We start from the raw sequence: 69,754 nt of genomic DNA, 5'->3' as shown, positions 1-69,754 counted from the left end.
TTTGCCCGAAACTCAAGCACCAGGCCCGGCCTGTGTCCCGAGGTCTCTGCAGCGTGTGCCACAGCCATGCTGCGAGAGTGCCGGCCAGCTGTGCAGGGCAGCTCCCGTGTCCCTCCCAGGGCCTCACTGCTGAGCAGGTGCTTCTAGTGAGGCCACACGCCTGCTGCGGGTAAGAAACTGCTGCTCTCACTCACCATGTGCTTCCCAGCGGTCTCAGACCCATCTTGCCCTTGTGATAACCTCCTCGTAAGGATGGTCCTTTCTGTTTTGCAAAATGCAAAGTGACATGACAGAGACTCTGCAGACTCCAAACTTGTGTGTGGCCAGGTGAGAGGTGGGGGTTGGGGGTGAGAGGAGGGTGGTTGCGGGGGGGGGGGGGGGGAAGACGGAGGGGCGGTGATCTAGCACCAGGGCTAGTCTAGAAGTGGAGGCAAAAGAGAAAGGCCCAGTCTACAGCCCAGACACCTGCCTGCGCAGGGATCACTCTGCCCAGCGGAGCTCTTCGGGTCACTGGAAGACCTGCTCTCCGTTCTACCTCTAGGAGGGAATCCGACCTCACAACTTCCTTAGAGAAGGAAGCTTGCCAAGGCCACATCACTGGTAAGGAACAGGCAGAGACAGAGCCCAGATCATCACAAGGCCCTCCCTCCCACCCAGTCATGGGATGGCTCCTGTGAGGGTAGGAAGCCCACTTGCTCCTTCCCCTGCCCCGGCATGACCACCACATCCTGGAGTCAATTCCCAAGGAACTCGGCCTGCACTGGGAAGTATCACTTTAATTAGGCAGCAGATGAGGTCAAGCTTCTAGGCATTCACAGTGGCCTCCCCTCCCTTCTGCCCTAGGGGTCCCGCCCCTAAGCCATTGGCTCCCAGGGTGGTGGATGTCAGGGAAAGGGGAGGAAGAGTCCAGGCTGGGCTCCAGGCTGGCCATGCAGAGGCCAAGGCTGCCAAGAGCTGCTGATATCTGTTCATTTCTCAGCATCCACATCCCTTCGCTGGATTCCAGGGGCCAAAGCCCCTGCTCCTCACTGGGGACAGCAGCCTTCTACACTCAGCCAGAGGCGGCCAAGAATTCTGGCTGGCTAGCGTCCTGCCAGACCTCAGCAGAGAGGCATGCAGAAGGCCATGTCTTCAGAGCCCTCCGGAGCCTGGCCTGCCTGGTCCCCTACACTCGGAGGCCGGACCTCGGGCTGCTGCCTTGTATGGGCTCCCCCATCCCTGCTCCCTGCAGGGCCACAGGCAACTGTCTCACAGCCCCTGCAGCTGCAGTACCTTCCCATTTCCCCCTCTTCTTTTTCCAGGACCTGAGTTAGGCACAAGCTTCTATTCATGCTCACAGGAGCTGGTGTGCTCCATGTCCACTGTGAACCCCTCACACCCTCCCTGTGAGGTGCCACCTGTAGGATTTATTTCTATCTCCCTTAACCGCTTCCTTCTCCTGTTCTCCCTTCCTCCTCCTGTCCCCAATCCTATCCTTAAACACCACGAATCCTTAGAACTATCTAGTGTGATCGGTGTGCTTGTGTTTTCAGCTTGCAGGACTGGTTTTGTGAGATAGCCTGCATCTATTGCAAGGCCTTTTACTCAGCATCGTACTCGTGGGATCTTCCCATTGACATGTGTACTTTAAATGGGTGCATATGGTATGCAAATTATATCTCAACTAGAGGCCTGGTGCATGAAGGTTCGTACAAGATTGGGCCTTTCTTCCCCTGGCTGCTGGCACCGCCTTTGCTCTGGCTGGAGTCGCCTTTCTGCCTTCCCAGGCTGCCCAGAGGCCTGGAGTAGCTGGGGTGGTGTGGAACACCTGCATATGCAAATTAACAGACCATGTTTGTTGGATTAATTTGCATATTTACTCCATTTGGCTGGTGGGTGTCTGGGAGGTATAGGCAATTTGCATCTTACTATTTTATTAGTGTAGATAAAGATGTTTTAAATCTCTTTGGAGGCATTTGCAGTGTGGTCCTCTTTCCTAGGCCACAAAGCTGAAGGAGAGGACAAAGCAGCAGATTCTGGATCCAGATGCGAGCAGCACCCAAAACCTTCTGGTCACCTTAACCAGACCATCCCCCCTCTCTGGACCTCATCTCATCTCATCTCAAGGACGGAGGGACCAGGTCATTTCTGAGGGCCCTGCCATCCTCAATGTGATGTCCGGAGCACTGGAGCCCCTGAGCTGGCAGCCCCTGTTCAGGAAATCTCTCCTGGACGACTGTCGTCGTATAGGAGCAAGTGCTGTGCTCAAAACTGTTCCACTTGCCACTTTCTGCTGCACTGAAGCACCAGACGCCACCCAAGTTTCCAACAAATAGAGGACAGCAGCATAAACTGCAGCTGTGCTGTTTAGAACAGGGCCTGGGTTTGGCTCAGTGGTAGAGCATTGGGTCTGCGGACTGAAAGGTCCCAGGTTCGATTCCGGGCAAGGGCATGTAAGTTGGTTGGGGGCACATCCCCGGTAGGGGGTGTGCAAGAGGCAGCTGGCCGATGTTTCTCTCTCATCGACGTTTCTCGCTCTCTATCCCTCTCTCTTCCTCTCTGTAAAAAATCAATAAAATATATTTAAAATAAATAAATAAATAAATAAATTAATTAATTAATTAATTAAAAATAAAACAGGGCCTGAAAACCCTGACAGCGCGAGGTGATGCTGTTGCTGTGACGTCTGGTGGAAAGGCAGGACCCGGGGCTGAGCGAGGGCCTGGGCTCCCTGAGTTAGGCACACGCTTCTTTGTTTACAAAGAAAAAAATAGTGGTGTTTATTGATCTCCACTAAATAATGATGTTTATTGATATCCAATTTCATCGTAGCTATGACCTTGAAGAACAATAACCAAGTGACAGTAGCTATTAAAGGGTCTGTTTCATTGACGATAATGAGACTAACTAGTATTCAAAAAGGGCCTATATCAGACATGGAGAAACATCCAATTCCCTGGATTGAAGACCAGACCCTGAAGCATAGTGCTATCAGAAAATCATAAACAAAGCAAAAAGGTTGTTTCTGGTGTTTTAAAAATGGATGGTAGGCACACACTTCTAAGGAGCAGAGCACAGTTGGGGCTGGCAATGAGATTGAGCATGTCACTCTCTTCTACTGAAGAAGCCCACCAGTGTCCCCGCAGCGCTGCTGGAGTGGCCTGCAGGCTGTAAATCAGAGCCTCAGTGCGAGCTGTGAGTACAGTGGCCAGCAGGCCACAGCTGCCTCCTAGGGAACAGGTGGGCTGGGTTAGGAAAGGCAGGAGGCTCATGCTCACTCCACAGGCTGCCTTGAAGACAGGGTCCCGAGTAGGCAGAACTCCACGGGGACAACTTCCACAAACCATAGCGTGCTCCAGTGGGGTAACCCTGCCTGCACACCCTGCAGAGCCACAAGGTCCCCCAAATCTCCATGACTTAGCACCGACTGATCGGTGCTCACTTTGTAGTCCCATGGGAGTCAGGCAGCTCTCCTCCAAGCGGTGACTAGGGACTGGGCTCCAAATCAGCCTCTGGTGTCATCACTCTAGCCCGAGGCTGTTGAGGAAGCTGCACAGGGAAACTGAGTGGCGGAATGCACAGGGGAGATCGTATGGACCAAATAGAAGTGGCCTGGGTCTCTTCTGTCTCCTTCCCACTGGCCCAACTCATGCCTAGGTCAAGGGGGCTGGGGGCGCGGTCTAACGGTGCTGAGGAATAAGGGGAGCCCCAGGCTGGCAGGAGCCTGAACAGCTCCTCTTTGAGCATCCACTTGGGCACTTCCTCCCCCACTCCCTGGAGGAGATGTGCATCATGAGGGCATGGCCAGCAACTGCTGGCTCAAACTCAGCAGCGGAGAAGAACTAGTCCCTGGAGGCTGCAGGCCAGGGGCGACGCTCCCCAGCGCCAGGCAAGGCGTCTGGACTTTGTCCCTTGGGCAGTGGGGAGCCGCTGAAGGGTTTGAAACAGGGAAGTGCTGAGGGCAGGTCTGGGTTCCAAAGAGATAAAGATGCAGAGGAAAGGGAGGTGGGGAAGGCAGGGGCATGGAAACCAAGCCAGGAGGTCCTGTGAGCAGGTCTCTGTGACCCAGAGGGAAGTGTCTGGACCCCTGCTCTGGTGCTCAGCCTCCTTTGTCTCCGTCCCCCATGGTGCCTGCAGGACCCCAGGCTGGACACCGGTCCCACCCAGAGGGCCGCCGAGGAGAGGCTGCCCGGGCTCTGGGAGGGCGGACTTGAGGCTGTAATTCTATTGCGAGCGTCTGGGAGCCGGCAGAGGCAGAGGGCTGATAACCATGTTTTGTTCATTGCAGGCGCCGGGGACATCACTCAGGCCAGCGAGGAGCCATTAACCCGGACTGACTGTGCCCTGCGGGGAGACCACTGTCCAGCAGCCCCTCCAGGCCGGGGCCTTGCAGCAGGAGATGAGCTGGTGTGGTGGGGCCATGGGGAGGCTGGGAGTGCCCCGGATCATTGACTGGGGAGAAGGACAGGTGTTCCCTGATGTGCGCGGGCTGCCTGGTGCCCAGCACACCAGCGCCTGTGAGCCCCTCACACCCCTCCTGCCTCCCTGCTGCTCCTCTACGCCCTCTCTTCCTCTCAGCCCCTCCACGGGGAGGCAGGAGGCCCCTGCGGATTGCCCAGTCCCTGACCCTGACCATGGCTGCTGTTCTTCTCCCCCTTGACCTCACTTCCTATCACGGGCCTCGCGCTAACCACAGTGGCTGCCCTACTACCTGTCCCCAGTGCTGGCCACGGGCGTCTTGTTTTCTTGTCTGACTTGCATGATCTCACCTCCTTTTTATGATTTTATGATTGACCTTGTGATCACTGTGCTTTCCCAATCCACAGAGAACGGGCTACTGCCCAGAGAGGGGGCAGCCTGCCTGAGGTCACAGCAGCAGGGGGAGAGCCAGGATGGTTAACTCTTCGCCTTCTGCTCCCTCCTCAGCCCTTTCCTTCCTGCCCACCCTGCAGAGTTCAGGCTCCTGGGTGGGTGAAGCAGTGTCTGTGAATAGACCCACCCCCAGGTCTGGGGTGAGTGGCCTCAGGGTTCCACCCCAGTGGACAGGGTAAGGGAGAAAACAGGACTAAAGACCAGGTAAGGGAGCTGCACACTGTGTGCTGGTCCCCATGACTCCGAGGAAACCAGTCTGCCTTCTAGCGGGAGAAGCAGCCAGAGGATCCCCAAAGGGAAGCAGGAAAAACTGGCGAGAGAGCCTTACCTGCAGGGGCTCCGGTGGGAGGGGGAGAAGGAGCTCCGGAGACCAGTGCGCACTCCCAGCAGCAGATTGCTCCCATCTGATGCTACATGACAAGTGCAAAGGGCCGGCCCATGTAGGGACACAGGAGGCGGGAGAGGGTCATTGCCAGAACTGAAAAACTCAGCATCCCGATGGGGGTGGATAAGGCATTTCCGCCCTCCCCAGAGGGAGGAAGGGAGACAGGCCAGGTCCTCGCACACTTCCTGAAGGACCCAGAGGACTGGGTGTTAGAACCTGTGGGAGCTGGGAGGCTGGGATCCCATGGGGCCCACACTCAGTCACACGGCAGTTCCCGCTCAAGCTGAGAAGGGCCTGGGGAGCTTGGAGAATGAGCTGCTTTCCTCAGAGGCACAGAAAGAGAGGGTGCAGGGCTGGCACCAGCTGGACCAAGCAGGCCAAGCAGGCCTGAGCTCCCGCAGTCCTGATGCGGCACATGAGCCACAAAAGAGCCCAGACCTGCAACTTCTGGGGCGGGCGGGGGCGGGGAGTGAGAGACTGTGATACTGTCAGGAGTGATACTGTCAGGCCCTTCTCAAGGTTGACAGCCAAAAGGCAGCCACCCTGTCAACCAGGGCCTCCACAAAGCCTGTGGGGCTTTCCGGCCTAGGCATACGGACGACGGGAGGACCTGGGGTTTTGGTCCCCACCCTCCCTCGATGTCACTTCCCCTGGCCTGGAAGAGGCTCTGTCGATGCGTCTCAGCTGTTAAAAATAACCCGCCTTTCCATCATCCCGTCAGCCACACTCCGGGACAGTGTGTTCCAAGGCCCAGCTGCTCTCCAGGGACCCGAGCAACGGGGCAAGAAGGGCTATGGATGTTCCTGGCTGCCCCCAGCGAGGAGAGCATGCCCCGAGGCCAGGGCCCCACGGGCCTGTGACTCAGCTCAGGCTCCCCAGCCACAGGTCAGCCCGTCTGTCCCCACATGCCCAGGGGTTAGGCCCAGTGACGAGAGCCCGGGGTGCTTGTGGGGTGCTCAGAGGCTGGCAGGCACTGTAAGATGTGTGGGCCTCCCCTAGTGACCCGGAGCTCCCAGCCAAGAAGGGGATGCTGTGCCCACCTATTTCTGCTGGCTTCCTCCTCTGGTTCCCAAAAACATTTCTGCTGGGCCTGGAGGGGACTTTACAGGGAGTCAGGGAGAAGGAAGGACTTGGAGGCGTGTGAAGCTCATGTCCCTGTCCCTCTCTGCTGTGGCCCCCTCCCCAGCAGAGAGGAAGAAAGAAGCAGCTGCACTGAGGGCTGAGACCAGGCTCTGGAGACCAAAGACCTGGTTCGAATCCCAAGAACACCCCTGAGAACAGTGTGACCTTGAGGAAGTTACCTAACCTCTCTGTGCCCTGATTCCCTCACTGGTAAAGCAGATGCTCATGGTCCCAACTTGCAGGGTTTCTGTGAGGGCTCAATGCATTCCGGATGTTGCTAAATGCACAGTGAGCACTCAGGAGATAATGTCATTCCTAGAGAACCACGGCTGAGAGCACTGGCTGGGGAATAGGATTTCAAGTCCTGCCTCATCCACCGACCAGCTGTGTGGCCTGGAGCAAGTTGCTTGACCCCTCTTTTCTTCCATTTCCCAGCCTGTAGCATGGAATGATGCCACTCACCTCCTGGAGCTGTCGCAAGTCTTCTTGTGTGGGTGCCCTGAGGCTGGCGCTGAGTGTGCAGGGATCACTCAGTAAGTGTGCCAGGCCCCAGTCAGGACAGCCTTCAAGCTGGAGCCCAGAGAAGGACAGCAGAAGGCAGAGGACCGGGCCGAGGCAGAAGGGCATTTCTGTTGGCCCATGCTTCTTTAGGAGCAGTTGAAGGCCTTCCTGGCCACACACCACAGAGGCCTGAGGCTCACGGAGTGTGCCTGCCCTGGCTCCCCTCAGAGCCCCACAGGCTTCTTGAGGCCCCTCCTGCTCAGCAGGCCTGTGGCAGCCAGCAGCCCTGCCTGTCCGCATCCACCGCCATGCTATCCCGCCGCACTCAAGAGTGGGAGAAGAAGGAGGGAGGGACACATAGAGGCAGGCAGTGGGAAGAAGACAGAGAGGAGAAGCTTAGGATGTAGAGAAGAGAAAAGAAAAGGGGAGAAAGAGGGGAGATGGAAGAAGGTGAGGGAAGGGAGGAGGAGGAGTGAAAGGGAGACCCACAAAGTAAAACAGAGAACACAGAAGTCACAGAAATATTTTGGAAATTTAGAAAATAGACGTGATCTCTCTGAAAGGCCAAATGGGAGGGAGAGAGGGAGGAAGAGGCACCAGCTGGGAACCACAATGTGGGGACCAGTGATAGAGCTGGAGACAGCCTGACAGCCACTCTGCAAACAGGACTTTACCTAAGGATCTGTAATATGTTGTCATGACAACAGATACAGCATTTAAGGCAATTACTGTGAAGAATGGAGAAGAGGTGGCATCTCTGGCTGGTGCTGCACCCCAGAGAGGGAAGTCTGGGAGGCAGCCCCGATTCTCCATCTGCCCCTGTCCCACCCAAGCTCCTTCCCTGGGCCTGAGTCTAAACAGAGCCTTTCCAGTCCAAGAGTGTCAAAGGTCAGTGCCAGGGGGACCCCAGAGTTTCTGAGAAAATTGCATGTGGATGCACAATTGTCAGCAAAGGGGGGTCTGAGGGCCAGCTGGGGGCCAGGCCAGGCAGCATGGCGGGGCTGGGTGAGTGTGGTGCTTCTTGGGACAGCACCTTGACTGGGACCGGAGATGAGCTGAAAGAGTGGGAAGAGCTGCAGGGCACTGGGGTGAGTGGCCTCAGGCTTATGTCCTTAGGAGTATGTAAAGCCAGGTGAGGATAATTGAAGTTCACCTGCCCACACTGCCTTCCTTTTCCTCTATAACTTGTTTTCTAAGCCAATTTTTTTTTTACAAATTACTTTTAGCTCTGTGCTTTTACGAATAAGTGTTCTCTTATAGTTTGTCTCGGCTCTGAATTCTTTCTAGCTAATCTGAAGTATTGATGTTGCTGAACCCTGGTCCAGTTTGTCCCCACTGGTCTAACACCTGGTACTGTTCTGGCCACCCCCAACAGAACTGCAGTTGGTGAGGCAGGGCTGAGAATTTTGAACCCTCTAGAGAATTTAGCAATAGACTTGAAAAAAGCAAAGGAACCTGGCTGGTTTGGCTCAGTTGGTTGGAGCATCGTCCAGTACATCAAAAATGGTGGGTTCGATTCCCAGCCAGGGCACATACCTAGGTTGTGAGTTTGAATCCCAGGGCACATGTGCAGTGGGAGCTGGAGGCTGGGGGTGATCTCTCTCTCTCTCTCTCTCTCTCTCTCTCTCTCTCTCTCTCTCTCTCTCCCTCTCTCCTTCCCTCCCTCTTTTAACTCAATAAAACATATCCTTGGGTGAGGATTAAATAATAATAAATAATAAAAACAAAGAACGAGAAGAGGAGGAGGAATCAAGAAGAGAGGATAAAGGGACTGAGACCATGCAAGCTGCTGGTCAGCCCTGGACTCCCTCCTGTGTCCCTGGAAGCAGGCCTGTCCAGGGCTGGCCCCATCCTGAGGCGCTCACTGAAATTTCATGCTACCCGAGCCAACTGTGACCCGAAGGGTGCAGATGAACAGGGACAGGGACTCAGGGAGCAAGAGTGGCCCTGCACTAAGGCTCAAGGGCAACCAAATGGAATGACCTCTGGGTGGTTAGGGTTTGTCCCAGTGGAGGCTCTTCTGAGTGAGGACTGGGAGAGGAGCATGGGAGGGACGGTGGAGAAAGGGAGTGCACTCATTACAGGCTAGATTCGGTTGAGTCAAGGGGAGCTGGTATGCTGAGTGCAGAGAGCAAGGCCGCCTGGGCAGAGGGAGAGAGGCCTGTGGTCAGGACCCCAAGGTCAGGAGAAGGGCTATGCTCCTGCCACCCTGATGAGCTCTGCAGCCAGGAGAGGAGGTGGCTCCTCACCGGCCAGAGGGCACAGAGCCACCACATCTGCCCCTCAGCATCTACAAAGCCTCTCTCAACCCCTGGGTGGCGGTAGTGGTGCCATGTCTGAGCTGAGGCCCCGCAGAGTGCCCGGAGTGTCTATGTGTGGCTCTGGGCATTGCCCACTATGTGACCTGGGAGAACTCCCTAGACCATCTGGACCATTTCTGCATCTGCAGAATGTTGTGGCAGTAATGGAATTTGAAACAGAGGTCTCAGTAAGCTGGTCCCTTTTGCCTTCACCCTCAGAGTTCCCATTCTCTGCACACCCCCTCAAGGGAGCGGGAGCGGGGCGCTGGGCATGTAGTGAGGGGTCTGGAGACACCCATAGGTCCCTGCATACCAGGGAGCAGTGCCTCAGAGACTCAGGCTGGAGAGAAGAAAACAAACAAGTTTGCTGGCCTCCCTCTCCTCCCCTTTGCCTCCTCCTCCTCCCCTTCCTCCTGCTCCTGACACTCAACCCTCTTCTCCACTTCCTGGAGCCAGGAGACCCTGACATCCCAACTTATTTTTAGTCAGCTGCCTCTGGAGCAGAGCTGCTGGCCCTGGTCTCACCCTAACCCTGCCTCTGGAGGTTAGCCTGGGGCCAGAGGGCGCCTCAGAACGTGAGGAAGCACACACCCCTGCAACTTTCCCCCTCCTGCCTGAGACACCAGCCACCTCTGCTGCAGAGCGCCCTCCCGCAGGCCTCCTTCCCATCCTTCCCCACAGCCCACCAGGCCCACAACCGGGTCTGTCTTCCCAAGTGTCAAGTGTCATGTCACTGCTTCATCCCTCCATGCTCTGCAGACAAGGTGCAGAGGCCTCTCCCTGGCCCCTCCTCGCTCTAGAATGCAGGTGGTATTGGCTCTCAGAAGCCCTTCCAGCTGGCACTGAGCTTCATGCACTGAAGAGTCGGGGCAGAAAAGGCCCGGGTGCCCAGGCAGGTTCCAAACTGCTCATCCTGGACCAGCTGTCCATCCAGTGACTGCAGCCTAGATAGGCAGGGCAGAGAGCCTTGCTGGGGCAGCATCTGCCCACCTCCACTGTCCCCAGCAAGTCCTTTCAGGCTCCAAACTTGCACACTCCACTCAGCAGCCAAGGCTGTGCTGTGGGGAACTCACAGCCATCGGCCGTCTTCCCCAAGCCAACAGCCAACAGTTGTTGTCCAAGCTGCTTCTTGAGATTCTAACTGTCCACCCCACCCCCTCCACTCTTCCTCCCGCCCTGGGCTGAGTTCAAATAAATCTGGCTCTCTCCCCTCACCATGTTTCCAGGGTATGTTAGCAACCCTGGAGAGCGGTGTCAGGGCTGCAGGCCAGCCCTTTCCTTCTTACTACCTGCCAGGCACTGTCAGGCCTGAGCTACACAGTGTACAAGACAGCTGTCCTGCTGCTTACGGTTTATTAGGGATGAGGAGCAGACAGGTAAGTAAGACATCTAGCCTGCTAATTGGTGAAAAGTGCCAAGGAGAAAACTCACAGTAAAGAAGGGGGATAGGAGGTTGGCTGGGGAGGGTCCACATAAGGTGTGGGTGTCATGGTAACATTGATGGATGGGGCTTCAGAGCAGGCACTGCTGTGGGCGCTGTGCAGGTGGATAAACTCGGGGCTCAGACTCTGCTCCCGGAACAGGAGTCCTACATCTGTTCACGCCAGGTGATTGGACTCCCCAGTGGCAGAACAGGCAGCATAGGCAGACGAAATTGAACCATCCTCACCTGGCTTTACATACTCCTGAGGACATAAGACCTCCAGTGCCCTGCAGCCCTTCCTACTCTTCCAGCCCATCTCTGGCCCTGGTCAAGTGCTCTCCCAAGAAGCACCACACTCCCAGCCCTGCCATGCTGCCTGGCTTCGCCCCCAGCTGGCCCCGAGACCCCTCTCTGCTGACAACTGTGCATCTACATGCAATTTTCTCAGAATTCCCTAGGAGCTGACATTTGACAGCCTTCTGCCCTCTATGCAGTAGCACCACAGGGACCCTGGGGTCTCTGGACTCAGCCCTGTTTACACCCCAATGGCCCCCTCACACCAGGCTGGGCAGCCCTCTTCCCCCATAACCTCTGGGATTCAAGGCCAGGATTCTCCCTGGACTTGAGGGCAAATGGTCTTCATCTGGCACATGAGCTGCAGTTGTTAAGAATGCCTGCCCAGTGCTTTCTGCAGCTTAGTTGTAGCTCCCAGAGAGAGCTCTATGGTCCATTGCTGATGTCTGTCATGATTCAGTGGTAAGGTTGCTAGCACTAGTGTGCTGAATTTGACTTGTTTGCCTGAGCACCTTTGCCTCCCTGCCTGGTAGAAAGCCTGGCAGAAGCTCTGAGTGGGAGAGGCTTTGGATCCCTTGGAAGCCCAGGTGAGGGTAAGGGTTAGAGCAGATTCCGTACACAGGATGGGGCCATCTCCCAGGACCCAGAGTCCACCTCCTTCCAACAGCAAGTCAGAGGACACCTTGTAGAGGACTCGGACATCCAGAGAGTAATCAGAATGTCTCTGCTCTGTGGTGCCAACTCTGCACTCCACACTCCATCAGGATATCTTTCATATCATCTATCTCTTCATATACCTCTTCAATCTTTTTTAAAAATATATTTTTTATTGATTTCAGAGAAGGGAGAGGGAGAGGGAGAGAGAGAGGGAGAAACATCAATGATGTCAAGCACAGGCTGGCTCCTGCCAGACACCCTGGCCTCCCAACCTCTACAACACCCACTCCTTTCCCCCTGCCTTCCCCCCTCCTCCATTGCCCCACACAAGTTCCTTTCCCTGTTCCACCAGCTCCCAGCCTGCCTTGGGGGAATGAATGAATGTCTTTCAAGGTGACCCTTCTAAGGTTTCCACTACCTAGATTTCCCTGGGACACAGATGTCATGAGGAGGACAGGGATGTGGCTAATGGTGTTTGTTACTTAAGCCTGGGGCGGGCAGAGGAGGAATCCTGGTGGGCAGTGGGCAGTGGGGGGACTGCTTCCTGAAAAGCAGATCCGCTGGAAAAGGCCGAGGTGACTCGGTTTTCTCTCCTCTCTGTCCCTGCCCAGGGGCTCCTATGGCAGCACCCAGGACATGCCCCAGCCCAGCCCTTTCATCTGATGAGGAATTTGAAGCCCAGGGAGGGGAGGGGATTTGCCCAAGGTCATCCAGGAACTTGGTGGCCCTGCTGGGACCATGAGCCCAGTCTCTGGGCCCTGGCCAGTGCTTCTGAAACAAGAGGGAAATCCTTCCACCAGCCACCAGCCTTGTGCCCATTCTAATCTCACCTGCTAGGCCAGCAGTGGGAGGGGGTTTGCAGCTGGAATAGCTGTGCCAAACGGCACCTGTCAACCAACACCCAGGGGCCTGGTGGAGCCTGTGGCCTGCAACACCCCCGCCCAACCCTCTCCTGAACGAGGAGGGGAGGGCTGGGTCTAGCCCTTGCTGACCCCAGTGTCCAGGGACTCCCAGCAGCAGGCACAGGCAGCTCTCACGCTCCCTGCCTCGCAGCTGCGGCTGGGCTGGGGTGGGAACTGGACGTCACGGGGACACGGGCTCCGCACTGTCCCAGCCCAACCCTTTCTCCTCTTGAAGCAGCCCAGGTCCCCCTGGGTGGGAGGTAGGGGTAGTCCAAGTGAGTTCTGGGTCCTCTGAGAGTGGAGTGGCCCAGCCCCCAGGCCCAGAGGGACCCGGCCCTCCCCAGGGAAGTCAAGGGCAGGCCCCTAGGACTCTAGGCCAGGCTCAGCACCTCCCCAAACTGGCCTGCAAGAGGGCCAGGGCAGGGCCCCAAAGGGCGATATTGGGTCACAAATAGCCTCAACTTGCCAGAGACAAAGGCTCATTTGCAGTCTCCAGTCTTCCCGCCCCCTTGCCACCACAGTGGTCCACAAAGCCTGCAGGGCCAGGGCCATCCCAGAGAGAAGCAGACAGAGGGCCAGCAGGGACCGGAGGGGAGTCTCAGAGAAGGGGGAGAGGGTCACTGAGGACCTGGAAGTGGAAAGGCCGGGAGAGGGGAAGGGAGGGAGGGGAGAGAGGAACAAAGGGGCAGTGGAACCCCAGTGGAAGAGGGTGTGTGTTAAAAGGGGGTTGCCTCTCCCTTTGAAATTACTGCTAATCAATAGGTGACCGCAGGGCCAAGCCAAGGGCAGGAACCTTCCGCCAAGGACTGGGGAGGGTGTGAGGAGATCAGAGCCAGTGAGCCCTGGGGAGGCTGCAAGTTGACATCCAGCTCCTTCCAGCCCTGGCCTTCTGACAACAGCCTTCCCCACACCGCCGGACGGATGCGGGAGCATGCAGGATCCCAGAGTCTAATTTTAGCGTGTGCTCCCTGCCTCCCCTGCTAACAGTGAGCAGAGCCTGGGAGGGTGGGAACATCCTACCCCTGCCTGGGCCCTGCTCTGACGGAGGTGCCGACAAGCAGGGAGGTCACCCCCAAGCCCGAGTCTCTGCTGTCAGAGGCTTTGCTGGGCTGGGCGGGCTCAGAGCCAGCTCCCCATGCTGACGGGGCAGACCCCGAGGCCAGTGAGTGACACAGTTGGGTTAGATTGGGTGGATTTGTAATCCTGCCCCTGGATGACCTCTGACAAAGGCCCTCAACTTCCCTCAGCCTCAGTTTCCTCATCTTTGAAACTGGATAACAATGGCTCTGATCTCAAATGATACACGGCAGGCACTGGCCCTAATGATCTGGAGCTGCCACATCCCTCTCTCCTCTCCTCGCCCATCTCAGGCCCCAGACTGCCAGGTCCCTCCAGAGCGGGCCTGCCTCTGCGCGGAGGGTCAGCGGTGAAGAAAACAGCCCGTCCTGTCCAGGAGCCTGACTCAAGAATGACTAATTACTTCCCGGGATCTCAGCGGCTGGACCTTCCAGGAGGGGTTTGAGGTGGGGCAGAGATGGAGCATCAGGACGGAGATTCTCATGGGCAGAATGGGACACTGAGGCCCCAGGAGGGACCCAGCCTGCCAGGGGCAGCCAGACGGGTAGTGGCAGAAGCAGGTATGACCCTGGCCTCCCCACCACGATTTTCAGTGGCACAGAAGTCCCACCCCAGCACTCCTGCACACAGGCACCAGGCCCTGCAGCAGAGGCCCCATCCGGCACCCGGGCAGCAAAAGGTTGCCCACTACCACACCCTTCCCAGCCAGGAGCAACCCATTTGCAGGTGGCAGATGAGCAACCCCCTTCCCAGGACTCCCCCAAACACACAAGATGGAAGTCATGCAAAGGATTGGGAGGGAACAAGGGTCTGTTGAACCCCCAAGCCCCCCTCCACCTTGCGTCTCATTAGCAGGTCAGCTGGCCCTCCTGCCACAGTACCTTCTGAGCAGTGGGTCAGGGTGCCTCCTTCAAGAAAGCTCCAAAGGGGAGTTTCCAGCACCCCAGATTTCTCAGCAGCTGGCCTGAGGCAGGGGCAGGGCCTCAACACTGTTTGAAGAGTGTCCCCATTGACCATTGGCCTAAAAACCCTGATTCTTACAGAGTGAGGGCAGTAGTGGGGAGAGGTCTTCTCCATCGGTGCCTCCCATGCTTCTGTGGTCAGGGACCTCCCCAGAAGACGTGCTCACAGACCCTCAGAAGACTGCCACCCCTCTCTGCTGGCCACCTGTCCCCACCCTTACCTCCAGGCATTTGCTGGGGTAATTCCTGGAAGGAGCAGTCCTCCCCCCACACACTCCTATCTGTTGCTCTGAACCCATTTCACCAACCCACTAACCCTAAAACAGGTTTAGGGTACAATCAAAAGTAGGTGCTGCTCACACAGAAGAGCAGGAAGTAGTGCCTGAGAAGGAGGTCCTCTCTGGAGCCAGCAGTCCTGGGCTCCAGCTCAGGTGTACACATAGCCCTGGGCCAGTGCCGGGACTGCTCCTCAGGTACTGAGAACCGGGTTAGGTCCAAGGCAAGTCCTCTGTCTCTAGGCCTCAGTCTCTCCTTCAATAAAATGCAGTGGAAACCCTGTAAAACTCAGACATCGTGTGCCAGTGACAGACATGAGCAGTCAATCACAGCACTGCACCGGCTGAATCCAGCCCAGATGCAGCTCAGAATCCCCACACAGCCAGGCCACTGGATGAAAGTTGGTGCCAGAGATGGGACAACAATTTCTCAGCATCTGAATTTCATAGCTGTGATTTGGGCATCCAGCCTCAGTTTCCTCTTCTGAATAGTTGCCACACCAGCAAAGGGAGCTGATGTATTCCAAATGAGATGCCAAAGGTCCAGTTCCAGTGGGCCCTTTTTCTGCCACCATCTGGAGACTGGGAGGGAGCTCCTCCCCCAGACCCATGTGCCCGCCCCTTATAGACCCCAATCAGACAGAGTTCCAGAAAAGCAATGACTCAAGGGAACAGATGAACTGCTCTGATCTGCCCTAATCAGGCCTCGGGGCCCTGGCAGTGGGTGCAGGCTGGTGGGAAGGGCTGGGAGCTCCTCAGGGCAGAGCCTGGCTTTCTTGCTAAGCCCCAGCAGAGCTCCAGGTCCCCAAGTCCACCAGTGTTGGTGGACATATGGAGTCTCCCCTGGCAAAGGCTGTGCCCTTGGAAGTGTGAATCCTGGGTCACAGGTGAAGGGTGGCCCACACCTGGGCCTCCCTGTTCCTCCCTGGCACCTCCCTAACCAGCCCCATCTCCTGCTGGCCCTGCAGCCAACCTGCTGTGTGGGCCTGAGCTGCTCTCCCTGAGGTGAACCAGGAGGCCTGGAGGACTGGACTCCTGTGCACTGGGTGCTTTGGGGCTTCAGGTGCTTTTTCTGGAAATGAGGAGACTCCAGCTCAGACGTAGTGGCTGAATCTCAGCAAATCAGCTCCACTCACCTCCTGCCCTCGCTGGAGACAGCAGCTTACATTCCACAGAGGGCCCTGTTCTTCCTGCTCATGCCACGTGGGTGGTGTTCGATCACCTCTGCTGGCCCCACTCCTGCTCCTGACTGCCCAGCAAGGCCAGTTTCCTGCTGACTCTCAAGCTGTCAAATCCAGCACACAGCACCCTTTGCATGTGCTGTTTCCCTGCCTGAAACTCCTCCCTAGCTTGCCTCTGGGTATTCCTGCTCTTTCCCTGAGTCCCAGCCCAAAGGGCACCTCCTCTGGTAAGGCTCCCTTTCCTCCTTCCCCACGCAGCCAGCCTCAGGCTCCATGGCTATGTCTACCCTCACTGTCTTATAATGAGGAATAAGGGATGATTTGTGGACAAAGCAGCGGGCAGATGAGTGGGTACCAGCTGGCCACAGTCGGAGGAGGGCAGGGCATCTGGCCCATGCCAAGTCTGCTACAGGTAGCTGAGGAATAACTACGGCCGGCAGCCCTTGGGCAACGACGACACAGCATGCTTATTACAAAATATCTTTTATTGATAAAATAGCTCAGACCTTTAAAAAACATCTTCATATCACAATAAGGAGGCCACAGGCAACAGAATCATCTACTGAGACCAGTCAGCAGATATCACAAGTCAGCCCCTCCCTCAGGGCCACCTACCTACCCAGCCCTGCCCCAGGGCAGTGCCCTGGCCTCACACGGAAACTGAGGAACAAACTGAGGGACTCCCTTTGGTCTCCTCCATTCTCTCTAACCCAGAAAATACCCCTTGCACCCCTCGCACTCTGGCCATAGGGATGCCAACAGTCCCTGCTGCTTAGCCCACCCCAGTGATGACCCCACTGGCTTACTGTGGAAGTCAGGCACTCCTGTGGGGGCCCTGGGAACCATCCTTCACATGCTGCAAATTGTTCTGGGTTCAAGTGTCTGGGTTGGGGGCGGTGAGAACCAGGAGGAAGAGGCTCCTGATGCCCCATCAATGGGGAGAGCCACATGGCTGGGCTGGAGGTGGCCAGCCAACACTCATCCGCACCCATCCGAGGTGGGATCATTGGGGCCCATCTGGGCCTTAGAGCCCTGCCTGGCACTGAGCCGTGAGGCTCCCCCAGGTGTCCAGAGGGCCCTTGCTCACCTGCTTCAGCCCAGAATCCCTCCTGGGAGCTCTCTCACCTGGCACATGACATGGCTCTCATGTCAGACCATTCCCAGGATGTGGATATTTTTAGCTGTCTTGAGGAAACAATTTGCCTTCTTGATGACAAAAGACTTATCCCCCACAGAAAACGCTCTTGGTGTTGCAGGTGAAATGCCAAGTTGTCATGCAGCATAATAACTCAAACCTTTGTAGGCACAAGACACATTCTCAAAGAATTCCTTTAACTGAAATAGTGGTTCTGTCTGCCACCCCCCACTTCCAGTTTGGGGTAGGAATTCACCCACCCCAGGCTCAGAACTAAAGTCTATGGAAGGCGGGTGGTGGTAAACACAAAGTCGGGGCTTTCAGATCACCAAATAATCACATTTGCTGGGTCTCTAGGTTCCCCCATGGAGCTCAAAGCTTTGTGCAACGCCTTTCATCTCCCTGCAGCAGGTAGGCAGCAAGCTATTGTTGCCCTGGATTTTGCAGGGGTGGCTGCTAGGGAGCGGGAATGTCCTGTTGAGGCAGAGGCCAGGCCTGCAGAGCTGCGCCGCGTGGGACTCAGATCACAGCTTCTGCCTTCAAAGGAGCTACAAATCCAAAAGCAGGGGAAGGGGGAGAAGGGCCAGGGACAGTCAGCCTGCAAACCCTCACCCGGTGCCCAGTGGAAGCCACGGGTCCTCCATGGGGATGCATGGCCATCCTTGTTTCTGCCTCCTCCTCGGCCTCCCGGGGAGAATGGAAGGCTGGCTTCCTGCTCTTTACTGAGGAAGATGAAAAAGAAACAAAACACCACAAGCAAGTGGCCTGCCAGGGACCACAAGGCCCTCGAGGAAGTTTTCAGGGTTCTGGGGTTCCGGAAGGCCAGGCTCTATCCAAGTCTGACCTCAGCCGCACTCAGGAGGGCTCAGGCCTCCTCCTCCGCCTGCACTCAGGCAGGGCGTGGAGAAGACGTCCCCCCACCGCCAAGCCAGCAACAGGCTTAGCACAGACCCTGGGAACAGCACCCCTGCCCCTCCCCCTCCCAGGTGCTGCCTGCACTACCTGGGCAGAAACCGAACAGCCCTGTGCCTAGTTCACATAAAACAGGGCAGGAGGCAGTGTGGCCCTGGCACTACCTGGCATCAGCCCCATGAGGGCAGCAGGCAGGCGGTTGGCTCACCAGGCCGTCTGGGTCCACTGGCGGCAAAGGATCCTTCGGAAGGCACGGCGGAAGTCCTGGTTGAAGATGGTGTAGATGACAGGGTTTAGCAAGCTGTTGCAGTAGCCAATCCAGAAGAAGAAATGGAAAAGGCCTTGTGGCACCTTGCAGTGCTTTGGGCAGATGGCACCCAGGCTGTAGCTGAAGAAGAAGGGGAACCAGCAGAGCATGAAGGCGCCTATGACCACAGACAGCACGAAGGTGAACCGCTTCTCCCGGGTCAGCTGAGCCCGCCGCCGCCGCCGCCACCACTTCCCGCCTGCGGCGTCCATGCCCCTGCCCAGGAGCACCTGGCCCCGCAGGGTGGCCAGCACCCGGGAGCCCTGCGGCTGCTGCAGGGGTGGGCTGCAAGCTGAGGCAGGGGATACCGGCATGGCCTGAGGTCCACACTCCTCTTCCTCCTCCTCCTCCTCCTCCTCTTCAAATTCCTCCTCCGGAGATGCCCCACAAACACCTTCCTTTGGACCCTGGTCTGGGTGGGGAAGGGCAGGCCAGCTGGATGGCAAGGCTGGGTTCCCAGGGTCTTCAGCGGTCCCTCCCTGCTCCTTCTCCCCAGCGGGCTTAGGGTGCCCATTGGCCTCTTCAGAAGCAACCAAATGGGAGGCCAGGGTCGGCAGTTTGGCCGACGTTCCCCCAGGGACTGGGCAGGGCTGCTTAGATTCACCCTCCCCAGGACCCCTCCTGGCCCTGGGACCTCTGTGGTGGCTACGTCTAGCGATCAGGTAGATGCGCAGGTAGACGAGGATCATGATGAGGCAGGGTGCGAAGAAGGACCCGAAGCTGGAGGCCAGGATGTACCAGGTCTCTTGGTTGAGTTGGCATTGTGGGCGCCCGCGGAGCTGGGGGCCGGGGTCGCCCTTGTAGAGCAGCGGCGGCAGCGAGATGAAGGCTGCGATGAGCCACACGGTGAGGATGATGCACTTGATGCGGCGCGGGGTGCGCTTGGTGTTGTACTCCAGGGCGCGGCTCACCGCCCAGTAGCGGTCCAGGCTGATGGCGCACAGGTGCACGATGGACGAAGTGCAGAAGAGCACGTCGAGCGCCAGGTACACCTCGCACCACGCCTGCCCGAAGTACCAGTAGCCCAGCAGCTCGTTGGCCAGCGAGAACGGGATGATGAGCGTGGCCACCAGGATGTCGGCGGCAGCCAAGGACACCAGGAACAGGTTCTGCGGGGCGCGCAGCAAGCGGCTCGTCAGCACCGCCAGGATGACCAGTGCGTTGCCGAAGATGGTGAAGAGGATGAGGAAGGAGATGACCGCCGCGATGGCCGCGGTGGCCTGCACCGAGTAGGGCTTCTGGTAGTCCATGGTAGAGCTGGCCGGAGGGGGCGTTGCTTGCCCAGCGCAAGCACAGCGGGCGACAGTGTTGGCCCCCCAGCGCGGCCGGAGAAGCGAGGATTCCCCAGGGCCAGGCCAGTGGGGCCGGGAGGTTGGGGGGTCCTGGGACTAGGCACTGCTCCCCGACGTCCTCTTCCACCAGCGCCCGCGTCCGTCCCCGCAGTCCGCCCGGAGAAGTTTTCCAAGTTGTCCCGCTGCGTCCCCGCCCCACCGAGGGCTGGGGGGAAGCTGCGCCCTCCCCCTCGGAGGCCGCTGGACGTGCTCGGGGCGCGGGGCTCCCACGGGCTGCGGGGGTGTGCGCTGCCGGTCCTCAGAGGAGCCGCGGTGGGGGCTCGCGGGCTCGGGCCGGGAGCCGCGCCTGCAGGCAGCCAGCGTCCGCAGGCGAGTGGGGAGCGGAGTAGCGGTTGCGGGAGGGAGGAGACTGGAGGCGGGGGAGGAGGCGGGGCAGGTGCGGGGCGGGTCGCAGGCCGTGGCTGGGTGGAGGGGCGCCACAGCCTCGGGGGTGCTGGACTCCGCGTCGGCGCCCGCGCCCCTGCCCCTTCCTCCAGCTTCGAGCGCGGGGGTCCGAAGGGGCCCGCATCTGGGGTCTTTGGAAAGCTGGAGGGATGCTCTCGGGAGTGGCAAGTCGGTGTGACGGGAGCAGGGATGCTGCGCGAGCTTGGCCGCGGGCACCCAGGGGACCTCTCCCCTACGGGCTGCGGGGCTGAGGGAGGGGCGGGAGGCTAGGTCGGTGGGCTCGAGCTGATGACTGCTCCCATCGCCCGGAACCCCAAGGAGAGGGCGGATGGGTGTCGGGCGCCAGATAATAAGCCCAACGAGCCGCAACAACGCTGGTGCCCGAGAAAGAAGAAGCCTACGGAAGTGTTGGGGACGCCGAAGACTACCCCAAACCCTCTTCCTAAAGCGTTCTCAACCAGACTGGGCTCCGTCAGGCCTGCGAAGCCCAGGGAGGTGCCCGTGGCCGGGTGGCGAGCGCCCCCTGCCGCTGTCTACGGCGCACCGCGCCACCATGGCTCCGCGGCATCGGGATCGCTGAAAACGCTCCAAGCTGTGGAGCAAGCAAGTGCTCAGAGATTTATGGCTTCGGCTGTCCTGCTTCTCCTGCAGCTGCCTCGGTTTCCTCCATGAAGGGCAAAGAGGTAAGGGGACTCCAATCCCAGCAGCGTAGGCTTTTTGGGGGATTGGGGGCTCTGGGCAAGCTCAGCCCCTTGACCTGGAGGAAGAGGATGTCCTCCTGCCCAGAACAAGGACACTTGGTGGGGGTCTCAGGGGCAGCGTGGAGAGGAGCTTCCCTTGCTCCTTGTCCACTCTGGGCCCCTCTGGGGTGGCCCTGGGAAGAGGAGTTGGGGTAAAAAGAAATTTCTGACCAAGCACACACCCCACCCACCCCATCCTGGCTTCCAAGAGCTGTCGAGCCCTGCTCTTCCTCAAGCACCCTGCTCCTACCCACCCTCCCTGCGGCCACCACCCCCAGGGCCGCCTGGGCAGCCTTAGGGGTGCTCTTTACGCCGCTTTAGGAGCTCCTCATGCTGTCACTCCAGCCCGACCTGGAATCTCCAGCACACGGGGCTGCATGCCACCCTCTGTGTCTGTTTGCCTAGGGCAGTAGGGCTGTGTGGCGGGACCTCCTGAGCCAGCATGCCCCGGACCTTCCTCTCAGCTCCATCCTCGTGGGAGCAGGCGGTACGCTCTCTTGATGCCCACAGACAATGGCTCATCCCTACCCAGGCTCAGATGGGCGGCCCCCCAACCAGCAGCCATGTGGTAGGGACGTGGACGTGTGTTCCTCCTTGATCCTGGGCTATCCGCCTACCCAGCCCCTCTGTTAGGTGCAAGTGCCCACAGCCAAGTGGGTCTGGTGTTGTCTGGACTGGGCTCCAAGAGGGCAGCCAGCCTCTCTTGCCCTATCCAGAGGCAGGTTTCATGGACGCATCCTCCCCACTTGCTGGCCTGGGCAGGGCTGGACCTACAGTTGGCAGGGATGGAGAGGTCTCAGTGACCCCTTCCCCGAGGAAGGGCAGAGGGTGACTGTTGGAGTTGAAGGTGCGGCCACTGAAGCAAGTTCCTGCCTGTCCCATGGCTCCTGTCCGGGGCCGTGCAGTCTGAGGGCTCTGCTGGCCCAAAGGGGCTTGGGAAGGACCACTTCTCACCCTCACCAATCATACCCAAGCCAGGAGTCCAGACACTACCGCCCGCATCAGCCTTTGTCTCCAGCCCATTTTTTTATAAAGCCAGGTTCACAGCAGGAGCTGAGGCCAGAGCTGCTCTACTCCCTCCCCTGACCCACGCAAGCCCCCCTCAGGGTTCTCACCTGGGCTTTCCTGAAGGGGCTCCAGCTCTACCCAACACCAGGCCCTGCTGGGAACCAGCCTGGGTGGAGACAGCCAGGGACAGTCTACAAGCACCCATGAGGCTCAGGCACCACCCCATGCTCTGTGTCACCTGCATAAGTCTGGCTTAGGAGGCAGCTGGGCCTTTATATAACTGGATTCCTGCTCCTCTTTGCAGCTCTCCATCTCCCCCACACACACTTTCCGGTGCCTGTTCCATCCAGCCATGCTTGAATCAGAGCCTCGGGCCACAGCAGGCTTCCTTCAAGTAGACCTGACTTTCCCTTGCCATCCTGTTCCACCAGGCAGGATTCAGGCCCAGACCTACAGCCCGCCAGCAGCAGGAGCTGCCTAGCACAGGGACTGGTCAGGCTTCCTGGGACTTTTCTCCCAAGACCACCCTGTCTGACCCAACCTCACCTCTTCCCACCCCACCAGGCTATGTACATGTTGGTCCCTGGACATGCCCTGAGCTCCTACATCTCCAATCCTTTCCAGGCTGTTTGCTCTGTCAGAAACACTCTCCTCACCCTTTCCCCTGTGCTTGGTGGGTCCCCCTCTCTCTTTAAGGTACACTCACCTGTCACCACTCTCTCAGACAGAAAAAGGTACCCTATTGTCCAAGTTCATTAATTCCATGCACACAGCACCTCTGTCATGCTCAGAGCACTGTACTGAGATGGCGGCCAATGGATATATTGCATCACTCCCTCCATCAGAACAGACATCTCTTCTGTCCCCAATATATGGCTAAGCTTGTTGGTGACAGGCAATGGCACAGATATCAATGGATGACATACACATCAGCCTTTCTCGGATAAGTAGAGCGCCCACATGAAGGTGCCCTCGAGGGATGTCCTTGGAAAGAGGGGCCCTGGGGGAAAGGTGACCTGGTACCATGTTTCCCAAGGGAGGCAGACATTGTTCAGTCCCAGCTGTGAGAGTGCAGCAAGAGCTGTGCCGTCTTAGCTAGAGGCTCTGAAGCCACTTCTGCAGCCTGAGCGGCAAGACTGGGCCCGGTGCTCCCAGGCCAGGGCTCCAGCCATTCCGGGCCCAGCAGGGTGAGCGCCTGAAGCCCAGCTGTTCAAGTCCCTGGGACTCTTCTCCCCAGCCCACCCTGTCTGACCCAACCTCACCCTTTCCCAGGCCCTTGAGCAGTGCCCTCTAATGTCAGTCATCCTCCTTCCTCCTTTACACTCACCTAACAAACCCCAACCCTGGTCAGAAGTAAATCATCCTCCACTTTCTGCCTTTGACCAAGTGGCTGCCCTTTCCGGAGCAGAACACTCACTGTATCGACTGCCTTGCTTTCAACTTGCAACCACACATCTCCAGACTTTCCTAGAGCTGGGCTCCCCTCTTCAGAATTGGCTTTGCTTTCACTCTCCTCACCCCCCACTCCCGCCAAGCTGTGACTTTGCCTCCCACTCAGGAGAAAGTGGAAGCCATTAGGCTGTCAGCCCACGTGCTCCCTGCCCACTCATTCCAGTCTAACAGCCCCAGACTTAACACCCATTTCCCTGAGCTTTGCCTCCCTCCTCGGTCCTCAGTGCTGTCAGGGTACCCTCACCCCTGCACCCATCGCAGGTGTAGGTTCCTTCACCTCCATCACACACTCAAAAGCACCCACCTCTGCCCATCCCACAGCCCCCTGGCTCTTGCTTGTGCAACTGCAGTGCTTCCAGCTGTTCTCCATGATCCCATCCATTTCTGAGAGCATCCAGAATGGCTTTTTAAATATTAAACCAGATATTATCACTCCCCTTCTTAGCAGCTGCTCCTGCTGCTCTTGGATAAAACCCTCCTTCTGACTGGCCTGGCCCTGTCTGCTCCCTGCTCTTCATTTCCCATTCACTCCGGCCTGACAGCCCCTCCTCTTCCTGGCTCAGGTCTTTGTACCGGCTTCTCTTTCCCCAGATTATCACAGGGTAGCCTCATCCTGTCATTCAGGTCTCAGAGATGCCAACACCCTACAGGAATGCTGCCCTCCTCCATCACTTACAATCCCAAGTGCTTTCTTACCTGCCTGCGGACCTTCCATCCCTCTCCCCACCCCTGAATAAACTCCATGAGAACAGAAACCCTGCCTTGCTTACCATGCTGTTCCCAGTGCCTCTAACTGAACCTGCCTGACACCTAATTCATAATAGATGTGTGGACCGAGTGAATGAAGTGGTGAGTGAGCCCACATAGCCATGTGGTTGGGGATTGGGGAACAGGCCACAGACCCTGGGGTGGAGTGGCTAGCCACCTGCTCTAATTAACACCCCAGAGCCCCACACATACCACACCCCCATGCTGGAGCTCCAGGGTCCGAGCCAGGGCTGGACCCACAGACAGGATGGGGCTTGTGAAACAGGTCTGGGCCCAGAGCTGGCCTGGGCAATGGGCTGTGGTGAGAGGTGGCCTCCCAGGGAAGGACATGGCAAGGACAGCTTTATCCCTGATCACTCCCAAAGAGGAGGGGCACTCTTCGCCTTCCACATCCCACCAGCCCCACCTCACTCGCTGAAGTGTGCACATTCTGAGACCAAAGCCACATATTAATGGAGGCCTGTGATGGGAAGCCTCAGAGCTGGGAGGACCTCAAGGGCACAAAGCATGTCACCTCCTCCATGTGACCATGGGGGAAAGCCAGCCCAGAGCCAGAGGCCACCAGGCTGAGGCAGTCACTCATTTCTCTGACAAACAAGGCACTACAGGTGCAGGTCTAGCTTAGGGTTGGCCCAAAGACTTAGCTTAGGGTGCTCCCAGGGGAGCGGTCCCTCTGCTAGGGCCATGGCCAGAGCCCCCAGCCGCCCACTCTAAACTCACTCAGATACCTGTCCATTCTGGAGTAAGTGGACAGCATTTCCCCACATGAGCCTTCTCCAAAGCTAATGCCGGAGATCAGAGTCCTGTTCGGTCTCAGAAAATCCTTGATCCAAGAGAAACTGAGGGCAGGGGCTCTAGTGCCCTGTGAGCCCACATGTCCCCTGAGATGGGCAAAGGCTGAACCTCAGCCTCAGTCTCCCCCCCCCCCCGCCCCAGAAAATTGGTATGACCACCTGAGGGCCCACCCAGGGCAGTGAGGTACAAAGGCACTCGTGGGGGGGGTGGGGGGGGAGACGGAGTTGTTTGGGAGGAGGGGAGCTCGTGGGGAGGTAATCAATACAGATCAGTGCCCACCCCTGGAGCAAATACCCAACTTTATTTCTGCCTCCCAGAACATCCGAGGTGCTGGCCCTCCTGGGACAGGGCATGGGCTTTTATTCCCTCCCACCCTGAGCCACAGGAAGTGCCACCAGGGGGCTCCTGGCTGTTTCCAGGCATCCCTGGAGGTGCTCTTCGCTCCAAGACAGCCCTCACCAGAGGGGCCAGGAGCTGAGGAAGAGAGTGAGCTTGGCTGACTTGCCCGCCCCTCTCCACCTTTCAGGGCCTCTGGGGAGACAAGGCTCCAGGAACAGCAACGCAGGCTGGAAAGGAGCTTTGAGTCCTATGTTCAGAGCCCTCATGTTCTTGGTGACTTCCCACTGTGTAGTCCTGTAGGGCCCCCACCTCTTCCTCATCTCCCTCTGGGCGACAACCCTGACTCTGGAGCCTGAGCTGGGGGGGGAGGCGGGGGGAGGATGGGCTCTGAAACCCTCCCGAGAGCAGGCTGGAGGCTGAGGTGCAGGCCAGCATTCCTAGCAGACAGGAAGCTGCTCCCACAGTCCCAGCCACGTGACTCCCCTCCAGGCTTGGCCCGAGGGAGAGGGGCCAGTACTGGTAGTCCATGCTGGGGGGCTGGGCCTCAGCTCCACAGGACTTCCTCAGCCTTGAAGGAAGCCTAGAATCTTCCTCCTCACCCCTTCAGTCCCCTGGCCCTAGAGAATATCACCTACAGTCCCAGCATCCTCCAGGACTGAGGGAGACATAAGAGCAGGCAGAGCCAGGCACCCCCAACAGGCCTGCGTCCCCTGACAGACCTTTGTCCCCAGGAGCCTCGGGAGAACATGGTATGGAAGGAAGGGGCAGAAGGAGAGGCTTGGGTCTCAGACAGGGAGGTCAGTCTGGGGCTGGAAGACAGGAGTATCACCTAGAGAGGCCAAGGGTTGTTTGGCCCAGCTGCTCCGGACAGAAGATGCTCTTCCCACTTGGGGACAGAAGCCACAGGCTTGATCTCTGGGTGTCTCCAGGAAGTTCCCCAGAGCTGGTTTTCCCCAAACAGCCCAGATAGGCGCTGGCTGGTCTTCTGGAGATGGCACTAGGGGCATAGTGGACATGTGGGCCTGCGGGGACCACTCCAGGGCCCCCCCAGGAGCAGCTGAGCCAGACCGTGAGCTTGCGGAGGACGCTGAGGTCTGAGGCCTCCTTGCGGAGGCCTCCACACCAGACTTGCCCAGGACGGAGGGCTCCCACTCCAGCGGGCTTTCTCCAGCCCTGGGGTCACTGGGGCTGGAGCTCCTGGACTCTGCCAGCAATGCCTCCAGCAGCCGCTGCAGGCGTGGTCCAGGGGCAGCAGTGGGGCTCCCATCGATGCCATGGGCCTGGAACTCTGGAGCAGGAGAGACAGAAGGTCATGTCCCAGAACCAGAGGGAGAAAGTGTGGGTCCGGCCTTGGAGAGCCAGAGCCGCCTTCAGCTCTATCCATAGGGATACAAGGCTCCTCTCTAGGACATAACCCACCATGCCCCTGCTGAAGCGTTCAAGTTTTTCTATTTACTTTAAGTCTCAGGTACATCCGGAGTTTCTTTGTGCGTGATATGAGTTAATACTTCATATTTTTTGAATGGACAACTGGTTATCTTAGCCCCTGGTTGCCTCGCCCTGCTGACCTCTGCAACCTCAGCTCCCACGGCACACACACCCCCCCCCCTCCCCTCATTGACAGCTCCTCAGTACAGGGACCTTCTCCGGGCTCCTCTGGCCCTAGAGCCCTAGAGAATGTCACCTCCAGTCCCAGCATCCTCCAGGGCTGAGGGAGACACAGGAGCAGGCAGAGACAGGCATCTCCAAGAGGCCTGTTCCTGTCACTCACCTCTTCCCTGGGGGCTGGGGTCATTTGGGCTGCAGTCATAAAACCGGAGGATGCGTGTGATGTCCGAGGCACTCAGGTTCCGTCGCTGGCCGATGTGGACACTGGGGTCCCAGAGTGGCATGATGGTGGGCAGCCCGCTGCGGCTGAAGGCGAGCCTGGAACCCAGCAGGCAGAATCTGAGTCTGGATCCCAACAGGGCTGCCAGGCAGTGCGGACGGAGAAGAGGAGGAAAGGGACTCACCTCCCATAGTGCAGCACAGATGTGTAGTCATAGGGCACCAGCATGTTGCTGCTCCGAGACTTAATGAAGTTGATTTCAAAGCCTGAAAAGGCATTTATCAGTGGGGAAAGAGAACAGGTGGGGGCGGGGTGGTGAATAGGGGGCTTCTGGGACTTTATAAGCTACTTAATTAAGCTGAGGGATTCAAAACTACTGCTGAATGTGCTTCTTTCTGCCCCCCTTTCCTTCCCCCCCCCCCACTCCTACTGATCCCCGCTTACTACCCCATCCTAGGAGTAGCTTATAGCACTTTTCGCCTGTCCTCCTCATCTCCAGCTCCCCTGTATAAAGTAGTCTGTAACCTACAGCTTCCATGAAGCACTAGCTCTCACAGAGCCTTGGATGCCCCCTACCCACCAGGTGGAGTGCCCCTAGACAGTGCTTATTTATTCCTTTTAAAAAACCCTTCCGTTATTAAACAATTTGGAATAGGCAATATAGTCATCTGGTTCAAAAATAAAAAAATTTTAGGTATACACTGTCTCCCCGTCCACCCATTTCTGAGTTCCCCATGTCTCCGCTCCCACAGCTAATTACTGTGAGCAGTTTGCATATCCTAGCAGCCTGTGTTCTGTTACATATTAACTATCAATAAATGCAAATAGTCTCATTTTTTACAATTCTTAAGCAATTTTCCCACTAGGGTAGCTGGTGCTTTCACCTGTTTTATTGTTAGGAAACAACACTAATAAACTCAAGAGCTGTTTCTTATCTCATTCATTTCTGCTTTTACCTTCATTAATTCCTCCTGCTTCCCTTTATTTTTCTTAGCTTACACTGAAATGCTTCCTTTGCTCTATTCCATTGATAGAAGTATGCCTTGCCTGAGCTGTGAGCTGTTGGTTCTGATGCATCTTTATGATTTTTTTCTCTTAAAATTCCACCATTTCTTTAACCCCAGAGATAAGAGAAAGGCTTGCTATTTGTTTTTTGTTTTTTAAACTTTAATTTCCAAGTAGGTTTGATTGGTTATTAGTTTCTACTTTCTATTTTATATAATGACAAAATGTTTAACTTTAACTTTTTCAAATTGGAAGTGTTATTGCTGTCATAGGGTATGTTTTCACAAGTATCCCATGGACACTTGGAAGGTTATAGTCTCTGTTTCCAGGGTAGGGTCGTGTCGTGTCCCCCCCCCCCCCCCACTTCCCTAGACTAATTCTGCTCTCCAGTCTCCATGCCCCAGGGCACCCTTCTCTAGGACTCCATGGTGCTGGTCTAGGCACCCACATGCCCAACCCCACAGTGCCCTATGACTGCGCATCGTGCTGCACTGTGGGAGGTGGCGCTCACTTCAGAAGCCCTCTACTTGCAGAAAGCCTTCTGATTCCTCTCCTCTTCTCCCACCCCCCAAAACCAAACCCCCGACCATCATCCACTCTACTCCCACCCCCCAAAACCAAACCCCCAACCTTCATCCACTCTACTCCCACACCCCAAACCAAACCCCTGACAATGCATCCCCTCTACTCCCACCCCCCAAAACCAAACCCCCGACCATCATCCACTCTGCTCCCACCCCCCAAACCAAATCCCTGACCATGCATCCCCTCTGCTCCCTTCCCCATCTCTATTCCTCTATCTCCTGAATTAGGCCATCCTCCCACGAGGTTAGACACCCCGCCCCCCCATGCCTGGGATCAAACCCCCGGTACCCAGCATGGTTCCAAGAACACAGGCCATCTGTACAGTGGCCCACTCCCCAGACCGCCTCCCATGCTTCCTCAGCCCTACATGCCCCCAGTACCCCCTCACAGCACTGCCCTTGGTCACCCGCATCTGTCACTGAACATACACAGCCATTACCTCCAGGCCTCTGCTTGGCTCAGCCCCGCCCCCACCCACATGGCTGTGTGCATGAGCAATGCTAGTTGGGTGTACAGTGAATAAGGTCCATAGGATAGTAGCAGCCCATCCTCAGGTAACTGATGGTGTCCATGAGGAGAAATGGTGGTGCCCCAACTCAAGCAAGACTACGGATGGGCAAGTGAAGATTTAGAACCCAGAACAGCAGCATCTGGGCCACCTCCCAGGTCTCAGAGAGGTAGGGAGATGGACAACCTCTTCCAAATAGCCAGGGAACTCCTCAGACACTGGCCCACACCAGTGGCCCGCTCTCTCCATGGACTCCTAGACCCACGTGGCTTGTGCACCACCTGGCTTACCTGGGAGGATCTCATTCCAGTTGACACGAATATAACGGTCCCGGTCAGCCCGTGAATGCTCATGCCAGAAGCCCAGCACATGCATGAGCTCATGCAGGACAATGCCTGGGCCCTTCTGGAGACAGGTGGGTGCCAAGGATACCACCTGCATCCCTCCACTGCGCCCCACGCCAGAGAAGCACCTGCAGGGCCATGAGAGTGAGCTGGGTAGGCACCGGTCCAGAGAGAGCTAGACAGAACCGGCCCTTCCCCTCCTCCCTAGTTAAGGAATGAATGAGACCAACATGGGCCAGGGCTGTTCCTAAGTTCCTTCACCGCCTGGCCTTCTGTGAAATGGATGCACTGAGCTCCCTTACCAGCCTGGGTTGCAAAGAGGAGGTAGGAACTGATAATAACGGTAATAGAAGCAGCTCACTGAGTGAATGGGCCCACACAGGGTACCCCGGATCAAAGCTACCACACATTAGCTTAGATCCCCGACAAGCTAGGAAACAGCATGCCCCTCTTTCAGGAGAAGGCAGAAGAGGCTCTGAAGCCAGGGGACTCCAGCTCTTGCATTGCAAAACTTGTCCCGGGGCCAAGCCTGTGCCACCAGACCTGCACTCACCCACCAGCCCGTGAGGTCTCCTAGGGATGAAGGCTACATACAGAGGGTCAAGCACCAAACTCCCTCCCTCCCCACTTCCTGCCCTGCGCACTATAGGCCCAGCTCACATTGGGCAAGTCGCTTAATGAACAGAGGTATTTGGACCTGGGCGGTCGGGCCCAGAAATAGGTTTTAGAGAATGACTTAGTTCATTCCAGGCTGAACACAGAATAAAGCTGAGGAACTCACCCTGCATGCACACTCACATGCACATGCATGCACACACCCAGGAGCACTTACCCAGACACGGGGATGATGGAGATGAAGTCTCTCTGGCCACGGTAGGCCACAAACCGGATGCATGTGAAACGTTCAAACTCAGCAAACGCCTGCAGGATGACCTTGCGGCTGGGCTCATCTGGGGAGGGGACACCTGGCTGAACACCCAGACAAGCCCCCAGAACCCTCCTGCCCCCTGCAAGTCTGCCTGCAGGGCAGGAAACAGCCTCGAGTCACTCCAAACGTGGAGTGTCACGGAAAGGCAGCGTGATGAGGGGAAGAAAGCTGGGCTCCACTCGGAACATGGCTTGTATGATCTTGGGTCGGTCACTGTCCTCTGGGCCACTTGGTCTCAAAATGGATCAGAGTGTCCCAAATACACCTTCCCACCAGCTTTCTAGGATCTTAACTCACCCCCAGCCCCAGCTCAGGAGGCCCTAGGAATAAAAGGACTTCTGAGACTATGAGGTTTTTCTGTTTGTTTTATTACTTTGTTGGTTACTTTTTGTTTTATATCCCACATATGAGTGACCAAATCATTTTGGTCTCGCTTATTTACTTAGCATGTTACTCTCAAGATCCATCCATGTTGTTGCAAATACAAGATTTCATCTTTATCGTGGCTGGGTAGTACTCCATTGTATACACTAGTGTGTACCACATCTTCCTTCCTCAAAAAGGAGGGGCCTTTGGGGGAGGGCCCTCTGGGTGGTGCTGGGAGAGGGGCTTGGGCCTGTAGAGGAAGTGGAGAAAACCCAGGGAGGAGCACAGGCTGCACTGGGGATAGGGGTGGATGGGGCGGAGCCGGGAGGGGAGGGGAGGGTCCAGGAGGGGTGGCACTGGGCTCCCAGTGCTCACTCACCATACTTCCTGGAGAGCAGAAAGGGGACCTCCACCACACCCCTGTTTTTGGGCCACTTGTTGTTTGTAGCCGACAGCAGGCGGAAAGGACTCTGAGGACAGAGGACATTAACTCAGGGACCTCTGGGGACACAGACCAGCCAAGCTTCCTGCCACCAAGAGGGACACACCTCAGGGCACAAGAGCCCTAAAGATATGAGCGGCAGGACACGGGCATGTGAGGGCGGGAGGCCATTAGAGATGGGGCAGAAGCTGGGCTTCAGCTATGTGAACTTCGGTGCACATAACACAGAACTTGCTACCAATTCTATCAAGCCAATAAAGCACTCAACTCTGGAGAGGTTGGCTAGGAGTCCCAGCACCCTCCCCCACTGCACCCCACCCCACACCCTCCCTCTCCTGGTGCTGGTGCTCGGGGAGCACAGCAGCTCCCAAGCACCCTGAGTGTGCAGTGGGGAGATGGGGCAGCCCCTTCCCTCTCCTCCCCCGCCTGATTCTAATGCACTCCCTTGGCCTCGGCAACTCTCCGCTTTTCGTCCACCAACCTAAACCCTTTGAAGCACAGGTTTCACAGCATCTGGCATGTCCTGCCCCACAGGCCAGAGGCTTTACTGGATTCTGTTCTTACTCCAGGCACTCCCTGGGGAATGGGGGACAGGGGCCTCGCCTTGGGCTACCTGCCTGGCCCTGGCCCTGGGTTCCTAGCCAGCCAGCCCAGCCAGTCTCATGCCGCACCACTTGCAGGCAGCCTCCAAGCCATAGAACAGCCTTACTCTCACCAGGTTACTGCCCCATTCTGGAGCCTCTGTCATCACCGTCTCCTAAAAGATGGCAGTGCTCTCATAAACACAGAGCGCTTCCTTCCCCACTGGCTAGTCCCCCCACAATCCTGCCCCCATTCCCATCCCTCCTGCTCCCTTTCTGACTCTGCTGCCACCCCCTGCCATGACGATGTCTGCTTTACTTCTTGTTCTGTCTTCCCCAGACCACCACCACCTCCCACAGCCTTACCAGCCACTTTGCCAACCTGTGCTCAGCTCTCCCCTCACCCCAGTACTTCCTGAGCATCTCCCCTGGACAGGGTACCAAGCTGGGTCTTGAGGGCTCAAACCCCCTCCTTCAGGGAGCCCTCCCAGCCTACCACCATTCCAGATGTTACCCTTTCTTCCCATTCAGGCTGGCTCTTCCTAAGAGAACCTTCACTCTGACTTTGGCAAGAAAGGGTGTCTACCAAGCTATGAGCAACAAAGAGATCCCTCCCATGTCACTGCCCTCCCCCCACGACACCTGGGGGTGAGAGGGGGTTCAAAAGCATCTATCATTATCTGTGAGGTTACTTATACTAGCTCCCACTCACTCACCGGCCGGAGGATGTCTCCCTCAAGGAGGAAACTGCTCTCCGGAGTTTCCTCAGGGATGAGCTCTGGGAAGGAAGGGAGAGAGAGAGGTGTGTGGGCCCAGGCCCCCAGAGCACGTGCTTTAGGGACAGCATCTCAGAGGCCGTGGCTGGCAGAAGAAGCTGCCCCGGGTTTGTTCCTCCAACTCTGGGCACCGAGGCTCTTCTTCCCTGGGCCTCGGGCAAGTTGGGTAGATCCTGTGAGCCACCTTCTACGAAAATGAGATGCTTCTCAGCCTGATGAAGGCTTCTCAGCCTTGCCCAAAGGCAGTCCATGGCTCCCATGATGGCCACAAGCCAGTACCAACTCCTGCCTCCTGGGTCAGAGGCCCTCCGCTGTCAGGAGGCAGTCTTTCTTCCAGTGTCTCCATCACCCCCGCCCAGCCACATCCCTCAGACCATGCCCTGGGCTCTGTCCCACCTCCTCCCCATCGAATTCCTGCCCCTCTAATCCCTGCTCCCCTGTGTGGTATTCAGGACCTTTGCAGTGACAAGTGACAGAAATTCCAGCCCACACCTCTTAGGAGGAGGGTGAATACTGGCTCTCTCCCGCTCCCCGATCCAGCTTGTCTCTCCTTTCTTCTCCTCCATTTCTGCCGCAGCTGCAGCCCTTCTCCACAGCCTCTTTCCCCACATCTAAGCCCCATGAGGACTCCTGGAGGAGGGCCTGAGGCTGGGTTCCCTAGAAGAGCCAAAGCCAGGAGCCAGCTGGCAACAATTTCCAATTCTGAGTAACCGGCGAGGGAGCATGCTGGGGAGAAATGGCTCAGCTGGAGGGTAGCCTCAGCCTGACCCTGAGACAGGCCAGGGAGCCAGGACAGGTGGACTAGGGAAACTGAGACAGCTGAACAAACTGAGCAGTTCACAACAGAGCCAGAGGATACCTCCCTAGACATAGCATGTAGGCCTCAGTTGTATTTCAGCTCCAGACCCAGAAAAGCAGCAAAGCCAGGTGGGTGACACGAGGACCAGCTACAATGACTATCCACGCCCTGCCCTGACACTGACCCATCAGTGAAGACCACGACCCCCGAGGAACACACCTAGGAAACTGATGAATAATCTGCTAAAACCCTCCCCTAAAATTCCAGCCTATGAGAAAGATGAAGCCTAAGACAAAGGTCCCCACTGTGCTCTCCCTCTGGGGAGCAGCCCCGCCATCCCCTTTTCCCTCTTCTTCTACCACTTCCTCCCCCGAGGGCACGCATCTCCTAAACGCTAAGGGACCCCATGAGACTTGCAACCTGGGGAGCGATGGGCAGCAACAGCTCGTCGCAAGCTCATCCCAAGGCCCCCTTTTTCTGACTTCCCAGAGAGCTAGGGCAGCCCAGCCTAGGCTCTCCTGTTGCCTCTTCCATACTAAGCCCTTTCTTGTTTTACTGTCCCCAGCTTTAATAAACATTCCTTCACTGCTAGCTGGACTTGTGCTGGGAAATGTTTGCTGGGAAATGTTTGCTGCACGAAGACAAAAACCCACACACTATGGGCAGGCCCTAGGCAGACCCGCCAAGGGCCAGGTTCACCTTCCCGGTAACCATCCAGCAGAGCTCTGGGCCCCCGTGGCGCCGTGGACTTGTCCCGCCTTAAGGCAGGGGCCACATGCATGCACCCGTGAGTCACTGTGGGCCCCCAGGCAGTGGAGGGCAGCTTCCCAACATCCCTGGCCAAAGGCCTTCAGCTGCGAGGCCTCAGCAGCCAGCATTCCCGGCAGCTGGGACCGTGTGCTTCCGGCTGCTAATGGAGGCTCATTGAAATGCTGCCCAGGCAGCCAGCAATACCCTGTTTCCCCGAAAATAAGACAGTGTCTTATATTAATTTTTTCTCCCAAAGTTGCGCTAGGTCTTATTTTCAGGGGATGTCTTATTTTCGGGGAAACAGGGTAGTAGCAAAAAGCTTTCTCCATGGAATCTAAAAACTGATGCCAGGGAAGCCTCCATGTGGGTCTTGCCACCCCCAGACAGGTCAGGGTCACCAGAGGCAGTGCCCTGCCCTGCTCCTGCTCAGCAGTGCCGGTGCTCCAAATCGGCTCACAGAAAGAAGGGGGCAGCCCACACATGACTTCCTCATCCGCAGAGTCTCACCCCCCAGGGCAAGGTCACCATTCCCCTGGAGAAAACTTCCAACATCTGGACCCTCATCGGTATTTCTCCAGCGTGGTCCCAGGACATCGCGTCCTCCTTCTCCTCCTGAGACCCCAGACAGGGAGGCCCTGGCCTCATGCCTCTTCGCTCTGTATCCCCAGCCCATCCCCTCACACCTGCAGGCCATGCTGCACCAGGTGGCCCACATGTTTGCCAACATCGCTAATGACGGAGCTGGACACCAAACAGAGAGAGCCCACACTTCTGTTCGGCCATTCACAAATCCTGTGCGTCCCCGCTTCTGTAAAGGTAGCCCCCAAGGAGAAGTTACAGGAAGCCGGTTGGGGAAGTTGCAGGGAGAACCGCTACTTCCCTAGAGCCCTCGAGTGGGTGCGCTTCCTCTCAGCGTCTCTGCCCAGCTGAGCTGTCAGCACAGTCTCCCCACACCCCGCTGCACCCTTCCCCCCTCAAGACATGTGCCCTCACCTTGATTAATCGCAGGGATGTCCTTGTCCCAAGACGTCTGGGCTCCCTCAGGGGTGAGGCCTTCTGAGAACCTGCTCCCACAGGCTCCCGGACAGCTGGCGGCCAGGGGCGCTCCTAGGATCAAACCTGGCCCAGACATACATGGGCCCACGCGCCCCCATGTGGGAGAGGTGTCAGGACGTGGGAGGGGATGGGTGACCCTCCCTTCACAAGGGAGGCCTCCAGCAGGCAGTCCTGGGAGCCTGCCTGGCCACACCTCTCAGCCCCCGCCAGTGCCCAGGCCTAGACAGCTTTGAGGAAGGGGCTCCCTGAGCTGGACCAACTCCGGCTACAAAAGGCAGACCTTGCTCAAGAATATGTGGGTGTCTGAGGTGGGGGGACAGCAGGAAGGAGGGACAGGGACAAAGCTCAGGCTGCAACACTGGAGGCAGGTGTGTGTGGGCCAGCCTCAGATGCTACCCTACAACTCCCTTCTCAGCCCAGGCCTCTGGAAATCAGGCTCAGCCCCGGCAAGCCTCACCAGGCCAGCAGAACTAGGCTTCTGGAGTGCCACACCTGCCAGGCAGGCCTCTGCTCCAGGCTCTTCAGGAGGCCTCCCCATGGGGGCCCTGGAGTTGACTTAGGAATATCCCTGGAGAGCCCACTCTTGAGCCATTCAAACCAACTCAGAGCCTGGCAGGCTCCACCCACACCCTCCTGTCTCTGCCCAGCACTCTGCAAACTGAAGCCCAAGCAGGAGGGTGAGGCAGCCGCTTACCTGGCAAAGAGAGCAGACCCAGCATCCAAGGCCAGAAGCCCCCCATGCTTGTGCTGTCTGTGGTGGGCCCACTGAGCCTCAGCAAGCTGGAGCTGGAACCCAGGCCGGAGGAGGCAAATTAATTAGGGCCAAGTCACCCACCCTTAAATAGCAGCTTCTCCCGCCCCCACCTTCAGCTTCTCCCCAACCAATTCCACCTGTAGCCCCTCCCCCAACCAACTTCACCTGCAGCCCCTCCCATCCTGCCTGAGCTCCCCACCTCCAGCCTCTGGACCCTCCTCAGATCCTTCCTGCCTGGCTAAAGCGGACCAGAAGCCAGGTACAAGGCACCCTGGGGGAGGCGTCCCGCTGGTGGTGTGCCTCTGCTGAGGTGCCCTCTCACCACCAGGGGGCAGAGAATCACCAAAGAAAGACGGTGAGGCCCAGCATAGGAGGGACCTCATCCTCCAGCCCAGGGAGACCCTTTCCCCAGCCTGCCTGTGCTCAGATGTGGGAAAGCTGCGTGAGACGAGAGGCTCCCCCGTCTATCGGTGGAAGGAGGGAAAGTTCACACACATACAGAAAGGGGACAAGCACAGGAACCAGGGAAAGTTCACACGCTGGATGCCTGCTGTGGTCTGCCCTGGGGGAGGGGGAGCCTCTTGGATACCTAGATCCGCACACAGAGGTGCATCATCGCCATTCCTCCCCACTCCACAGGTTCAAAAGCTAAGCTGCTTGCCCCTATTCCTGCACCTCAGAACCCCCTTAGTCTTTCAAGAGGCCCATCCTATGTGGTCGTCACTGCACTTAGATCCTGCCAGCAGAGGATTTGGGGACTCCAGTGAAGAGAAGCCACAGAACCAAAGATGCCAGGTGTGGTCCTAAGCACCTCTCGGCATCCTGCTGTGCCTGGAGCCCAGGTCTCTCATAAGAATGGGACTGGGCCATCGGGAGACGTGATGAGGACAGAGGTCCCCACTGCCAGGCGGGATACCAGCACATAGAGCCGATCCTTCAGATGAGAGTGCTCGCTAGGGACAGTCATCCCATTGCTCAGCACTCACCCTGCTTGGGCTGAGAAACAGATTCTTAGTTAAGAAATGCAGTTCGTCTCGAGGACGTTATGTTGAGTGAAATCAGTCAGTCACAACAGGACAAAACTGTGCGATCCCACTGGAAAGACGCACAGATTCCTGGACAGGGGAGAACAGTGGCTGCCAGGGGCTGGGAGGGCAATGGGAGTTATTGTTTAAATGGGAACAAGAGTTTCAGTTTTGTAAGAAGGAAACGTTCTGGAGATCCGCTGTACAACAATGCAAATAAATACGCTTACTGCTACTGAACAGCACATGGAGAAATAGCCAAGGTGGCCAAGTTAGTCAGATGATGACACCCTGCGTGTCTGAGTGGCCAGGAGTCAGAGTGGAGGCCGAAGCAGGATGGGCGCCACAGAGCTGTCCTCAGGGGCCTCACGCCCACTCTGCAGCCTCAGCAGCACCTTCCACTTGGCTGGGCTGGGCCGGTCTCACATCTCCCGATACCTTCTTTTCCCTAGACACCCTGGGCTGGTAAGCAGCGTTCGGTAAAGACACACGCGTGGGGTCTGTGTGAAGAGCAATGAAACCCATTCCTGATGACATGTACTCAGTACCAGACACCATGTCACATGCCTCCTGGGGACAAGGAGCTCTGGGACGGGGTATCATGGGCCCATCCAGGAATGTGAAAGCGAGAGGCTGTGCTGCTGGCCGGGGGGCAAGTGGAGAGGCCTGGCACACACACAGCCACAGAAAGAGCCACACACGCAAACACACACAGACACATGCAGGGATGTAGGAACACTCGTGCACGTGATATATAGGTGTATGTAGACCAAGAACAAGACACCCCTATCCACAGGACAGCACAAACAGGGATATGTACACACACACCTCTATGCACGAGCTCCAGAAAGGAAGTGAGGTCTGACCAGGGCAGTGCTGGACCTAGTTCTGAGTCATGGCCACAGCCTTGCCCCACAGGACCAATGCCCCTAACCGGAACGAGGTGGGAGCGGTCACCCAGAAACCAGCTCCTGCAGCTGAGACAGAATGATGCCTGGGAAAGGCCACCAGCACAGGAGTGCTGGGCCCCGAGGGCACCCCCTGCCAGCGAGGGCACCTTCGTACCTTCCTCCTCCCTTTCCCAGGCCCCAAGCGCCAGGAGAGGTGAGCCCTGGGTAAGAAACAGCTTTTGAGGCTTTCTCCAGACACTGACTCAAGACCAGATGCTTGCAAAAAAAATTTTTTTAAACAAAACAATATTTTATTGACACATTCTCAAGGTTCTGTATAAATATAAAGTGCTAAGTTTCCAACCCCGCCCACAAGGCTGGGAGGAAGTAGGGGAGGGGGTGTTAAATATCAGTTGAACACAAAGAACTTTCCAGCACCGACTCAGCGTGAACTTTCCAATACACACACGCAAGCCAGAGGCCCACCCGAGGGAAGCCACAGGGCTCAGGCTCCAGCCCCTGGGGGGCGCCACCCGCAGATGGGGCTCCTGGCTGTCACAGCTTGTTCCTTGGGCTCTCAGGCTGCCAAGGGTTTCAACACAGTGGGACCACCAGGTCCACGGGTGTGAAGTCCAGTTAGTTTCTGCCAGAGGATGGGGGGGAGGGAAGTAGACAAACCCTCACTCTTGTCCCCAAATGAGGGCCAGCCCTCAGACCCCTAGCAGAAGAGCACCAGGTGAGAGTCCAGCATTCCTGTACTTGCAGCGCCCCTGCGGGAGCTTTCCAGACTCCAAGCAAGGGGCGGGTCTCCCTGCGGTGAGGGGGGCTGTGAGGCCCCCAAGGCAGCCTCGCTGTCCCAGGCCAACTGCCTTGGAGCCACAGCTGTGGCACTTCAGTGGCATAGCACCTGAGTCTCAAACTGTAGCAGCTGCCCCATGAAGCTGAAATTGGGGGAGATGACCCCCCGGCGTTGCTTAACAAAGTCGAAGGCCTCATCCAGCCGCACACGGTGGCTCTGGATCAGGTATGCCAGGCAGATGGTGGCAGAGCGGGAGATGCCCGCCTGGCAGTGCACCAGCACCCGGCCCCCACTGTTCTTCACGGAATCTGCAAGGGAAATGGGCGGGGGTCAGATGGGAGGTTGAGCAGGGAGGAAACCATGCCCCAAGTCCCTCCCTTGGACCCCTCCATCCTGGGGCCAAGAACCCCCCGTACCAATGAAGCCTATGGCCTCCTGAAACCAGGCACTGATCTCCACCATCTGGTTGTCCTCCACCGGGATGCTCTTGTAGCGCAGAAGGCCCTCGAAGTGGTTGGGGCAGCTGGCGGAGACGTTGAGGACAGCGGTGATGCCGCAGGCCTGCAGCCCCTGCAGGTCGGAGGAGTGGCTGCAACTGCCCAGGAAGAGGTAGGGCAAGATCTCCACAGGGCCACCCTGGGGAAGAAGGGAGAGAACGGGTGAGCCTTCCCCACTCAGGCCCGAGGAGCCCTGCGCCAGTGCTGACCGAGACCAGGCTCCTGGGGTATGAGGACACCCAGGGGCACACAGCGCTCACGGGTAAACACATCTCCCTTGAGCCTCAAAACAGGCTGCAAACACCCACAGACCCACAAACCCACGCCAGGCACAGTGACACAGGGGAACAGGGACAAGGAGGCCTGATCTCCAACTCACCTGGTCATAAAAGGGAACCCTGGGGTCGGAACGGTTGCTTTCTGCCCCAGGAGGAGGCGTCGCTGGGGCGGCGGACTCGGAGCACAGGTCGGGACAGCAGGCCTGGAAGGCATCGAAGCCTCCTACAGGGAGAAAGGGGCTCCGTCAGCGGGAGGCCCGGAGGGAACGGCGCAGGAGGGCTGGGCTAAGCAGGGGAAGTGGGGCCCGCCGCTCACCTCGAAGGAAGCACACAGCGGTGGGCCCGGCGTGGGTCTCGTGCAGCAGCGCGGCCAGCAGCACCCGGGCAGGGCAATCGGGTGCCAACGTGGCAAGCGAGGCACCGGCCTGGTCCAGCACCACGGCCCGCGCCAGCTCCCCGCGGGCCAGGCGCGCCCGCAGCGCGCGGTCGGGCAGCAGGCAGGCGAGGGCGGCGGCGGGGGGCCCGCGGGCGCGGCGGCGCAGCAGGCCGTTCCAGGGCACCGGGCGCGCGGCGCGCACGTGGCGCCGGCAGAAGGCCAGGAAGGGGCGGCAGTCCAGCAGCAGCGTGCGCTCGGCCTCCCGCGGCTCCCGCAGCAGCGCCCCCAGCGCCGCGCACTCCAGCTCCCGCGCCTCTTCCAGCCCCATGGCCCGGCCTCTTCCTGCTCCTTCTCTGCGGCCCCACTTCTCCCCTACCCCGGCTCTGGCAGGCCCCGCCGTCCCGTCCCGCGGGCTCCCGGCCTTAAGTAGCCCGGCCCGGCTCGGCCCCGGATTGCCATATAAGGGCAGCGCAGGAAGGCGCCGGTGCCGCCCCCGCAGCCTCACGCGGGCTGAGCCCAGGCTGGGGGCGGGGGTGTTGGGGTAAAACGGGGACCACCTCTGGAGAGAAGTGTGTGCCAGGAGCAGTGGGGCCCAAACATCCCCGTTTACGCAGCAGCCTGGAATCACGTGCCCACCTTTTGATCTGCCCCGGGCAGCGGCTCTCATAGGCACAGCCCCCACCCCCTCCCGGGGACTTGGAGCCCTGGTGCCCCAGCCCTTTTCTCTGTTCCTCCCAGGGTGTTCCCCTGAGGAATGTATTTCAACAAGGCTGACCACTGGTGAGATTTCTGCACCGGAGGGTCACTGTCTCTTCTACCCGACCTTGGCGGGAGGGGCTTGCTTTCCCCTCCTCCTTCCCGTCCCTGCTCGCATGGCTGAGGCCAGCACTCAGCACAGCAGGTTAGTGGCCAAGCTGGGCGAGAGCTTGGTCCTCTGAGGCCAATACCCTGGGCATCTGGGTGAGGAGGACCCCAGCCTGGGAGGGGTGGAAGAGGCAGGGGCCCGTGATGAGTTTCCAGTATGAGCCGGCAAGGCTTCCTCCCCAGCCGCCCAGGGAAACCCCAGGGACCCAAACAAAGCACTTCCCCAAATCACAGGCCAGCTCTGGAGGGGAATTCTGCTGCTGACGGTGCTGGGCTCTCCCAGGTATCTTGTGGGAATTTCAGGAGCGGCCCCAAGGGGAAGGAGAAGAGCTAGCAGAACTGCTCCTCCATTGTTCCCCTCCCCCTGCTCTGCCTCCTTCCTCCTGCAGCAGACCCCTGGATGGCGGGGACCCTGGTGTTCCAGCAAGACCGTGAGCAGAAAGAAGCGGAAGCTCTCAACCCTTCTGCCCACTCCCACTCCAGCCGAAAGCCCTGGGGCAGGATGTGGTGAGCCCCAGGTGTGTGGGGGGATCTGAACTCCAAAGCAGAAAAGTTCAAGTGGGTGGGGACAGTGCCCTGGAGCTGCCCCCACAGCCACCCAATCCTAACCTCCTCAGCCCCCTTCCCTGAGCCACCACGCTGTGCCCTCAGAGGACCCCTCCGCTCCCCGGTAGGCCCCCAGCACAGACCTCCTTGGAGGACTGCAGCTGGGACCCCTGTGTACTCCCCAGCCCTCTACTGGGCTTGCCGAGTCTGTGTGCCAGAGCAGATCTGTATGCATTTCCACAATGTCTGAGACAGCTTGCTGATCCTGTGTGCTGCTGGGGAGAGGGGACACAGGTGAGAGAAGCTTTACGGGTGGCCAGGATACCTGAGGTCACACCACTCTCTTGTGCCTCAGTGTCCTCATCAGAAAGATGGGGGCTCCGAATAGAGCAGCTACTAGCCTACACTGGTTCCAGGACTCTGAGGCCACGCCACTGTCTGGGCACCTGCAGTGAGCTGGCCCTCTCTACCAGGCCAGTCCGGAGGCTGATTCAGCAAAGCCACAGCAGAGCCTGGGAGTCTGGGCCACAGATCCCAGAGTCCGATATGGGCCTTATCCTTGGCATCAGCCCGCAGATGACTTAATGGCTGATTCCAGGGGCAAATTATAGAGCACATGAAAGGACAGTCAGGCCCAGGCGTGCTGACCGTGGGGCTGGTGTCACCTGCTTAAGCTCTGGCCTTTTAGCTCCTTGGGGAGGAGGAGTGAGGACTGGCCGGCTGGGATCCTGGCTCAGGAGGAAATTAGCTGGGCAGGGTGGGGCCTCCTGGGGAGAGCGGTGACCTTTCTGGAAGTTCCCGTGAGTGTGGGGGTGCACTGCTGAAATTTGCTCCAGGCTCCCTGGGGCCCTGCCCACCACTCTGGCCAGAAGCAGTGATCTTTGCCTGTCGTGGCTACGCGTATGCAATGCCATTTGCTGTGGGGCTTTTCAGCTCTGGAACACAGGCTCAATGAGGCCTGACTTCCACCATGAAGGAAAGGCTCCCCTGCCCCTCCCCCCATTCCCAAACTGGGGGAACCCCCACCCCCATACCTGGGTGAAAGTCTGAGGCCCAGGAAGAAGAAGGGGGAAGAGAATGTAGCCCACATCCCACCCTATTTCTGCTCTGACTAACAATCCCCCGACCCTTGGTGAGTCATCCTTGGCTGTCTCGTCCCCTTTGCCACCTCCTCAAGGACCACCGCTTGCCCTGGCGGAGGGAGGGCAGGGCCCTGGGCACGTGGTAGAGGACATGTGGTGGAGGACAGTGTGAGGAGGGGTCTCCCTAGACCTGAAGTCTCACTAGGTGGTGAGGGGGTGGCAGGAAGTCTGTGCCAGACTCAAAAGGTTTTTTGGATTTTTTGGTCCTGGCCTGGCTCTTACAGAGCAGACACTATCAAGTAGATTTGGGATTCGGCTTTTTAAAAAACTTAAAATACCCAACGAGAACACGTGGTCATTGGGTGTGTTTCCTCCCCCCTTTTTATCCCCTTGTGTGTTCTTCTTTGTAACCAACTGGCTGGCTCACATCACTGCCTCCTCCCCTTCCCACCTTTGGGATCCCTGGTCTTCCCTGCCCCACAGCCACCCAGCCTCCCTGCAGAGCGGCTTTCCCATCTGGGCACAAAGCACAGAGCTCTGTGCTGAGATTGCCTCCTCCTTCCAAACCCACACCCAAGCACATGCCCCGGGAGGGAGGAAGAAATGAATGGCGTGGCCACAATCATAGGCCAGGGCAGGTATGAAGGTAAGAGTGACGAGTGAGGCCACCCCCAGTCCAGCTCAGGAGTGAGTCAGGATGGCGTCAGGTTTCCTGCGCCAGCTTCTACAGAGGCAGTGCGGTGGCCACCCCCACAGCTCAGCCACCCCCACAGGCTAGGCACCCCCACAGGCTCCAGCCAGACGGGGACAGTGACTTCATGCTTATGAACATGGCCCTGTCCACAGTGGGAGGACGGACTGGAAGGAGAGCTGACTGCAGCACCCACCCTCAGCTAGACCTGTACGTGGCTGAGGGCACTGGAGTCTGGAGTCTGTTTGCACATGTGTGAGTGCAGGCAGGAACATACTTAGACAGCCATGCTGGTCATGGTGAACACAAGAAGGAAGTCTCCATGTGAGACAGGCATGGCTTCGACGCCTCTCGAACATTCGCTTTTCCTCATTTTAACAAACAGGCTTCGAGCCTGCCCTGAGCATCCATTCCCAATCATGCATTCCTTTCTGTGTTTATTAATTTCTTCAGTTACTCAGCTCCTCATTTAAAAGATGTACTTTGGGCACCTATGATGTGCCAGGCACTGTTGTGGGAGCTGGGGATCCAGCAGCAAACCACAAGGCACTGCCCTCAGGAGCTGTCCTCATTGTCTCAATAATATTTATTTTGGGATTATGTTGTGTTCTTGACCAGTGAGACTAGTTATCCATCGAGAGTTATGAAGTAGGTTCCTTTTAAAATAAATGTTAGGCTTGTAACAACTGAGTTGAATGGTCCAGATGGCACCCAAAGATGCTACCAAGTGTGGCAAGATAGAGACACGAGTCAGGACACGTTGCCAAAAAGTGGGTCCCCGCCTCAGTACGGTGCCATGCCGTGGGGTCTGTCCCCTCCTTCCTGCTGTGGCCTCCCATCAGCAGTGGAGGGGAGAGGATGCTGTGGCCCCGAGATAGGCGTCTGGGAAAGTCAATCTCATTTCCAAGTCCAGAGCTGGCTCCTCTGGCTCATCAAAGGGTCCTGGGCTTGGCCACACCCCTGTATTTGCGGGGCTTGGGGCTGGAGGAGCCCCCCTCCCTGGTCTCTTTCCTTGGCATGCTCCCATCGCCGGCAATCCGTGGCCCCCGACCCATGGCAACAGTGAACCAGTCCATTCCTGCCCTGCCAGCCGGCTGTCCCCGGCGTAGGTCCTGGCGGCTGAGGAGGAAGAGGTCGTTGCTAAGGAAGAACTCTGTTGCCAGTGTAATGGTTGGGCAAGAGGTGAGGGACTCTCGGAAATGTGGCCACTGTGGTCAGAGGGTGTGTGGCTCTGTGTCACAAGAACTCCCAGGGCTTCCCCGCAGCCTAAGCCAGACGTGTGAAGGTGGCAAGGGGACTTGGAGGCCCGAGGAGCCGAGCGCGCCCTTCCCCTCCTCATTCCTGCACTAGGCCACCCAGACTAGGCCGGCCACCCCATAACGCCCAGCACCACCAGCAGCCACAGGGCCACAGCAGCAAGAGTGCGCGTCAGGGCGCCATGGGGGTTCAGGAGCCGTATCAAACATAGCGGGGCTGCTTCCTTGCTGCGTGGCCCTGGACAGGTGATTTCACCTCTCTGTGCCTCTTTAAACAATAGCGATGACTAGCACTGAGCAAGGTGCTTCTAGGCAGTATGCATCCGAGGGGCAGTCTCAGTACCTCCCTGTGCAGCCTCAAAGGGGGCTGAGCAGTAAGTGGGAGAACTGAGATTGGAGCCTGAGTATTAAGCACTAGGATGCCTCGCCTCTGGGGAGGGTCTGCCAGAATCCCCTGCCCCTCACCCCCGTCTCCTGCATCCACCCCTTTTCCAGCACACCTGCCCTGTCAGGTCCATCTCTTCATGAAGACACTCACACTGACCTGCTTGTCATGTGCCCCACCCTCTTCTAAAACCCCAAAGAGCACTAAGCGTGGAAGGACTGGTGTCCCAAATACAAATGGGGGGCCAAGGCACCAAGAGGTCAACTAATTGACCCAAATTGTCACAACTGATGGAGCCAGGGTTTGAACTCACTATTTTGAGATCCTCCATCCTGCCCCCTCCCCCGAATCCAGGATTCCCACCCCACCCAACAGGCTCTTCCCAACTGCCTCCCCCATTGACCAAAGCCCTCCTGTCTCCCCCCTGGGCTCTGGCCACTCCATCCACCACGCAGGAGGCCCTTGCTGATTTTAGTGCCATATCCCAGTTCAGCTCCCAGGGGGCTGGGAGGCACAACGCCCGCCCCAGGGCTGCCTGCTGCATCTCTAGTGATGCTCACTCACCTCTGTGCCCAGCGAGCCCTCACGGAAAGGTGATTGCACAGGAGGCTGACAATTCAAAATGTGGGACCAAGGTCAATGCCAGGATAGGGCCCTGCTTGGGTCCCTCACCTTGAGTTGTACCGGGTCAAGGGCAAAAGAGGCATTCCTGGGTCCCCAGAGTAGAGGATGGTTCCAGCGTAAACACCCCAGCGTGTGAGTGGAATTGCCCTTGTAACTTGCACAGAGAGCTAGATGTCCTGGGTTTAAGAGCTCCTGGGCAGGCTGCACTGGTATGGCCGCTGGGTATGTACTGAGGGCCGGCTCTGTGCTGGGTGCTGGGGGTGCACCAAGCCAGAGAAGGTTTCTGCCTCATGGGACCTCCCCGTGGGGAGACAGAGACAAATAAACCAAAACTGAGCTGATGTCAGACAAGGGTAGGACTCCCAGTGGAGTCAGTGAGGTCCAGCAGGGGCCTGGAGGAGGCCATGGCCTTGGAGCTGTAACTTGAGGGATGAGACAGCCAGCCAGGGATGGGTAGGAAAGTGCTGTCCAAGAGGCTGGGCAGCAAGAACCAAAGCCTGAGCCAGGGAGGAACCAGCGACTGGAGGGGTGGGGCGTCCCCTGTAGGGCCAGGTTGCTGAGAGGGTCTGGTTGGATTGAAAGGACATTTTATGGAAGAGCCACACTCAAGGGACCAAAGAGCCACAGGTGGCTCATGAGTCTTGGTTTGCCGACCACTGCCCTAACCCATCCTCACTTGGAAAGTCTTGGTAAAGGGAACGAACCATCTGATGGACCTTGGAAGGTCTTGGAAAAGGGAAGGAACCATCTGATGGACCCAGAGCAGCCCCACTGCGGGTGGAGAACAGATGGGGGGAGCTGCAGGGAGAGGTCAGGGCTGCGGCTATGGTTGGGGTGAGGGAGGGGGCAGGGAAGGGCAGGCAACAATGAAAATGAGGAGGCATCCAGGATCTGCTGGGGGCAAAACCAACAGGAATCGTGCACAGAGCAGGAAGGAGGGCCCCAGTCTGAGCTGAGGTGAGGGGGCCAGCTGACTAAGGGTGGGGTGAGACAAAGGCTCCCTCCCTTTCCCTAACCCAGAGGCACGGGACCTAGGGGCCAGCTGCGGGATGCCAGCTGCTGTGTGTGCCCATCTCGCCCCGGGACACTGTTTTATAGTCTGGAAGAGGGCAAGGGGCCGAGAGGGGAGGTTGCAGGGGGCTGGCAGTCTTAATGGGGGCCCAGGCTGGATTGGCAGCACAGATGGCTGGAGGGTGGAGGCCAGAGAGGATGTGGTTGGAGAGGATGAGTGAGGATGGGTTAGGGCAGTGGTCGGCAAACCAAGACTCATGAGCCACTTGTGGCTCTTTGGTCCCTTGAGTGTGGCTCTTCCATAAAATACCACATGCAGGCGCGCATGTACAGTGCATTGAAACTTCATGGCCCATTCGAAGAAGTCGGTTTTCAGCTCTCAAAAGAAATTTCAATCGTTGTACTGTTGATATTTGGCTCTGCTGACTAATGAGTTTGCTGACCACTGGGTTAAGGGGCCCAAAATTGGATGGGTGCTGCCCTTGAAGATGATGGACTCCTGACAAAGCTGAAGCCATCACTGCTCATGGAGCTGCCCTGGCTATCCACAGAAGGCCTTGCACACGCACATATACGCACACATGTACCCAGACTCATACACTCACATGCTTGACCTTGTACACATGGTGCCATACACCATCACACACCACAAACTCAAGCACCTCCCTCACCCTGCACACTGGGATGTCCTCCCAGGCTCCAAGACAGCCCACAGGAACCCCTTAATGAGCAATCCACCACCCCAGTCTCCGCAGGGGCTAGTCCTCAGGCCTGCAGGCTCATCCCTGTCACACATGCCCCACCTGCCCTGTGCAGCTCACATACCTGCGCACCTGACCACCAGCCCTGAGGCTCGCCTGCCCACCAGCACCAACCTGGTCTAACCAGGAACACAGTCCAGCCTGGACACAGCTCTCCAAGTGCATTGGCCACTCAGACAGCTCAGGTGTGACTTCCCCTGCTCTTCGCGGCTGCCCCACCCACCCCTGCTGCCCCAGAAGGAAACTAGACTGCAGGGGTCCAAGCAGGACCGCTTCTCAGAGCCTGGCATCCTAGACACGCGCGCGCGCACACACACACACACACACACACACACACTCACACACACACACACACAGTCAGTGCTGCTCTGTGGAATGGTCTTCACCTGGACTAGAGGCTGACACAAGATGCTCTATGTTGGTCTTTGGGTTGGCAGATTTGGTGGGGAGGGTCCCATGGAGGTCAGACCCCGTGCTGGGTGCCTCCAGGGCACCTCATTGTGAGCTGGGCTTTGCTGTCACCCCCACTGACACAATCCTGGGGAGGCACCCACTGGCCCAAGTCAGAACACTGTTCAGGGAGAGGTGCCCAGCAGAGCAGGCGGGGCGGAAGGGTTCATTCTCAAGCACCTCAACCCAAAAAGCTTATCTCTGCTGCCACTGCTCCTTCCTGGGTGAAGCTGACCCTGTCCCCAGCTTGACTCACACACAGCAGGGCCTGAGCAAGGAGTGTCTGCCTCAGTTTCCCCAAGGGCAAGGGCAGGCCTCGAATTTAGTTTAAGATAGGGAACGCCCAGCAGGCAAGGCAGGGCAGTAGTGACGTAGGCCAGCTCCCCGGAGCCTGCGGGGCCGGGCATGCCCAGATGCCTGGTGCTCCTGCCATCTTGGGGCAGGTTGGCTGGGGCCGCAGTGGGCTGAGTTATGGAGGGCAGGAAGCCGGTTGAGGCCCAGGGCTCCAGGGCACAGCCCCGAGGGCAATCATGGGCCAAAAACCTAGGTGGCTGTGTTGCCAGTGGAGTGGGGTCCTTGCGGTGTCACAAGGAAAGCATTCCAGAAGATGCACAAGGGGGGATGAGGTCTGGTGATGAGATTTATTTGTGGTGCCAGATGTGAAATCCAAGGGGTTCCCCTGAGTTTCCAATGCCCCATCGCTGTCTGTCTCACCACGGAAAAAGGCCAATCTTGCCTCCATTGGGCCCAGGTTTTGTGCCATGCCCAGCCTGCCTCACCATCCAGCCAGCTGAGTTTGTTTGCCCGGCCTGGGCCTGCGTTCAGAGTCTGCGCAGCTGCCAGGCTCTGCTGCTAGTCCCACATGGCCGCTCAGAGAGACCCGGGAATGAGCAGGGCCAGTGTGTGCTGGAGGGGTGAGGGGGGGGGGAGGTGTAGAAAGGCTTCTTTGTTAAGCTGATTATATTATTTTGGGATTAAGAAGAACCAGACAGACACTTTTTTCAAAAGAATCAATCAACTTCCCAAGCTTTGGCAGGCTTCTGATGGGCCCACTGCCTAATTCCATGCTTGGCAAACTGCAGCTCAGGAGCCACATGCGGCTCTTTGGCCCCTTGAGTATGGCTCTTCCACAAAATACCACGGCCTGGGCAAGTCTATTTTGAAGACGTGACATTAGAAGAAGTTTAAGTTTAAAAAATTTGGCTCTCAAAAGAAATTTAAATCATTGTACTGTTGATATTTGACTCTGTTGATTAATGAGTTTGCCAACCACTGGCCTAACCAATTGCTCCCTTTCCCAGGTTAGACTGACAGACCTCTATGGTCACCACCTCGCTTACCTCCCCCATTACAGCTCCATCCCCTAAGGATCAGGTGGTTCTCTGGGGAGTGTGTGAAGCTGTCACTTCCCGGGAAAGCAAGCTGGCTCAGTGTCCCATTAGCTCACAATGTCCGACTCCCTTTGCTTCCTTCCCTTGCGGATATCTAGCTACCTATGCTAACAGCTGGAGCCGCCCCCCTGCTGGTCTGGGTGCTGAGGGTGAGGGAGGTGCCCATAGGAGGACCCTGAGAAGGGCAAGAGGATGGTGTCCTGGAGAGGCATCTTATGCAGCAGCCAGAAGGCATGCAGTCGGGAGGGCACCTATCCCACTGGAGTCTCTCCACTCAGGCTGCCACCTGCCCACCTGTCCCTCTGGGATCTGCTGCGTCTCAGTGCAGGCACGGGACTACAGTCAAGGAGGAAGGTGCAGCCCTAGCCGTTTTGGCTCAGTGGATAGAGTGTTGGCCTTCAGACTGAGGGTCCTGGGTTCAATTCCAGTCAAGGGCACATATTGGGGTTGTGGGCTCAATCCCCAAAGTGGGGCATGAAGAAGGCAGGTGATTCTCTCTCATCACTGATGTTTCTATCTCTCCCTCCCTCTCCCTTCCTCTCTGAAATCAATAAAAACAAACAAACAAACAAACAAAAACAAAAAAGGAGGAAGGTGCAGAGGGTTCTGGTGTGTTCTGCCTTCCTTCCTTCTCAGCTTTGCTTCACCCAGGCCTCACCCTGGGGACTTGCGTCAGCCCTGCTTTGAGAGGAAACAGGCCCAGAGAGGGAACGTGCATCCTGCAAGGCCACGTCCAGGGCCCACACTGGCGGGGAAAGGGCAAGTCTTGTTCAAGCTGCACTCCCTCCCGCCCCTCCACCCCTCTGCAGAGCTCTGCCAGGCCCCCAGGCCCAACCACGGAGGAGCCCCTGCCAGAGCCCGGCTGGGCAGTGGGGCTGTGAAGCCTCCTTGCTTTCCTCTGTGAGCTTCGCCTTCCTATCCAGAGCCCCGGGGGCCCAGGAGAAGCTGGGTGTGGCCACATAGTTCTGGGGCCATGGGCCAGGCAGCCTGGAAGCACTGAGGTGAGGCCAGAGAACCAGGGAACCAGGGCATTCTGAGCTCCATGTGGGGACAGAGGCTCCCACAGAGCAACTAAGGGAACAGAAACCTCTTATACATCAACAACGGTGCCTCCCCTTCCCAGCGAGCCCTGCTGGGCAGCCCCCGTGTGGGCTGGAGGGCGGCTCAGTGAGTCACCCCCGCCTCAGTCACCCAGGGTGAGGGGCCAGGGCCGCACAGCCCAGCCAGCTGTTTTGAGAATTGAATGAGCCAGCATTCGGGAAGGCATTTGGGAAACTGTGAAGGGCTGCCCTCATGTAAATCACATAAATAATTAGGGAACAACAGACTCATGAGTGTGGGAGAGTGGGCTGGCCTCCTGGGAGGTGGGGCAGCCCCCACCTCTGCAGAGACCCCAGAAAAGCCCTTTCTCCCTCCCACCCGCTCCCCCGGCACAGGACTGCCTTCTCGGCCACATTGCTCACCCTCCCACAGCCAGGACAGACCTCCCCCCAGAACCCTCCTTCTCCCGGTATTAACACTCAAGCTCTTGGCCGGTTAAGGCCTCCTGGCTCCTGTGGGGGCTGCCCACTCTGTTTTGGCCCCACCCCCTCTTGCATCTCTTTCATGGACCCTGGAATTTCCCTGGAGGAACCAGGGCCGCCAGACCCCAGCCACACACAGTAGAGGGGCCCACCTTGGGCCAGGAAGCCCTTGCCCAGGGGTTTGTAGAGCAGCTTTTCCATGCCAGGGCCTCCCCAGGTTCTGGGACGCAAGGCTATGCTGGCTGTTCTGTTGCCCACCCTCCCCCACCTCACCCCCCCAACCCCCACCCCCCGCCCAGGCCCTTCCCTCTCTAATTCCAATCTGTGTGGACACCGGCCCTGCCTCCTTGGCCCTTTGCCTCTTAATGGTCGGCCAGGAGGTGCTGCCGGCAAAGGGAGAGCAGGAGGAGATCCTGGGCGCTTCGGCTCCCTCCCTCACTGCCGTGGCTCCAGGGTCTGGGCGGGGGTGGGGCCCCTCCGTGACCCATGGCATGCCCCTCTGCCCAGCCCCAGCGAACACGAGGCTCAGAGGACGCCCCTCCTCTCCAGCCAGATGCAGGGCTGGCCTGTGAGGGCAGCAATAACGCAGCATTTTGCTGCTCTGCCTTCAGGAAGTGGAGTCTGCTTCTCCGACTTTGTCAAAGCGAGTCACAGGGACAGCGGGTTCTGAAGCACCCCTCGCTCGCAGAGCTGCCCTATGTTTCCTTGGGGGGTAGGGGTGGTGCATTCTCCGTGAATGCAAACAAACTGGCTTGTTCAGCCAGGGGTGTGCTCAGGTGTGTTCCCTGTGGCCTGGCCTGAGGCTGAAGGGACCGGCAGACCCCACCTCCAACCTGCTTCCTGCCTGACCATGTCCCCGTAGCAGCCAGAATGAACTTTCTAAAATGCAAGTTTGACTGTCACCCCTGTCGGCACTCAGGTGTGCTAGCGGGGTTGGGTTGGGCTGATGGGACAGTAGCTCAGGTGTAAGCTGGGGTGCAGGTACTCAGGGCTGGCCTGGAGGCTCCCCTCCTTCAAGCAACCAAACATCTGGGTTCTTCCATCCTGTGTACACCCTCCATTTCCAAGGTCACCTCATAATTCCAGATGGCAGCTCCTGCGTTCACACCAACATTCTAGCCAGCAGAAAGGAGGAAAGGGCAAAGAAAGATGTGCCCCCTTAAAAGCTTGAAGGGCACTTCTAGGACATTGGGGTTACTTCTGTTTATATTCCAATGGCCGGAATATAGTCACCTGGCCACACCCAACTGCAAGAAAGGCTTTTGTTATTCTGGGCAGCCGGGTGCCCAGCTGACATTCCACAGTTCCTCCCCCTCCGAGCAAGCATGTCGAAACACTAATCCCATTCCACACCCATTCAAGACAATAGAAAAGTGGCATCTTAGAACACAAGAAGCAGAAAAACAGAAGCCTTATTAACTCCAGCAAACACCATGCTAAGGGTGAAGCTCCAGGGTCATTCTCCTGAAAGCGGGAAGGAGACCAGCATGCCCACGGATGGCTGCAGGCTGTGTGCTGGGGTCCTGGCCTTTCACCGAGACAAAGAAAGATGGGGATGGGGTGGGGTCTAAACCATTGTTATTTGCAGAAAATACAACTGCCCATCAGAAAAAATCTAAGAGAAGCAGCTAATAAGTATTAGAACTAAAAAGAGAGGTCAGCCAGGGAACCAGATACAAGGTCACCTTACAACAAACATTACTTTTCCACACACTGGGGAAAACAATGAGAAATTGTTTAGAATCACGCCATTCAAAATATTGATAAAACCATAAACCACCAAGAAATAAGCCCAATGGAAATGTGTAAGACCCACAGGATGATGGCAGTGAAATGTGGCTGAAGAACAGGATGTAGCAAACTGTACAGACACTTGTGTCGGTCCCAGGAACAGGAAGAGTTGACATACAGGTGCCAGGTCCGACCTGACTTGATCTGTAAATGTTCAGCCCAAGTTACAAGATGTCTTCATGGGCCCTGATATGCTGGCTTTCATATGCATCTAAGAGAGAAAAGGTACAAAAAACAGCAAAGAAATTTTTGCAAATTAAGAACAAGAAGGAGGGTATTGTCCCACTTGATATAAAAATAACCTACAACAACAATTTAAATAATAAATAAATAAAAATAAACTATAAAAGTCTAGTGCTTTTATAAGTGTGGTCCTGGCATAGTAATGGACCAATGGGCCCATGGAACTAGCTAGTCCAGTTAGTGATAAAGGTGGCATTTAGAAGCAGCAAAGCAAAGTCTATACTTTAAAACACAGCAATGGGATGACTGGTAAGCCATTCTCATAGCATTTGCAAAATGCATTCCATGAGGAATAAATCACTTAAAATAAGACCAAAATATACAAGTATTAGGGAAAATATATACCAGAATATGTTTCTAAGTTTGAGTTTAAAAGGGCCTTAAGCAAAATGCAGAACACAAAAGCATATGTGAAAGATAATAGGTTTGATATCATATAAATTAAAATTTTCTGTCTGATTAAACTTACCGCAACAAAGGTAAAGTCAAGTGAGAGACATGGGGACAATATTTGAAAAACAAATAGCGATAAGAGGTTATTATTCAGCCCTGGCCAATGTGGCTCAGTTGGTTGAGTGTCCTTCCATGCACCAAGAGGTGTCGGGTTAGGGTTCCATTCCCAGTCAGGGTGTGGGCTCGATCCCCAGTAGGGGGTGTGCAGGAGGCAGCCAATCAATGATTCTCTCTCATGGATGTTTCTCTCTCTCCCTCTCCCTTCCTCTCTCTCTCTGAGAAGATCAATTAGAAAAAGGTTATTATTCACTTATTCATTCATTCATTCATTCATAGAACACTTGATTAGAAGGGTGCCTACTATGTGCCAGGTACTGTCCTAGGTGCTAGAAACAATAAAAATAAACTAATGACAAAATCCTCTGCCCTCCTGGTTTGTACATTCTCATGGAGCAGGAGAGACAGGCAATAAGGAAATGAACGTAGAGTATGTCAGACAGCAGCCATGGGAAGAATCTTCACAGGGAAGGAGGGAGGGGGTCTGGGGACGGCAAGCAAAGACGTGAGGCCTCTAGGAAACAGGCAGCACAGCAGGAATGCAGTGCCGTTGTGGTGGGGGAGGCTGCAGTGGGTGGAAGGGGGTCAGTGGGGAAAGAAGAACATCTGTAATTCTTAGAATAATAAAGAAAAGAAAAACCCACGAGCACAACAGAACAACAACAGGCCAAGAAATGCAAGTGTTCAGTAGATATGGGAAACACATATCGTACCCACTGGGCCCACATGGCCTTGGTCAAGGCAAACATTGAGCATGGGACGGACAGGGAAATGAGTAACCTCATGCCCTTCCGGGGCAGAGGGTGGTGGCCTTGTTTTTTCTAGAGGGCAATGAGGCAGGACCTATCCAAATGTTAAAGCTCATACTCTGTGACCCACAAGCCCGGTTCTGGGTGTTATTTTAGAAAAAAGAATTGCACAGGATGTCCATGCAGCACTGTCTGTATCTGCGGGGGACACGGGGCAGAAGTCTTGCTCAGAATGCCGGTGAGGGGCCAGGCCAGAGGGGAGACTGCCGGTCCTGAGCAGCCAAGAGGGTGGACTCTGGCCAGGGAGCAAAGAGGCCCTCAGTGGCACTGACCCACGAGCTCAGGCCAGCTGTCCTGCAGTGCTCTGTGCTGGCTGGCCCTGTAGGGACGCCTTTAGTCCCCCCTCACCCGCCCATCTGTCAAGCCCTCCCAGACCCTCAGGCTGAGTCCAGGGCCTCTCTCAGGGCCCCCCCGAGCCCTTCACAGGCCTCATCGGGACACCCTCGATGCAGGGGCCTCCCTGAAGTCAGGGAGTGGGCCAGCAGTTTCGCTTCCCCTGCTCTTGGCTCAGCCTGGCCCAGCAGGCCTCTATCAGTGCTGGCTGCTAGGACGGTGAGCTCTTTGCCCTGCTCCTCCTTTTATTTCCAGTTTCGCCCTTGGGTACCAGGCCTCCCTGGGGGAGCTAGGAGGCACCCCCTGCCCCATCTCTCTAAAGCTGTCCTCTCACCCGCACCGGCCCCGGGGTCAGATTCTGGCTGGGGAAGGCCTGCCGGAGCCGGATGTGACGCCTCCCACGCAGCCCAGGGTCTTTTTCCGTGCTCAGAGCGCGCTACCCCAGGTGGCCGCCTTTGCTGGGAGGCACCTTAGTTCTCACAGCCCCCTCTCTACTCACATCCTGTTTCCACTCCTCTGACACCCTGGGCTCCCACTCCCGCCCCCGGCCCTGGGCTTTCCTGGTTCGGTCTAGGGGACACAGGCCTCTCGTTTTCAATTCTTGGGGGTTGGAAGGAGTTGATACTCGATTCTGCTCTCCTGAAGGGGTGGTTTTAATGTGTCAAATGCGCTCTGAGCAGCAGGCCCAGCTTCGGCAGGTGCCAAGGTGGAGGGAAGGGATGAGGGTGAGGGGCAGGGCAGGGCCAGGAGGCTGGGCCCTCCCAAGTTGCCACCTGGCCTTGGTCAAGGCCCTTAAGTGACCAGATCCCCTCTTTCCTTGCCTACCAAGTAGGAACGAAGGGGATGGCCTCTCTGGTGAAAGCCAGGGACAAGGGCACCACAGACCAGCCAGGAGCCCCTGAGACCCCAGTCCCATCTCTCCAGGGACAGAAGGCTCATCCATCACACCCACCGCACACATTCTCACATGTGTGTTATATCCTAGTTGTCCCAGAAGTCTATCCACTCCATGGAAGCTGGGACAGGGGGAGGGGAGGAGACAGTGCAGCATCACCCACATCCCCCACCCCTGCCCCCGCCCTCGGCTCACTGTGGTGTCACTTCCTCCCAGGTGGGAGCCTTTATAGTGCTCGGAGTAAGAAAGGGCAGGAAGGGGCCCCGTAGCACAAAGGAACCCCCTCCTCTTCCTTCCTGAAGCTGGTGTCACAGCCCCTCCGGGGAGGGCAGGCTTCCATGGGCCCTGCAAGGCCTCCATCAGCAGCATGTCCCCTCCAGGGCAGGTCCCTGGCATCTGGAAGCCCAGGCAGGCCCAGCAGAGGGCCAGTCCATAGGCATCGCACCTCCTGTGGGGGAGATGACTGCTGCTGACAGGCGGGCAGCCACATTCCAGCCACTGAAATGTCACTTCTGAGCTGAGGCCCTACAAAGCCCTGTGGGAGTCCCTCAAGGCAGAGCAGCCTGTTGGCGGGAGGCCTGGGAGCCAGCCCTGAACTTTTGTTGACGGGTTATGGGTTACGGGTTTTGCGGCATGTGGGACTGTAACGAAGTGTTTCCTAGCCCCATGACCACCACGGCTCAGCTGCAGGGCTCCATCCATGTTCCCACTGGGATAAACCACCCCCTGGAGCCCTGCTCCCCTGCCCTCCAACTTCCCTCTCACATCTAGGACTGTTAGATCCCTCTGCTTCCTGCCACCCACCACCATCCTGGCCCCCCGCATCTCCACAGCCTTCAGACAGCTAGTCACCCCTGGTGACAGGGAGCGGGGCTCCCCTCTCCGGCCTGAGGGCAGCACCTGCAGCATAACCCAGCCTCCCCTGTGGAAGGGTGGCTGCCACCGCGAGGCCTAACTCTGGTTACCATTGTTCTTAGCGCCTCTGCCATCAGTCTAGCTGGTCTGTTCTCTGCTCTGTGCCAACTCCAAGGAGTGTGAAGGTATAAAGGAAATCCCTCCTATCCCACTGGGGCCCAGGTGACTGCTCACAACTGGCCTATGGGTAATATTTTCAATTATTGTCCTTTAGGAATGGTCTTGTGTCTCCAGCACCTACACACGGGACCAAACCGCTCGCTCCTGTCCATGGCACTTCATGGCTTATCGCCTCTCCTGCCCCTGCCCAAACCTGAGCTCCCTTCCCTCCTTGCCATTCTGACTCCATTGTGATGTCGTCTCAATCCAGCTCTCTAGCTGCCAGGGCTGTGCTAACTACACAAGTTGGTCAGTCTCTGCACCCCCCTCAGGTCCCTGATCCCCGGGCTCCTCACCACCCTGTTCTGGCTGCCCAGCGGCTGTGCTAACTATAGTGAGGACACAGAGTTAGTAAACCAGGATAGAAAAAATAAAGTTGAACCCCTACCTCACAACACATACATGATGGAGTACACATCTAAACAGAAAGCTAAGAGGTGAGCATGAAGGAGGACGTTCTTTATACCTTGAGGGAATAGAGATTTTGAAAGCACAGACTATATATAGCAATAAATAAATAAATAAATAAATAAATAAAATTAATAAAATGATGTATTCCACCACATAAAAATTAAAGATCTCTGTTCACTAAACAACACCATAGGCAAAGTTAACAAAGAAAATGTTTGCAATGTCTGAAACTGATCAGAGTTATTGCACATCTATAATAATAAAAGTGTAATATGCTAATTAGACCGGACAGCTAAACGGCCTTCTGGACAAAGTCGGGGCTGCAAGGGCAGAGGCAGTCACCACAGCTGCAAGGGCTGAGCCCCGAGCACAAATTTCATGCATTGGGTCTTTAGTATTATATATATAATATTTGGTTTCACAGATAAAATAAACTATTACAGAATCCTAATTTAGTATATACAAGGAATTTTTGCAATTTAAGAAGAAAAATAGAAGAATTACATAAAAATATCAATAATGGATATATCCATAATGGGCAATTCATATAAGGGAAATATGGATGGTTAATAAGTTAATAAGTTTAAGAAATACTTAAGCTTCCTAGAAACTAGAGAAATCAACAATAAAACTGTGAGATATCCTTTTACACCATCCAGGAAAAAAAATCAAAAGTAATATACTACCAGATGTTGTCAAGGATGGAGAAAAATGTGACAATATTGAATCAAAAAAGTATGCTACATATTGGCAAAATATCTCTGTATCTTTACTGTTAAAACATGACAAGCTCAAAAACATAACCCAGAAAACCTTCCCTATAAAGGGTATGAGATGAGTGGACTAGGCTAAGAAGAAGAATGATATTCCCATTTTGCTTCACATGAAATATAAAATAAAAGGTAATGTCAACATATATGTAATAACATAGAATAAGAAATAATTGGCCTGGTTGGCGTGGCTCAGTAGTTGCGTGTCGACCTATGAACCAGGAGGTCACTGTTGCAGGCTCGATTCCCAATAGGGGCATTCAGGAGGCAGCCGATCAATGACTCTCTCTCTTCATTGCTGTGTCTATCTCTTTCTCTTTCCCTTCCTTTCTAAAATCAATAAAAATATATTTTTAAAAAAGGAATAATTGAAAATATCCTCAGTCAAACATGATGCTTAACTCACATCATATACAGAAATCCTTGAACAGATCACAAACCTAAAGGTAAAACCTAAAACTATAAGTGTCTAAAAGAGAACACTGGGAAATCTTTGCATCTTTGAGTTAGGCAAACATTTCTGAGATAGAACACAAAAAACATAAAATAAAAAATGGATAAATTGGACTTTATCAAAATTATGAACTTGTGCTCTTTGAAAAATCCAATTTAAAGGAAAAAGGCAAGCCACAATCAGGGAAAAAATATCCCCAGCACATATATCAAACAAAGGACTTGCATTTAAAACATTTAAATATACAACTCCACAGTAAAATAACAACCCAATTAAAAATAAGCAAAGGTTTATAGCAGACATTACACCAAAGAAGATATACAAATGATAGGTAAGCATATACGAAAATGTTCAACATCATTAGTCATTAGGGAAATGTAAGTCAAAACCACAATGAGATACCACTTCACACCCACTCGAAAAACACACACAATAATAACTGTTGGTGAGGATGTGCAAAAATTGAACCCTCGTAAGTTGCTGGTGAAATGCAAAATGGTGCTGCTGCTTTGGAAAACAGTCTGGCGGTTTCTGAAAAGTTCAACATAGGCTTACCAGGCGACCCAGCAATTCCAGTGCTAGGTGTTTACACAGGAGAATTGTAAGCATATGTCCATACAAAAAAGGGGTACATACATTTTCATAATGGTATTATTATTCATAATAGCCAAAGTAAAAAAAACTCAAATGTCCAGCAACTGATGAATGGATAAACAAAATGCAGACAAAACCGGTTTGGCTCAGTGGATAGAGTGTCAGCCGGCAGACTGAAGGGTCCAGGGTTCGATTCCGGTCAAGGGCATGTACTTTGGATGCGGGCACATCTCCGGTAGGGGATGTACAGGAGGCAGCTGATTGATGATTCTCTCTCATCAATGTTTCTGACTCTCTATACCTCTCTCTTCCTCTCTGTGAAAAATCAATAAAATATTTTTTAAAAATGCAGTATGTCCTCAATACAGTGAAATATTATTTGGTCATAAACTGGAATGAAGTACAGATTCATACGTTAGCATGGATGAGCTTTGAAAACATTATGCTGAGTGAAAGAAGCCTGGCACAAAAAACCACATATTGTGTTAATTCATTTGTATCAAATTTCCCATAGAGACAGAAAGTAGATTTGTGGTTGACAAGGACTAAGAGAGAGGGTTAGAGGTGTGATTGCTAAGGGTCTGGGGATTATTGAGGTGGAAGGGGGTGTTTGGGGTTAGATAGTGGCAATGGTTGCACAACTTTGTGAATATGCTTAAAAACCCACTGAATTGTACTCTTTAAAAGGGTGAATTTTATGGTATGTGAACTAAATTCATTTTTTTAAGGAGAAAAATAAAATAAAATTCTTATGTTGTAAAATTTCTTACAGTGTAATAAGACAAACAACCCAGTAAAAATGAGCAAAAGATTTAAAATGACACTTTACAGAAGATTTATGGATGCCAATAAGCACATAAAAAGATGCTAAACATCATTAGTCATTAGAGAAATGCAAATTAAAGTTATAAAGAGAAGACTGGTCATAACAAGTTTGGGCAAGAAGATGGAGCAATTGGAACTCTCATATACTACTAATGGGAATATAAAATGTTACAACCACTTTGGAAAACAGTTTGGTGGTTACTCAAAAACATTTAAACATACACCTACCACATGACTCATCCATTCCACTTGTACGTAGTTATCTTTTAAAAAAAACAAAACAAAAAAACTCTCAAAAACATATTCACACAAAGACTTGTACATAAATGTTTAGGGTAGCTCTACTTATAATAGCCAAATTTAGAAATAATCCAACATGTCCCTCAATAGTGAATGAATAAACAAACTGGTATATCCATTCAATAGATAATACTTAGCCATATAAAGGAACAAACTATTGATAATGCACAAATCTCAGAATCATTGTGCTGAATGGAAAAAAACATAGAAAACATTTGGTATAGCGCTGGCCCAGTAGCTTAGTTGGTTAGAATGTCATCCTGATACACCAACGTTGCAGGTTTGATCCTTGGTCAGGGCAAATACAAAAATCAACCAATAGGGAACATTTGAGATATTTATTATAAAAAAAAAAAAAATTTTTTTTTTTTTATGGATTTCAGAGAGAGGGAGAGGAAGAAATAGAGAGAAACGTTAATGATGAGAATCATTGATCAGCTGCCTCCTGCATGCCCCTTTCCAGGGATCGAGCCCACAACCTGGACATGTGCCCTGACTTCCTGGTTTATTGGTCAATGCTGCCCTACCTGACTTGGCTCAGTGGATAGTGTCAGCCTCTGGACTGAAGGGTCCCAGGTTCGATTCTGGTCAAAGGCACATGCCTGGGTTTCGGGCTCAATTCCTATGAGGGAGTGTGCAGGAAGTAGCCCATCAATGATTATCTCTCATTGACATCAGCTGGGCAATGTTTGAGATCTTGTTCCCCATTCATCAGTTTGGCTCAAATAAAAATTTTTTTCAAATAAACTTTTATGCCGAAACCGGTTTGGCTCAATGGATAGAGCGTCGGCTTGGGGACTGAAGGGTCCCGGGTTCAATTCCGGTCAAGGGCATGTACCTTGGTTGTGGGCATATCCCCAGTGGGGGGTGTGCAAGAGGCGGCTGATTGATGACTCTCTCTCATCGATGTTTCTAACTCTCTATCTCTCTCCCTTCCTCTCTGTACAAAATCAATAAAATATATATTTAAAAAATATATATATCAAATAAACTTTTATAAAAGTAAAATAAAAAAGAATCAACCAATGAATTCATAAATACGTAATTGGAACAACAAATCAAGATTTCTCTCTCCCTTCCTCTCTCTCTATAATCAATAACAATTTGTAAAAGAAAAAATTAGTATATACTGTGTAATTTAATTTATATAAAGTCTTAGAAAATATAGACTATTTTATGGAGACAGAAAGCATATTACCTTGGCTAGGTGGCTCAGTTGGTTAGAGCATCATCTTGATATGCCAAGGTTGAGGGTTTGATCCTTGGTCAGGGCACAAACAAGATCAACCAATGAATACATAAATAAGTGGAATAATAAATTGATGTTTCTCTCTCTCTCTCTCCCTCCCTCTTCCTCTCAAAAAAAAAAAAATCAATTAAAAAAAAAAAAGTATTGCCCTGACTGATAGCTCAGTTGGTTGGAGCATCATCCCATATACCAGAAGGTGGTGGGTTTGATTCCTGGTCAGGGTACATATGTTACAGGTTCAGTCTCTGGTTGGAGAATGTACAGGAGGCAACCGATCAATGTTCTCTCTCTCAAATCAATCAAAAAAATCCTCAGGAGAGGATTAAAAGAAGAAAAAACATATATCCTTGGGTGAGGATTTTTAAAAAGTATTAAAAAAAAAAAAAAAAAAAGAAAGAAAGAAAGTGATGAGTGGTTGCTTGGGGATGGGCCTGGGAAGAATGTCAAAGGGGTTCAAGGAAACCTTTGTGGGTGATGAAATATTCATTATCTTAATTGTGATGATGATGTCACAGGTGTATGAACATGTCAAAATGGAATAGATTGTTCATTTTAAGTATAGCAGTTAATTGTACTTTGATTAAACATCAATAGAGTTGCTGGAATAAAGTACTGTATATAAATAAACAAACAAAAACAGACCCAAGTAAAGATGTCAGGTTGAAAACACGGGTTTACTTTTGCTTGCTCTTACGTCAACAACAGTAAAGGAGGCAGAGTTTAAGGCAAGCCCCTCATGATCAAAGAGAGGGAAAACAGGAAAATGATCTAGAAACTGGAAAACAGTGCACAAAATAGTAAAAGCTTAAGAGAAACAAAAAATTGAATTCTTAGCCTGGAGTGGGGACAAGGGCCAATCCATTTTACATAGCAGAATCCCTAAAAGGCTCAAGATAAGTGAGACACAGTGGGCGCGGGTGGGGGAGGGAGGGTTAAAGAGAGTGGGCTGTGTATTACATAGCAGAAACTTGGTGCAATACACAGCCGGCCCACCTACAGTGAGTGAAGCTCACAGCCAGCCACCAAAGCATACATGTCCAGAGACCCCAGACTTTCTTAATATGAACTAACAGCCAATAGCTTTTAGCCACTATTGCACAAAAAAAAGGGAGGGGGGATCTAAAAGAAAAAAAGCAACTCGGACTAAACAAATTAGGCGGGGAAGAGAACACTTTAACAAAAAATCACAAACATCCTTAGAGGGGGGAGATATTGCACTCATAAAACAAGGATGGTTACCACAAAAGGGAACATTCAGAAAGCAATTCTCTTGGGTAGCAAAAATAAGAAAGCAGAAATTAAAATTCAGTATCAGGGCTGAAAGTTAAAGATGAGGAAAACTTCCAGAAAGCAGAGCAAGAAGACAAATGGATAAAAATCAGGAGAAAAAAGAAAAAAAAGAGGACAAGTTCAAGTGAGTGGACATCTGAATAACAGAAAGGCCAAAAGAGAGAAGAGAGAAAATGAAATAATTCCAGAAAATTTCCCAGAACTGAGACACATGAATTTACAAATGAGGGTCCAGTGAGAGCACAATAGGTGTACATTCTCCAGCCAGAGATAGAAACCAGGAATGAAGAGCAGAGCTCACAGCCCCACACAGTTTGCTCAGTGGTTGGAGCATTGTCCCATGGACTGAAGGGTCAGGGTTTGATTCCTAGTCAAGGGAATGTACCTTATTTGCAGGCTCCATCCCCAGCCCTGGTCAGGAAGTAATCAATCAATGAAGCTCTCTCACATGAATGTTTCTCTCTGTCTCTCCCCCTCACTTCCACTCTCTCTAAGAATCAATGGGGGAGATGCTGCACGGACATGCTCCCATGAAAAAGCTGGAATTATAACTAAAATATGGAAAGGCTTACTGAATAATCAATGGAAAACTAACAGACGAGAACACCGATAACTGAGGATCAAAGGTGGAGACTACATAGGTAGGAGGGGTGGAGGCGTGAAAAGACTGGCCAGCCACCCACAGACAGCAACTGAAGTCCCAGAGATATATCTCAGCTGCCGGGGGGGGGGGGGGGGGGGGGGGGGGGGAGTGGAGGTGGGAAGGGTGCCTCTGAGAACTTTGGAAACTAGTCCCCAAGTTGGGCTCTCCAGCAGAGAGCACCAAATCTGAGGAGAATACCCATATAACATTTAGCTGTGAAAAGCAGCAGGGTGCTGTCTGCCAAGGAGTGGCAGCTGACAGTTTGGCACCCTCTTGAAGGGCCAATGCACAAAAATTCCCTGTGGAACCACCCACCTTGTACTCTGGCAGAGGGAGAGTGAATGGACTGGAGCTGTAAGAGTAGAACCCAGGACTCGAGACTCGGGGGAATAAATGTCAGAAGGCAGACACCCCAAGTTCCCTGAGCTGAGACATTTCCTCACACAGGGGAGGACTTCTTTCCCATATAGACATTTACCTTACCTGGAATCAAGACAGTCACATACCTTATTGGAAAATACCTTGCCCTGGGGCCACTTAATAGATTAAAAGTAACAATTAGCTTCTAGTCAGAAGCAACTGCCCTACCCTGTCCTCACCACACCTGAGGACAATTGCCTGGGGGAAATTCAAGTCAGAATCCTATTAGTCTGTAGACAGAGGCGGTCTCTGGAGGCTTTGAGTCTTTGCCTGATCTAATTAATCAAAACAGCCTTTAACACTGTCTTACCTTAAAGATTGAGAGGTGTAGAGGATTTACCTAATACATAGTCACAAACCCAAATGGAAAATCAAAATGAGGAAACAAGGAAACAATCCCCCAATGAAAGAACTAGAGAATTCTCTAGAAGAAATGATAAATGAAGCAGAGATAAGAAATTTATATGAAGCAGAGTTCAGAGTAATGATGGTAAAAATGCTCAACAGCATGAAAAAAGATATAGTAACTATAAAAAAAAGAACAGCTGAGATAAAGAATGACATAACTCAAGTAAAGAACACATTGGAAGGAAAACATAGCAGATTAAGGGAAGCTGAGGATCAAATCAGTAAATTAGAAGACAGAGTTGAAAATATCAATCAATCAGAGAACCAAAAAAGAAAAAACAATTAAGGGAGCTGTGGGACAACTTGAAATCTTATCTAATAAAAGAGTAATATGCAAATTGACCATACCTCTGCTACACCCACAAGTCATGGCCAATAGCAAATCAGAGTGAGTATGCAAACTAACCCCAGCCAAGATGGCTGTGGCCACAGAGAGCAGGAAGGAGGCTTGGGTTTCCCAGGCAATGAAAGAAGCCAAGCTTTCTGCCTGCCCTACCTGGCCTAAGTCTCCACTCAAGTCTCCACTCAAAATTTCAATTATAGAAGGTAAACAAATCCAAACAGAAATGGCGGCAGTTACAAAGCAAGCAGAAGGCTTGGCTCTGCTCCAGGCTACAAAGTTTCAATTGTAGAAGGAAAATAAATTTCAGATGCCAGGGCCTCTGCTTGGATTGCTGGGGAGGCGAGGGGGCTGGCCTGCAAATGACCACAGGCCTCTCACCCAGGCCACCCCATGCTCCAAGGTACACCCTACCCTGATCTGGGACACCCTTTAGTGCAAACAAGCAGGCTCCCACCCATGCACCAGGCCTCTATCCTATCTAATAAAAGAGTAATATGCAAATTGACCATCACTCCAGCACACAAGATCAAGATAGCTGCCCCCATGTGGTCAAAGATCCTGCCTCCATGTGGACACAAGATGGCCAGCAGGGGAGGGTAGTTGAGAAGTACCAGGCCTGCAAGGGAGGGCAGTTGTGGGTGATCAGGCAAGCAAGGGAGGGCAGTTGGGAGGAACCAGGCCTATAAGGGAGGGCAGTTGGGGGTGATCAACCCTCCATGGGAGGGCAGTTAGGGATGACCAGGCTGGCAGAGGAGGGAAGTTGGGGTCAAACAGGCTGGCAGGGGGGCAGTTAGACATCAATCAGGCTGGCATGGGAGTGATTAGGGGTGATTAAGCTGGCAGGCAGAAGCAGTTAGGGGCAATCAGGAAGGAAGGCAGGTGAGTAGTTGGGAGCCAGCAGTCCTGGATTGGGCCTAAACGGGCAGTCAGACATCCCTCAAGTAGGGGTCCCAGATTGGAGTGGGTACAGGCTGGTCTGAGGGACACCACTACCCCCTCCCTCACCCTCATGCTCGAATTTTGTACACTGGGTCTCTAGTGTAATAACATTAGAGTAGCAGGTATGCAAAAAAAGACAGAAAGCGTGAGAGGAATAGAGAACATGTTTAAAGAAATAATGGCAGAAAACTTTTCTAACCTGGTAAAGGAAAAAGTCACATAAGTTCAGGAGGCATAGAGAACCCCAAACAGGAAGAGCCCAAACAGACCCATATCCAGACCACATGTTAGGACACAAAAAAATAAAATGCCAAAAATTAAAGACAAAGAGAAAATCTTAAAGGCAACAAGAGAACAACAAAAACAAAAACAAAAACAAAAAACAAACAAACCTGTTACCTACAAAGAAGTTCTCATAAGTCTGACACCTGATTTCTTATCAGAAACTCTATGGGCCAGAAAGGAATGGCATGGAGTACTCAAAGAAATGGAAAACAAGGTTTGAAGATTAAGATTAATATATCCAGCAAAGCTATCATCAAAATAGACGTTCAAATAAAGACCTTCCCATACAAAAAAAAAAAAAAAAAAAAAAAAAAAAAAGACTAACGGAGTTCACACCACAAAGCCAGCATTACAAGAAATGCTAAAGGGATTGCTGAGAAGGAGAAGCAGAGAGAGAAACCTAGCCATACAGAATTAAAATGGCTGTAAAAAAAAGTACCTCAAAAGCCCAGCTGGTATGGCTCAGAGGTTGGGCATTGACTTGTGAACCAAGATGTCACGATTTGATTCCCAATCTGGCCATATACCTGGGATACAGGCTCAATCCCCAGTGTGGAGTGTGCTAGAGGCAGCCAATCAATGAGTTTCTCCCATCATTGAGGTTTCTATCTCTCTCTCCCTCTCACTTCCTCTCTGAAATCAATAAAAATATATTTAAAAAAAAATAAGTACCTCTCCAACAGGCACAGTCGCAGAGGGGCCATCAGGAGAGAACTTGGGGGTTAAAGAAGTGGGGCCTAGACCCTTACTCTTTCTGCCCCCCACCCCAACTTGGCAGGGCCTGAACCTTCACCCCTTCTGAGGGTAGTTTCCTGCCCCCATGGCTGCTTCACTTCCCATGCACAGCTCAAATCGGGACCCAGGTAACAGACAGAGATTTGGCTGACAGCAGATGCCCTCTCACTGCAACAAGACTTGTTTGAGATGTCTTGTACCCATGGTGTGGGCAAGTGGGTTTTTAATATCCAAGTCCAGCCTAGTACCAGGAATGCTCAGGGCCTACTCAAGAAGGCAAATAATCCTTTCCACTAATACAAACGGTAAAATAAGATTGTTGTTAGAGTGTTGAATTTGGCAGTTGAATACAGTCAATTTCTCAGATGAAATTAAATTGGCTAATTGAAATAAGTGAATATTTTAGAAAAATTGATTGTACTGTACAAAAAGCTATTCCTAAAGTGTTAACAAAAATTCTTATTGGCAGTTCATCTCATGGCAAAATTGCATATCATGTAATGAACCTAAAGCAGTCATATTTTAGTGCAAATAATTAAAATGTAAAAGCTATCAAGACTACATTATAAAATTTCCAAAAGCCTTCTAATATTTAAATTTAAAAAAGGGGGGGGGGGTAACAGTGGAAAAATATCATGTAAGGAAAAGTATTCTGTGAGTAAATTACATCTAGAAAATTTGTACTTTAGAAAATTAACCTTCATTTGAAATGCTAGCAGCAAGATACCCATGAAAAACACACATGGTGTCAAAACAAGCCAGAGGAAAAATCATTTGGTGAAAAAGGATCCCAAGTCAAATTTATAGAAAATATTCTTTTATTAACTTTATTTGAGAATATATTTGTATATTTTCAGAAAACAACTCAAGACCACCTGGATTCCTACAACAGAAAGGAATTGACAGGAGTGCTCCAGCCATTAAGACAGAAGAGAATCCATCTTACGCCTTGCCATACTAGGAGATAGCAGCTGTGTGTCACTGAAGGATGCCCAAGGCCAGAGACAGTCGGACCTGCATCACCACCATTTGTCCACCAACCAGATCTGAAATATCATGGCTGACATGTACACATAAGGAACTGTTTGACATTGAAATTGGGACTCAAAAGAACTGTTTTCCCAGAAGGGAACTCACTACAGACTGATTCATTTGCCTCTCAGCATAACCATTAGGGCTTGTCTCAGTTTCAATTCTTATAAGGGTATTTCTTGGATCACATGATCTCAAGCATCAAGGGGAAATAATGAACAACATAAACTGATGAACAAAAACAGACCCAGAGACAGAGAAGCAGCAGAGAATCAGACTGTCAAAACTCAGAGGGAAGGTAGGGGAGGGTGGGGGTAAGGGGAAGAGTTCAACCAAAGGACTTGTGTGCTTGCATAAGCCTAACCAGTGGTCATGGACAACAGGGGAGGGAGGGGTTTGGGGGGTAGTTTTGGAATGGGAATGGGGGGGGGGTGAGGATAATTATGTGATACCATAATCAACAAATCAATAAAAAATAAGTACCTCTCAATAATAACTCTAAATGTAAATAGATTAAGTGCTCCAATCAAAAGGCATAGGGTAGCTGAATGGATACAAAGGCATGACCCAACTGTTTGTTGTCTTCAAGAGACCCCCCCGCCCCCCCCCCAAAAAAGAGACACATACAGGATGAAAGTGAAGCAATGGAAATAAATTTTCCATGCAAATGGAAAAAAAAAACTGGAGTAGCAATATTCATATCCAACAAAATAGACTTTAAAATGAGGACTATCACAAGACACAACAAAGATCACTACATAATGCTAAAGGATAGATCCAACAAGAGGATATAACCCTGGTAAACATACATGACCCCAATATAGGTGCTCCTAAATATATTAAAAAAACTTCTAGAAGACTTTAATGGAGAGATCAACAACAATATAGTCATAGTAGGGGACTTTAACACCTATCTGATTTCACTGGACAGATCTTCCAGACAAAACTTAATAAGGAAACAAAGACTCTAAAGGACATACTGGATCAAATGGGTTTAATTGACATTTATACAACATTTCACCCTGATGTAGCAGAATATATATTCTTCTCAAGTGCACATGGGTCATTCATAAAGATAGACCACATGTTAGGACACAAAACAAGTCTCTAGAAGTTCAAGAAGTTTGAAATCATATCAAGCATCTTCTCAGATCACAGTGGAATGAAATTAGAAATCAACTACAGTAAAAATACCCCCAAACTTTCAAGTACATGGAGGCTAAATAGCATGTTATTAAACAATAAATGGATTATCAAACAGAACAAGAAAGAAATAAAAAACTTCCTGGAAACAACTGAAAATGAATACACAACAACCTCAAATCTCTGGGACACAGCAAAAACAGTTCTGAGAGGGAAGTTCATAGCACTACAGGCATACCTAAAAAACAAAAAACAAAAAACAAAACAAAACAAAAAAAAACAACAAAAAAAACAGCAATAAACTGTTTAACTCTACAACTTAAAGAACTAAAATGAAAACAAGAAAATCCCAGAGTAAGTGGAAGGAAGGAAATAACAAAAATTAGAGCAGAAATAAATAATATAGAGACAAAAAAAAATCAATGAAACAGAAAAAGCTGGTTCTTCGAAAGGATAAACAAAATTGATAAACCATTAGCCAGATTCATCAAGAAACAGAGAAGACCCCAATAAATAAAATCAGAAATGAAAATGGAGAAGTAACCATGGACACCATAGAAATACAAAGGATTGTATGAAAATACTATTGCCAACAAGCTGAACAATGTGAATGAAATAGATAAATTTCTAGAAAAAGTGCAATCTCCCAAAACTGAATCAGGAAGAATAAAAAACCTGAATAAGCCAATAACAACTGATGAAATAGAAGCAATAATCAAAAAGCTCCCACCAAACAAAAGCCCAGATCTGGACGGCTTCATAGGGGAGTTTTACCAAACATTCAAAGAACTATACTCCTCAAACCATTACAGAAAATCCAAGAGGAAGGAACACTTCCAAACTCTTTTTATGAGGCCAGCATTATCCTAATTCCAAAAGCAGATAAAGACACTACAAAGAAAGAAAATTACAGGCCAACACCATAGATGTAAAAATCCTCAACAAACTATTAGGAAGTCACATCCAGCAATATATTAAAAAGATCATACACCACGATCAAGTGGGATTTATTCCAGGGATGCAAGGCTGGTACAATATTCATAAATCAATAAACGTGATACATCACATAAACAAATTGAAAGACAAAAATCACATGATCAAATCAATAGAAGCAGAAAAAGCATTTGACAAAATCCAACACTCATTTTTGTTAAAAACTCTCAGCAAAGTGGGAATAGAGGGAACATATCTCAGCATGATAAGAGGCCATATATGACAAACCTACAGCCAACATCATACTCAATGGGCAAAAACTAAAACCATTTCCCCTAAGAACAGAAACAAGACAGGGATGCCCACTTTCACCACTCTTGTTTGACATAATACTGGAAATACTAGCCACAGTGATCAGACAAGAAGAAGAAATAAGAGGCATCCAAATTGGAAAAGAAGAAGTAAAACTGTCATTATTTGCAGATGACATGATATTGTATTGATACATAGAAAATCCCAAAGGCTCCGTCAAAAAACTACTACACTTAATAAATGAATTTGGCAATGTAGCAGGATATAAAATTAGCACCCAGAAATCTGTGGCTTTTTTATACACTAATGATAAACTCCCAGAAAGAGAATCTAAACAAACAATTTCCTTTACCATTGCAACAAAAGAATTAAGATACCTAGGAATAAACTTAACTAAGGAGGTAAAAGACCTATACTCAGAAAACTACAGGATGCTGAAAAAAAAAAAAAAAAAGATAAATGAATGGAAGCATATGCCGTGTTCATGGATTGGTAGAATCAACATCATTAAAATGTCCATACTACCCAAAGCAATCTACAGATTTAATGCAATCCCAATTAAAATATCAATGAAATATTTCACAGATCTAGAACAAACTCTCCAAAATTTCATCTGGAATAAAAAAAGACCCTGAATAGCTGTAGCAATCCTGAGAACAAAGAACAAAATTGGAGTGATCATGATATTACAAAGCCACTGTTCTCAAAACTACCTGGTAT

General features: G+C 53.7%; 3 protein-coding genes across 3 annotated transcripts; all 3 read right to left on the bottom strand.

Moving 5' to 3' along the window:
* Positions 1-16,396: 16,396 nt before the first annotated feature.
* On the bottom strand, positions 16,397-19,949 carry ADRA2B (adrenoceptor alpha 2B). The gene has a single exon (XM_036436074.2). It carries the CDS (start codon positions 19,532-19,534, stop codon positions 18,182-18,184), a length of 1,353 nt encoding a protein of 450 aa, XP_036291967.1. The 5' UTR covers positions 19,535-19,949; the 3' UTR covers positions 16,397-18,181.
* Positions 19,950-25,076: 5,127 nt separating this feature from the next.
* ASTL (astacin like metalloendopeptidase) lies at positions 25,077-35,931 on the bottom strand. Its single transcript, XM_036436075.2, has 9 exons — positions 35,785-35,931; positions 35,028-35,153; positions 32,426-32,487; positions 31,066-31,156; positions 30,225-30,342; positions 29,339-29,520; positions 27,135-27,216; positions 26,894-27,048; positions 25,077-26,410 (listed from the first exon to the last, which is right to left on the bottom strand). Exons 1-9 carry the CDS (start codon positions 35,828-35,830, stop codon positions 25,908-25,910), a joined length of 1,365 nt encoding a protein of 454 aa, XP_036291968.1. The 5' UTR covers positions 35,831-35,931; the 3' UTR covers positions 25,077-25,907.
* A 2,125-nt stretch (positions 35,932-38,056) lies between these two features.
* On the bottom strand, positions 38,057-40,146 carry DUSP2 (dual specificity phosphatase 2). Its single transcript, XM_036436076.2, has 4 exons — positions 39,650-40,146; positions 39,435-39,556; positions 38,975-39,194; positions 38,057-38,866 (listed from the first exon to the last, which is right to left on the bottom strand). The coding sequence occupies exons 1-4, from the start codon at positions 40,035-40,037 to the stop codon at positions 38,652-38,654; spliced, it is 945 nt and encodes a 314-aa protein (XP_036291969.1). The 5' UTR covers positions 40,038-40,146; the 3' UTR covers positions 38,057-38,651.
* Positions 40,147-69,754: the final 29,608 nt, after the last annotated feature.

Source organism: Pipistrellus kuhlii, unplaced genomic scaffold, assembly GCF_014108245.1.
Source record: "Pipistrellus kuhlii isolate mPipKuh1 unplaced genomic scaffold, mPipKuh1.p scaffold_m20_p_13, whole genome shotgun sequence".
In the NCBI taxonomy this organism is placed as follows: Eukaryota; Metazoa; Chordata; class Mammalia; order Chiroptera; family Vespertilionidae; genus Pipistrellus; species Pipistrellus kuhlii.
Note: the sequence above shows the minus strand (reverse complement) of the source record. Positions and strands in the feature narration are given on the sequence as shown.

Coding starts and splice junctions, on each gene's coding strand:
- ASTL (XM_036436075.2), bottom strand. CDS start 35,830: ATGGGGGGCTTCTGGCCTTGGATGCTGGGTCTGCTCTCTTTGCCAG. Junction 32,488..35,027: donor CATCCCTGCGATTAATCAAG/GTGAGGGCACAT, acceptor CTTCCTTCCCAG/AGCTCATCCCTGAGGAAACT. Junction 30,343..31,065: donor TCTGCTCTCCAGGAAGTATG/GTGAGTGAGCAC, acceptor TCCCCTCCCCAG/ATGAGCCCAGCCGCAAGGTC.
- ADRA2B (XM_036436074.2), bottom strand. CDS start 19,534: ATGGACTACCAGAAGCCCTACTCGGTGCAGGCCACCGCGGCCATCGCG.
- DUSP2 (XM_036436076.2), bottom strand. CDS start 40,037: ATGGGGCTGGAAGAGGCGCGGGAGCTGGAGTGCGCGGCGCTGGGGGCG. Junction 39,557..39,649: donor CGCTGTGTGCTTCCTTCGAG/GTGAGCGGCGGG, acceptor TTCTCCCTGTAG/GAGGCTTCGATGCCTTCCAG. Junction 38,867..38,974: donor GGAGGCCATAGGCTTCATTG/GTACGGGGGGTT, acceptor TTTCCCTTGCAG/ATTCCGTGAAGAACAGTGGG.